Source organism: Diabrotica undecimpunctata, chromosome 11 (genome assembly GCF_040954645.1).
Source record: "Diabrotica undecimpunctata isolate CICGRU chromosome 11, icDiaUnde3, whole genome shotgun sequence".
NCBI classification, from domain to species: Eukaryota; Metazoa; Arthropoda; class Insecta; order Coleoptera; family Chrysomelidae; genus Diabrotica; species Diabrotica undecimpunctata.
In genome coordinates this window covers 8,983,660-9,055,748 of record NC_092813.1, presented here as the reverse complement: position 1 = coordinate 9,055,748, position 72,089 = coordinate 8,983,660, and positions in this window count along the sequence as shown.

Below are 72,089 nucleotides of genomic sequence, written 5' to 3'. Positions count from 1 at the left end.
TTCCTGACACTGAGCTGTTGGGTGATGGTTGGGAATGTGGTTTTATCAAACGCTCCCTCAGTGTCTATGAATATACCTAGGTGAATTCTTTATTGTCCAGTGATCTTTCAATTCTTCCACTACTTGATGCAGTGCAAAATCAGTAGATCTTCCCGAAGTAAATGCATGCTAATTTGGGTGAAGTAGATTATGGACCAGAACTTCATCCCTTATGTACCTCTCGCATAGACTTTCCATCGTTTTCAACAGAAAGGATGTTAGACTAATTGGTCGGAAAGCCTTTGGTAAAGTGTAGTCCATCCTACCTGGTTTTGGTATGAAGACCACACATTCCTTTTTCACTTCCTAGGAATATATCTCAGAGATAGATCACTATAGATAGAATTAGAACATTAAATATTGACTCAAATACCAAGATAAGGTAATAAAATTTCATTAGGAACAGCTTTACGCCTACTAATGGACTAACTGGTAGTACGATAATGTGATTGCCGCTCAACAAAAATACTATATATACGCTGAGATTTGTAGACAATGAACTACTTACATAGAGAGAATTCGAAAACTTGAAATTAAAAGAAAGTTGATTGAACAATCGATAAATGATCTAGTCTTGTCATAAATATTGATACAATGTATTAAACTAAAAAAAAGTTAATATAAAAAATATTAAATAGAAAATAGCAAATTGGTAAGTATTTAGTGGATATAATTATTATTAAATAAATTAATTAGTTTATTTATTACGATTATATTTAGACGGATTATAAGTTTAAAAGAAACATGTTATGGATGTATAAAAAATGAAATAAAATTTGAAATCATAAAAACACATTGGGTATTGGTTAAATATTGAATATAACTTACCACAGAGAAGATTTAATATAATAAATGAATTTTCAATCCAAGCATAACTTTTTATAGATAAACGATATTTAAAAAAATATGCCACCACAGAATTGTGGCAATGCCAGAAAAGTGTGACATGACGGAGCAGAGTTACCAACTGATAGATTTACTGACTATTAAATAAAGGCATAAAAATTTATATGTTTCATGTATGTGACATACAAATTACTGCCTGTATGGCAAACTGCCGAAGCCATATAAAGAAAAAGACATACAAATAAAATCTTCACGACCATCACACTTAAAAGATTAACAAACAAGATTGCATTTCGAGCTGGTCAAGTAGGCTTTAGACCAGAATCCTCCTGCATAGACCACATTAGTACTGTAAGGGTTATAATGCAACAATCGGTTAAATAGAACACACCCCTATACATGGTTTTTGTTGACTCCGAGCGTGCCTTTGACAGCTTATCTCGTGCTGCTTTATGGAAAATTTTAGAGCTACAAAAGATCTCGCATAAAATAATTTCCATTTCCATTATATAAAGTCACTGAACACTGAGGTCAAATGGAGAATGACACACAATGGAGTCAACAGCGACCAATTTGACATACTTACTGAAGTCAGACAGGGATGCGTGTTTTCTCCATTTTTTTAACATAGCAGTAGACTATGTTCTCTCCAAACTAGACTCCGACACAAGAGGGATACAGAGGACGTTAATCACACGCCTAAGCGATTTGAAATACGCCAACGATATCTGCCTGTTAGACAAAGGTTTGAAACTTTGCCTAAGTGAAGCCAAAAAAGTAGGTTTGAAAATAAATATTAGTAAAACCAAATCCTTAAGAGTAAATGCAAGGAACAACACGCTATTTACTATCAACAACAAGCAGATTGAAAATGTGAAAAACTTTACGTATCTTGGAAGTGTCATAACAGAAAGTGGAGGTACAGAGGACGATATTCGTATGAGGATACGAAAAGCTCAACAAGCATTCAGCATGCTTAACCCTGTTTGGAGATCTGACGAGTATACTACAAGGACAAAGTTCCGCATATTCCAGACGAATGTCATGTCTGTTCTACTCTACGGATGTGAAATCTGAAAAGTGACAAAAACCCTTACAGATAAACTGCAGGTCTTTATTAATAAATGTCTACGACGACTTGTTCGTATTTTCTGGCCTAACATCATCAGAAACGAAGATCTACTACACGTGACCGAACAAAAAAGGGTAGAACATCAAATAAAGTCCAGAAAGTGGAGTTGGATTGGTCACACTCAAAAATAATTAAAGTATTGCAAAGATTGCCCTAGGGTGGAATCCCCAAGGAAGAAGAAAAAGAGATCACCCAGTACAAACTTGGAGAAGATTCATCATGGACAAGATAAGAGGTCAAGGAAAGTCTTGGAATGAGGTGAAGGCCTTAGCGCAAAATAGAACCCGGTGGCGCGTTTTCACTAAAGCTCTATGCTCCACTTGGGAGTTCAAGAACCTTAGAAAAAATAAGGATTAAATAGAATATTTAGTTGATTGAAGAATTGAGGCCAACTATTTTTAAAATAAAAATAGTAAAATGAAAGACAATGTCAATAAATGAATACAATCAAAAGAAATTAAAATAAAATAATTATTAAAAGAAAAATAACGTAATAAATATGAGACAAAGGTTTGATACATAACGTTACAAAATTGATATTTTATTTTACGCATATTTTAATTAAATTTAGAGTTTGATATTATTGTTAAAGTTAAATAACAAAAAAATGTTTGCTATTTATTTATGGCAAACGTACTTATAAATGTTTAATTTTCTAAAATATAGGTAAAACATGGATATTCATGTTATTTTTCAATTTTTGTGCAAATAATATTAAAATAAATAGTTTCTTAATATATTTGTGGTGGTTTTTCGGTTGCAATTAATTTAGGTCTGCTGGTGTCATATGGAAGACGGTCTAACAATATTAACTGTATTGGGATATGGTTAAACTTCATTTTAGCACAAGGTATGATAAAACTGAATGGTAAATTAGGTATTGTTGTAGTAATTTATGCAATTCTTTTATTAATTTACAGTTAGATTTGCTTTCAAAACAAATACTTTTTTATTTTTAAACGTTACGGTTTTTACATGTAGTGTTTTACTTCAAAATAAAATCTTTTACTAGTAAAGTGAAAAATGTCAAATAAAGTTTTTTAAATACAGCCGACTCGCGTTAATTCAAACCTGCGATAATTCGAATCTCTCTATAATTCAAAGATATTACGAGTTCCCTACAAAATCTCGTTATATTTCGAACTAAATTAACACATTTTTGTGAACTTGGTAATTCGAACGAAAAAATCATTGCTATATAACAAAACGACGCGTTACTTCGAACTCATCGGCATTTTAAAGTTGCAGAGAGAAAGAGAGGGAAAGTACAGTTCAAACTTGTATCAACGCACTTTTGTTGTTGTTATGATTAATTTGACTACACACTTCTCACGAATTGGTTTGTTTAGTTATTAGTTACTGTTACTCTTTGCCCCCTTTCAGACGAGGATACTGTATCCGAGATACTGTATGCGAGATACAGAATTTTCTATGGCGGCTGTATCGGATTCACGGGCATGCTCGTCAGTGTGAAAATAGTAGCAGTGCAGTGCGGTTATATTTTTGGATTATGGATGTAGAAGAGTATGTTATGCTGTGCTGAACATATTAAATAAAAAGAAACTGAAAAGACGACGTAATTTGTGGGTTCATCCTATTGTAGAATTAAGAGAAACCCAGGGGACCTATAGTTTGCTGTATCAAGATTTATTGCAAGATCCATCGAAGTTTTTTAATTATTTTCGAATGTCTATGAAATCGTTTGAAGAACTTCATAAAATTTTGGAAATTGAGTAAAAAAGACACAACTATGCGTAGAATTATTTCATCAAAAAACGGCTTTCTATGACTTTTTAAAGTTAAAGTCTATGACTTAAATTTAAAATAAATATGTGTACTTATCTCCAATTTGTAAATTGTTTACCTCGCCCTAAATAAAAAATGACCGTATTCCTTTCACAATAATGTAGTTTGATATTCGTTAAATAATCAAAATTCCAATTAGCAAACTTTTAAAACTAAACTGTATACGTATGAAACAAAATATTAAAATATTCTACTATGTATTTATAATAAAAACACGTTTATTTCTTACCATATTCATTTTGCTGTACTGCAGTCATGGCCTCAAAATTGTCGCTTAGAATTTTCGACCCAGCACTGCTGCTTTTTATTTCTATTGCAGTAATCTGGCGATGCTGTATCCCATAGACAGGGATTTGATTGTACTAAACAAATTAATTTGTCACTATTAAATACAGTACTCTCCATTATTTAACTATATTCAGAAAACACCGTCTTTCTTTCGTTGCTCATTCACAATTATTCGACAGAAAATCGCGCGTCTATGGAATGTGGTGCAAAAGTATTCGTGTCTGAAAGCGTTCATTTAACGTAATGTTTCTTCTGTATCTGGGATACGCATTCAGTCGTCGGCGACAGGAAAGTCCGAAATACTGAATTCGGTATCTCGCATACTGTATCTCTAGCGCGTCTCGTGTGAAAAGCTCCATTTGAGTCTATGTAATATCTGCGTCTCGGATACGCGTATCTCGGATACAGTATCCTCGTCTGAAAGGGGGCTTAGGTATACAGATTAAAATCTTGTTAGTCATGAGCCCTAGAAAGTATGAATGTTTGACGATTGCTGAAAAGAAGTTAATCCAAAAAGTAGAGGAAGGTGAGAAGAAAAGTGATGTTGCAAAAGAATTTAAGATTTCTCTGAGTACTCTCTCAACCGTAATAAAGCACAAGGAGAAAATTAATGCTGCTCAATTTGCTTGAGTACGGAAAGAACTACAAAACGTGAATTTCCTCGTCTGAAAGAAAGTCTGGTTATTTGGCTAAGACAATGTAGAGGACAAAAAGTGTCTATTAGCGGAAACTTGTTGAAGCAAAAAGCAAAAGAGTTCGCGTCTACTCTAAGCATCAAGTGAAGAGTGGCTTACAAATTTCAAAAAGAGAAATATAGTTGTGTTTAAAAAAGTTTGTGGGGAAAGTGGAAGTGTTGATGATGCAGTTTAGTTAGATTGGCACGATAAATTGTAGACCTTGATTAAAAACTATGATGTCAGCGATATTTTTAATACTGATGAAACTGGTCTATATATCAAATGTTTACCGGACGCAAGTTTACCGGACGTAACTTTAAAAGTAAGACGCTTACTTTTAAAGATGAAAAATGTCATGAGGGAAAACATTGTAAAGAGAGGTTAACAGTTTTACTTGCAGTAAATATGGACGGATCAGAAAAACTTACACCTTTAGTGAAATTGCGATGTTTCAAAGGTGTGAAATCGAGAAAACTTTTGGGTGAGAAGCTTCTTAATACTATCCCGGTCAATACTAACAATTACTCCAATCATAGGTTCCAGTCTGGCACTCTTCCAGTGGAGGCAGTGACGACGAGACCCGAGTTTCAAAGACCCCAGCTGTTCATTACCGTCTACACCTAAGTATTCCGGTACCCATACCAAATTGTTGAACTTGTTTGTACAAAGTTATAGCTAGGGTCCCTTTGCATTCCAGAACTAGCTTGAAACTAACTCTGCTGTCAGAATGGCCTAAATTCAAGGCTGATAGAAATAGTCCTGCCAAGACAAGTCCTATTAACTATCTCGTAAAAATCTCAGCATGAAAGGTTAATGCATACCAAACGAGAGCCTGGGCCTAGTTTTCGGTTCATTTACTTAACACGATCATAAAAATAAATCGATGAGCGAAATGACGGACTATGCTGTCCTGTATTATGAAAAGTATGGGATATTACTCCACGGCCTGCTTCCAAAAGTTACAATGATCAATAAAATATACATTCATTACTGTAACATTTAAAAATTATGTTAAATAAATTTATTTTAAGTTGTTAATTTTTTATTAAAATGGTTTAAAAGGTTTATATATTCGGTAATTTTTGTTGCAAGGAATATTGTTTATTATTATTTTATAAAATATTTTAATACACTAATCAAAAAATATTTTCCTGGTTTTTACTGCATCATTCAATTCCATTTAGTTATCTTTTAACTTAAAACATTGTCCGTCGATAGCAGTATATAAAAATATCACAAATACTTTGAGGATGTAAACCACAATCGATGAGTGAAAAGTATCTAGAAAATAAATGATAAGTTTAAAATAAATCCAAAAAGTTGCATCCAAAAATACAATGCATTGACCTTTATTTTTGGACTCTTTTTTAAGAACTTCATAAATTAGTCCACTTTCGATATAGGTATAATCCTCTCAATTCAAAATATGTCTTATTTATTTCGGAAGCTTTTTCTTATACACCATGATGTTGCGCTTTCTGCGATCATTCACCAATGATGTATTGCCGCCTTTGACTTCCTGTTCATGATATCTATTTATGATACCTATTGCAGAATTCTGGACCAGATAGTAGAGATCCACTGGATCGGTACCATAAATTTTTGGAGTCACTTGGTAATCTTCAACATGTGTTTGTCATCTGCTATCTAGTGCTTATGTTAGTATGCAAGGTATGGTTGACTGCTTCGGGTTAACTGTCGATTTTTAGTTTTAGATAAGTGATGGATTCAATCGTTACTTGACGGAAGTTAATTGTAAAACATTTTTTTCTACACTTTCACAAAATTTGTTACAACTGATTTTTACTACAGCTGTTTCGGCAGAGTGCCTTACTCAAGGGATGTATTTTTACTATTTGTACACTTTATAGTTGATAATTGACTAATTTGAACAGGGGAGAGTTGTTTATTTTAAGTTGATCATTCAGATTTATATATTTATATTTTTTAATTTATTTATTTCTACAGAATATAATAAAGATAGCCTAAAGCCTTTATTTTAAATGGGGAGAAATTAAAATTGGTCGTTATAAGAATGATTATTATCTATATTGTGAAGTGCGTACGTAGAATCTGTTTTTCTGTTTTTCGATTAATAAAAGCCCTTTTGTGTTGTGTTATACGTTTGTTAAAGGTTCTATCAGTTTGACCGATGTAAGTTTTTGGGCGGTCACCACATGTAAGTTTGTATACCTCACTGTTTAAGTGCAATTTCTTTTGGCTCTTGTTGTTCTTAATAATTTTGTTTTGAAAGCTGGTATTATTGTTTTTTTATGTGTTTGGCTATTTTTGTTGATATCTTGCCTGTATATGTAATCAAAGAAAAGGTACTGGGCTTTTTATCTAATGGTCTTTAGTCTTTCCATTCTTTTGAATCAGTCTTTTACCGACCAATTTCAAATTCTCAACATTCAAAATAAAGGCCTTTAGCTACCTTTATTAAAATTTATGGAAATTAATAAACTAAAAAATATAGATATATGTACTTCTGAATGACCAACTTGGGACAAACACTCCTCTCCTCAACTTATTTAGTTAAAGGCTATAAAGTCTAGACACATAGTAAAAGTACATTACATGAGAAAGAAATCAAGTTCTCATTGTTTTATCATTAAATTTAGTTTTGGCATCAAGGTCCCTTGACTGGCACATTTCCAGTAAGAAAGCCTGGTATGCTCCTGAGTTGGTCCTTGCTTGTTTTCTTCAGAAATTCACCCCTATTTACATGTGTATAGCCAATATATATTTTGCTATATACTTGACCAAGTATACTTATCAAATGGGAGTTATGTTATGTTCGGATCCAATATATCTGATTGCGGATAGTGCTTTTGGTTCTCCTAAGGTCGGCCATGGACCGAAATATTTTATCTAATCCTGTTTTAGCACGTTCATCAGCTCTTGTATTGCCATATATTCTGTCTTAGTACCCATATTAGTGTGACACTGCTCTCGGACTTCCCACACTAGCCTAAAGACTATCTTAGACCTTCGCAGCCCTGAGGTCTGCTAAACTATTTGTGCTCTTATCGATTTCTGTTGCACACTGCAAGATTAAATCAATATCTGCCTAAAATATAGAGTTACGTCCTCCAAGATGAAGTCTTAGATATCCTGGTGTGGTTACTTTCACCCAGATCCGGTATTCCCTCCTGAATTTGATTTCGCATTACTGCATTCGTTTTTACTTTGCTGAGTTTGCTTCTGTACATCCGCTTCAGCTCTTATGTAGTATTGAATATTATGCAACTGAATTGGGGTCGTTTTTCCAAGCGATGTACAAATTACGTTTATTATCTATGTTTCTGAATAGCCTTATCATTTTCATTTAATTATTCCTGTTTTCTTTTAATATTTTCAACAGTTTCTTTAGCAGATGAGAGTATTTCTGACTTAAACTTTGACCAATGCTCCTCAATGTCGTCAAAATATATATCGATGAGCTTGGCAGTCAGTATTTCCTTCAATTTTGTCAACCTTTCGTTGTGCGTAAATCCAGCAGTGTTAGTTTATTTCTTACTTATTTTCTTACCAATTAAAAAAAAGAATACGTCTTATCATGAAGATGTGAAGAGCCATAATATACCGCACTAGTCGGTAGTCAGTCCAACACTGATCCGTACTGGTTAAAGCACTTGTTAGTAGACATGAGCATTGAAATCTCCCAATATAATGAGTTTGTCTGCTTGGGAAGAAGTCTGTCCAGTTGAGATTAAAGGCACTCTTTCTTCTCGTCGTACGTCTAAATATAAAGTGCATGCGTATGTACTAACTACGGTTGCTCATTGTCTATTTACCAGCTTAAGGCGGAGTGTCATAAGCCTTTAATTTATTCCAGAAGGAATTTAAAGATAGTCGATGAGCTCGTTTTTTATAACAAAGCTTAAGCCGTGTATTTGGGTTTTATTTTTTGCTTTTTCCTTCCAAAAGAAAGCATAGTCACCGCCATGTTCTTTAAGGTGACCTTCTTCTACTTTTATGGTTTCACTTAGCGCAGCAATATCGATATTAATTTTTTTCAGTTCACGAGCTATTATTATTATTTCTCGTTGTTGCCTATAAATTCTGTCTCATAGCAAAAGTTCATAAAACTCATTAAATTTTCACCTCAAAGTAGTTTTGCATCTGGACACTGTTATCCAGCCGGACTGTGACTAGCGAAAGTACTTTTTTCAAACATTTACTTTACTACTTTATAAAAACTTATTGAAACTGATGTATCAGTTTATTTGAATACAAGTTCTCTTTTTATAAATATAAAAATATACGGGACATTCCATTTAAAAAAAATTATTTTTGACGTCAGTATTTAAAGGTGATCGATGCTGTATATGTCTTGTATCATAAGAAAAATTCAAATCCGACCTATGCGAAGAATTTCTTCACAAATGATATTGGGAATATTTCCGACTTTTTTCCTTTTTTTGTATGTACTTTATGCTTATCTTTTACTTGCAACATGCATTTAGATTCATTGTATATTTGGAATTTATTGCTATTGATTTGGTATGTAAACATAATTTATTCACGTAGTTTAAAAGCTTAAACTCTTTTTAATCTAAAATACACATTTTATTATCGATCTAAATTTAAAAATGACACCTTCAGACCTACATTAAATTACTGGGCTCCAGCCTCTGGACGCATTTGGGCCGATTGACAGTTATTCGATGGTACTTGCAGCTGGACTACAAGGACCTCAAGCTCCTCATGAACAACGAACCAGCCGATAGACGCCGAGAACCGAAGAAGAAGCAAAAGACTTCCTAGTGGTCACTAACCAGTGTCAAAGACAAATGGAAAGTGCACTTCGAAAAAATTCATGAAAAGTCTGATTAGCATTTACATTATTAGTCATCTGTAGCTAGTGATTTTGTAAATTGGTAGACGATGTTAAACAACTGAAGTTTCCGAATTCAATTAAATGGAAAAAATATTAGCTAATATTATTATATATTAATCTATTTATCTGATGTTGAATTAAAGCTATTTTAAAGTTATTACTCTATATTACGATTTATTAAACGTATAAAATTTATTATAAACAAATTTTATCCACATAAAAAGATTTCAGTTATTTTCGTTTACTATATGTACCTAATGTTTGATATATCTCCCCAATTTACAAAGAGAATAAATAAATAAATCTTAGGCACGTTAAACTATACTTCTTAAATTACAAATTGCCATTTAGTTTTCTATCTTCGCCAATTTATTCCAACATAAATGCAACTGCTAACTTTAAAAATGTAACCAATAAATTATCAACTGCGATATTTGTTGTATAAGGAATTTATTCAACATTTTGTATATGGAATATATTAAAAATAGTTATTAAAATTAGTACAAAGTAAAGGCGAAAAATATATTTAAATACACATTTTGGTTAAAATCTATTAGAATATCTGGAGAAAATATCACAAAATTATCCTATAAGGTTGTTCTTCTTGTTCATGTTTCATTCCTATCTCGAGATTGGATATTATAGATAAGACTAAAGGTAATGGTTGGGGCAGTCGACATAAATTCTGTTGTGATTCAGAATTCAGCACATTTTCTGCATACGTAATCGTAGGTCTGTTATTGTTATGGTTATGGTAGATAGGGGCAGGGCCCATTTGTGAGCCCTTCAGATACTTAGGCCTCCTAAAATGGATTCATTTAATTACCTCTATCATACGGGCTAGACCCATAAAGATCTAGTCTTTGGCGTTTCTGATGCCCAGACTAGTCTGGGCGAGAGGGGCCAGATTAAAGGGTCCAGTAAAAAAATGGCACTTTATCAGAGTGACGTTATAAAAAAGGTAGAAAAAAATAAAATTTTAACGAGGTAAAATTTTATTACAGCAATATTTAATAATAATAATAATAATAATAATAATAATAATAATAATAATAAATGTCTTTATTAACAACAGATTAAATTTTCTTTACAATGAAATATAATATCAGTAGGACCAGATTCTGTGGCACACAACTGCTCTTCCACCTAACCCCCCGAAAATAGGATAGATAGACTATATCTAAAGAATGAAATTGTATTTACAATAAAACATAAAAATATTAAGTACATATTAAATTTATTAATTATAAAGCATTTATTTTTTTTTAATTCTTAAATTTTTAAATTACTGTTCAGCGAACAACTGCTCATAAATTAATCTCTTGAACTTAAGTCTAGACAGATTTTTAATATTTTAGGACAAACTGTTAATATTGCAAGCAATTGAATATGAAAATGAACGTTTAAAAAAGGATGTTGTATATTTAGGTAAAGTGAGGGTATTCTTGTGTCTAAGATTAAGATTATGAACGTCCGTCCTATAAGTTATTCGATTGTACAGGTATGGTGGAACTCTCTCTTGAATTATTTCATGGTAAAAACATAAAGCATGGAGTTTCCGACGATTTTTCATATTTAGCCATTTGACTACAGTGAAAACATGACTTATCCTTTAAAATTTCCTGATGCCAAAAATCAAACGCAAACAAGAATTTTGCAATTTCTGTATTCTCCATTAATCAAATTCAGTGAGACACGCATTGTAAAGCACGTCACAATAATTTAATTTTTATAATACCAGAGCATTACATAATAATGACTTTGTGGCCCTACTTAATAAATTGCGGCTTTGTTACAGTAATTTTAAAACGGCGTAAGCTCGTTGTAAACAAATACTTACATGATATGTAAACCTTAAATCTTCGTCGAACCAAACCCCAAGGCTTTTAATCTTTTTGCTAAAAATTAAATTGTCATTTCCTAAGATAATTCGATTGGCATAATTCTATAAAAATATTTTCCTATGGAGATTCCTCCCAAAAATGATACCCTGAGTTTTTAATGTATTCAATTTTAAACAATGATTTTGAGAAAAAATCTGCAGCTGAAGAAGGTCATGATTTATTGCATTTACCGCTTGATTACACTCATTTGGATAAAATGACATATAGAGTTGGGTATCGTCTGCATAATAATGTTGTGAACAGGACAAAAACACAGAAGGAAAATTAGATGTGTGTATAGAGAATAAAATTGGACCTAATATAGATCCTTGAGGCACATCAGTATTAAGATCTAGAAATGGAGAAATATTTTGATGATTAAGTTTTACTGCTTGACATCTATTAGAAAGATAGGATTTCATTAGATTAACTGCTCTCGCTTCTAGACCAATATATTTTAAAATAGAGAATAACAAATTATGGTTAATTGTATCAAAAGCTTTTGAGTAGTCTAGAAGAATTCGAATTGATATTTTGTTTTGGTCATAGGCTCTAAAAATATCATCTGTAATATTTAATAAAGCAGAAAGACAGCTATATCTGGACCTAAAACCGGACTGCATCGTAGAGATTATGTTGTTATTTTTTAAATGCGTTTGTAACTAAATATCGATTACCTTTTCCAAAATTTTAGATAATGTAGGCAGTACAGTTACTGGCTTAACTCTTTAATGCTTTCTGTAATTTTAGTCTTCGGTAAAGGAATAATATGTGCCCGTTTCCATTTACTGGGAAAAATTGAGTTTGTTAAGCAACAGTTAATGATATGTGTGATCTACGGTAGAAGAAAGGGAATAAACAGTTGCAGCGTTAATATTTTAATACCATCATCACCAATAGTTTTACGTTTAATATTAATAATAATATGCAAAATATTAATTTCAGATACTGGTTTAAAGTTAAGAGAAGAACTGAGAGAATACTTAAAGTTGTTTTTATAGAATATTTGTGTATCAATGTAAGCTTTTATGTTTGGTATGACTTTAATAAAGTGTTTATTTATCTCGTTTGCATTCCACACGTTTTTTATTTTAAAGTTATTTTTGGTTTTGCAATTATTTACCAACTATTTTAAATTATTCCACATATCTTTAGAAGATTGATCATGTATGTTTTTAAAATATGATTTTTTCTCCCTCGTAGTCATGGCTATTACTAAGTTACGCAATACTTTGTAGTCATTCAATTGATTTATATTTTTAGTAACCTCGTAAGTAGTAAGTGCTTTACCCTATCTAATATTAATTGCTTGATGGCATTAGTTAACCATGGAGCATATTTCTTTGAGATTCTAAAAGTCTGATATGAAACATGTATGTGAAGTAAAGTAGTGATATTATTAGAGAGAAAATCGACTTTACTGTCTATATCTGGCAATTCATAAATTATTATCTGCGGTGTAGAATCCAGATATGATTTAAATTAACTGTAATTTAAATTTTTGAAATTCCGAGTAGTAATAAATTTATTTGTATTAGATTTGACATCACAACCAAATTTTAAAACAACCAATTCATGATCGCTTATTTCTGGGATATGTTTTACTTCAATAGACAAGATTTTATCCTCAGTAGATGTGATTACATAATCAAGCAGAGTCGATGTGAACTGGGTGATTCTAGTTGCTTGATTTACCATCTGCCTTAGTCCAAGACCATCTAATATATCTGTAATGAACTGTGTGGAATAATTATTGGTATTTAACAGATCGCCCAACATTAAAATCGCCCAAACAGAGTAAATGATCTACACTTGGCAGTACTGATGATAAAGTTGTTTCCAAAACTCCAAAGAAAATTTTATAAAATGCTCCATAAGGATTATATAAAACACCAATAGCTAGTGTTTCATAACGAAGAGAGAGTTTTAACCATATCTTTTCAATTTCATTTGATGACTTAATCAGCACATAATTTATATTACATTTTATGTAAATACCTACACCTTCACCTGTGTCATTTTTATTCCTGTCGACTCGCTCAAAGTTATAGCCAGGTATATTAATGTTTTTACTGGATATTGATTCCTTTAACCATGTTTCACTTATACCCAAAATATCTAAATCATTTTTCAAAATAAGTTCTTTTACATCAATAAAATGCGCAACTAGCGATCTAGAGTTTATATGAGCAAACTTTAAACTACTCATGTTAAGCTTAGATTAGATCCTTACTAAATTGGTACAAACGATTATGTAAATAATTTAAGCAAAATTTGTAGATGATTATTATTTGCATAAACAGTAATTCACATGGTGATGTATTAACAGTGTAAAAAAAATATATAGATATTACTCTTTAATTCAAAACACAGTATAAACTAAGGATTTTTTACTAAATAACTCAAGATGTACAGTTAAATTTGAATTGAAGCTTAAAGAAAATAACCTAACAGTAAATAAATTTAATTCGCCTAAGTTCAGATAATTAAAGCAATAATTAAAAAAGAAACAAAAATAAAATGTTCAAAGAAAAAGAAAATAAAGTAAGTACCTATATGCCAAAATCTATCCCCAAGATATACCATTATAACTAATAATAATATTAACTCTAATTGCAAACCAACATATATGAAAATAAATTTAAATTATAATAAAGCAAGGTCGTTTTCAGATAATATAAGCTTCTTTGACCCATTTTGTGATACATATATTTTACCTTGATATGTCCAGCAGTTTTTGGTACCCACAGATGTCCTCACTTTTTTTTAATAATACCTGACAATCAGGAGAAAGCATTTCACTAATCACGACACTGCAACCTTTAAGATTTTTCTTCTGATTAAACACTTTTGTTTTCAACCATCTGTTTACAAACACAACGGCTACCGGTCTTGGCCTCTTATCCAAATTTCGTTTTTTACCTAGTCGATAGCAATCAACTAAATTGGTTGACAAGATAGGTTTATTGTTGATTATATTTGTAATAACATCAGGTAGGTCGTCTTTTTCTTTCTCATCGACACCATTGATAATAAGGGATTTAAGCCGTTTGTCTTGTTTTAGATATTCAATGCTATTTTGGTTTTGAATTACAAGTTTTTGCACTTTATTTAATTCTTCTTTGACGGAATTACTTAATTCTAACATATTTTGCTCAAATTTATTTATAAAATCTATTTGTGTACCTGAGATATTACTGGTTACTTGAGATCTTAGATCCTTCATACCTTGTTGTAAAGCTTCTTCAAGTTTCTCAACACGTGCTACAACATTTTTATTGATTGTTTTAGGAGTATTTCTTGTTGATGGCATTTTCTTTAAACTATATAACTTATACGTATCACTACACTAATTAGTACTGAAAAACTATTAAAATGAATGCAATTTACCGTAAATAACTTAGGTTTTCTCGGAGCTAGACTTAAACACACACTCTTACTCGTTCAGCGCCATCTATCCTATCTATTATATCCTATCCTGTTTATTATTAAAGCTGCATTTAGGGTACAAAAAAAATAAGAAATAAAACATATAATGTATATGAAACTTACATTTTTTATAAAAGAGTTCTCTAATGCTAAAAAGAGTCAGTTATTTTCTTCTGCACAACATTTCCGAAAAATAAAGCTATTATAAAGATATTATTAAGGATATTTTCTGTAATATCCTTAATAATCTGAGCTGCTTCTTTGGTAATTTTGGATGCCTCCCTGAACTGATAAAATCTGGATATGGTCTCAGCAGCTCTCATTGCTTCTTGGATTGTAGGATAATCAACGCCGTCTTCTTCTTCTTCATTATCTTCATCAACATTCATTTCCACATTTTACACTTGTTCCATAATTTCTATATCACTTAAAACTTCTCTCTAGTTTGCATTAAATTTTTGTATCCACTCTGACAAAGGCATTTCGTCCTCCTCGTTAACATCTTGAATGTCAGGAGAAACTACAGTCAATTTAGCTTGACGAAAACACTTACCAATTGTCACTGACGTAACCGCACTCCACATATTGTCTAAAAACTGAACTGCGTTAAGAATGGTAATGTTCACTGGTTCCCCATTGTCCATACAAAAAATCATTCTTTTCAAAAGCTGTTTCTGATAACGGCCTTTTAAACTTCTTAGGATTCCTTGGTCCATAATCCGCAAGATATTTGTGCAGTTGGCTGGTAAGAAAACTAGGTTGATATTGGTTCCTTGTCTCACTTTCTCAATTCTTCTTTAAAAATAGCAAAAGTCCTCCATACTTGTTTGTTGGCTGTGTAGTTTACTGTTTTTGAAACATCTAGGATGTAAACTTTTCACATTTCGACACATTTTCGTGAAGGAAACTGAGTGCCGAACTTTAAACCGATCTAGCCAGCCGATAGAGCATGTGAAATCTTCACCAAACAGTTTTCCGAACTTTGTAGCCTTCTCCTTTAAAAGTGGCCTAGACACAGGAATATCAGAACTGCGACACTGCTTGAACCATTTGACTAGAGTTGAATCTACATCACCACGAATGCACTTCCTAATCTTTTTAACATTTTCTCCCTTCTCATTAAAGGCTTTTAAAAATTTTGTCCTTGTTTTTTAGGATTGAGCCGACAGTCGAATTAACAAGTCCAAATTGCCGACATACATCAGCAATTTTTCGACCATTTTCAAATGCTCTTATAACATGCACTTTATCTTTAATATACAAAATCTTCCTTTCAGTACTACAACTTGCCATATTTAAAAATAAAAAGTTAATTACTAAATTAAAATTAAAACCTAAAAACAAAACGAGGCGAACACAATTTCACGATAGCGACAATTTCTTAAACTGACTGTTCTGAAACCGAAAATTTGACTGTTAGGATGACACTGATAAATAAGAAATTATGGAACTGTAAAGGTTTATGATTTACAATGTTAGTTCGTTCGTTTTGCAAAGGTCGGACAATACAACCGAGATGACGTAACTACCGATGCCGTAATGTCCAAGTTCGTCTGTATGTAGTAGGTACATCTGTTCGGGTTCCATACCTCACGATTTCTTACATATTATTCGACATATCCAAAGGATACTTCAGAACTTCGTTTTATTGGATATTGATTGATTTCATTCGCCTTTTTGTCCGTTTCTCCATATACAACCAGCATCTAGATGTTATATAGGTTCAAGCTCCTTCCGAAACCTACTAAAACTGTTTTGTAATGAAAGAGCTAAGAAGACTTGTGGTAAAAGCTGATACTTCACAAGGGCTTTATTAAAGAATTATTAATACAAAACTAATAAAATAGACAGATTTATCTGTAATCTGCAAAAAGAATTTATATCTTTAATGAAATAATGCAAAGAAAGTTACAATACTACGAGTAATTATACTTTCAAAAAAATAATATTATTTAAATAAAATAGAGTTTTCAAAAAATTGTGTTTATTAAATACTCAAAATGACGTAAATAATGAACGTACAGCTAAACAGGTTGCCGTCTTTAAACGAATTGAAATAAAACTTAGTACGCAAATTAATTAATTTAAAAGTTTAAATTTCTCGACACAAAAAAAGATTTCATTCATACTACAATTAGGTTACAAAAAAAAATAAGAATATTTATAATTTTTATCGTTAAACGTTACACCTAGTAATATTCTTGTAAAAAATAAAAAAATTATGTGCCCCTCACTAAATCACCGAACGCCAGTGGCGGATCCAAGGGGAGGGTCACGGAGGTCATGACCCCTCCCAAACAAAATTAAATATCAATCAGATAATCATCAAAAAATAATTTAAAACCCATCAACCCTATAAGCAGGAAGTCAAGAGTTGAAATGATTCAAACTCATTTTTATTCTAGGTGTAAGTGTAGAATTATACAAAAGAATTTTTACATTGCTCTTTAAAAAAATCAACAATTCTGAATACAGTAATTCCTCGACTACCGCTACCCAGACTTCTGCGAATTCAGAGATACGCGATTTTCAAATTTTGTCAATTCGTCATTTGGGTGCCAGAGAATCGTTCGATTATTATCGATGAGATAGAATTACCGCGCACACATTATTGCTTACTCTTATCGCTACATTTTTATTTTGTATTAGGTATTTCTTATCTTCAGTTTTGTCTACAAATTGGTTGTTTGTAATTTGAACATTTGTACATGTTATATTTATCTATAATAAAGTCAATATTGTTGTTGCATTAGCTCTGTCTGATACGTTAGTGATCACTTAGTCGTCTTCTTCAGTCACCAAAATTAGATTTGAATCTATGGATAGAGGCCATAGAGGACACTAAATGCATTCTTCAAAATAAAAGATCAAATCCTGAGTCTGTTTTTAGCAAACTTTACTATGAAGTAAAGGAAATAGCTGAACAACTAGACATTGAATCGAAGATGCCTCATATAGTTGCTCATCAAACCTATTGTCAAAACCAACCTGCTAACTTTTGCGAAGAATATTTCCGAAGATCTATTTATTTACTCCTTTTAGACAATATCTTAACTGATTTAGAAGAATGACTTTCACCGAAAGTTATGAAGCTATTTAATCTTCGAGTTCTTTTACCTAAAACTGATAACACACCAGAAGATAAAGTTGCATTAAAAAAAATTGTTGATTTCTTTCAGGATATTATTGGATTATTATCTACTGCATATTCCACAGTAGAACAAGAGTTTTCACTGTGTATTCAATAGTGGAAAAGGATGTGCAAAATAATGGAAAACTTCCTGATTCTATTTTAGAAGCATTAGAAAACTGCGATATTCATATATATCCAAATATCAGAATATTTCTGCAAATATTAATTACACTGCTTGTCACTGCAGCAAGAGCAGAGCGTAGTGTTTCTACGCTTAAGCGTCTAAAGACTTGGCCACAGTATATTGCTTAAAAAGAATTAGTAGGTTCACTCTCGCATTTTCACGGTTCCAATTTTGAATCCACTCCTAGGTCCGTGCCGGTCCGTGCGCAATAGATTTGGCGAAAAATGCTGCTGTTGCAAGATTTAAAATATTTCATTAGTTTCAAAGAATATTCCAAAATTATAATAAAATAATTATTATTATAGAAGTTCTTCACACTTACACACTTCTAAAGTTTGAAAAATCATATTGCCTAATTGACTTAATCTATTTAAATAATTAATCATAAGTATCTATCGTGTTTGTCAAAGTGAAATAGATTTGTACTAAGTAGTACTTGTAAAGAATTTCTACGTCCTTGGAGATCAGTATATCATTGTTAAAGAAGTATCAACACATAATTGTAAAATTTTGAAAAATGACTTTATTATGTTGGAGGGGTTAAAACTGCATTTTCTATATATTTTTAAATCATCATAACTGTATTTACGGAATCACCGGTCATGGCAAAATTCGTAAGTAAAATTACGACGATTTACAAATGAAAATGCAGTTTTGATCCCTCCGACACAATAAAGTCATTTTTCAAAAATTTTACAGTTATGTCATTATACTTCCGGAACAGCGATATATGCTATCACTTTTCCATCGTTGTCTGGAAGTGGAATCTGATTTTATCTTTCAAAATTATGATTTGACTGTTACTGTTCCTGTCTGTGAGTATCTTAGCTGGGTGTAACATATATTCTATTATTTTATATTCTGCAAGAATTTGAGTATTACCTTCAGAAACTATTTAACAGGCCTCCCAAAACCCAGCTTTGGTTTGATTTGTCATGCTTTAGTCTCAAAAAAAACTTAAGCTATGTAAAAAACATAATTTTCTTGAACCTTTTAAAAAAGAATATTAAATAGCTGAGGAGATATATCGCATGTCAGGATTCGATCAATTAATTTTGTACTCAGCCTGAAGCCTTTTTCTGAAGTCAATAAATCAAAATTTGTCTTAAGGAAAATCTATTTTTATCCATAGTGCCCTATCATATCTTGTATGTCGCTATACGTTCATTAATATTGAAAACATTGTTTATCTTCCCTATCTACCCTTTCAGTGGTCGCCTTGTTTATTTTTTCTATCTGAATATATTCGTTATATCCTCCCCTTTAATTTGCTATGTCGCATGTTAGGATTCAATCAGTTGTTTATTTTGTACTCAACCTGAGGCATTTTTTAAGTAAAAAAATCAAAATTTGTGTTATGGTAAATCCATTTTTATCCATAGTGCCCTATCCTATCTCGTATGTCGCTATACGTTAATTAATATTGAAAATACTGTGTAGTGCCCTTTTATTTAACGCATTTTTCTGTCTCAACAGCATTTTTACAGCTTTTACTTAATTATATTTAATTTTGGTAGATGTTGGTAGTTCAGATTTCTTTCCTAGGTGGCGTAGTTACCTTAATGGACAAACAGTGTGACATCCTAGTTTTTTATATCGATAGATTCTTTCAATTGTAAATGTATGTAAAAATTTGAGTTTAACTAACTACGTTTTGAACGTAGTGATCCTACAGTGGGATATTTAGGCTATATGACATTTTTTCATTTCATTATTTTGTTATTAATAAGTTGTGATTGTGGAAATATATATATATATATATATATATATATATATATATATATATATATATATATATATATATATATATATTCTATTTTAACTTGTATTCATAGTTCGCTACTTGTGTTTTTTATAATCTTGTTTTTATTATAACTGCTATCGTAAAATTGAAATCCTCAAAATATAATTTATAATTCGAATGTATTATTATTTTTTCATCTATAGAAATTAGTTTCCTCATTAGCTCTTCGTTTTATGAGATTTCTCACCAGTAACAGTGAATACAGCGTGATTGTCTATGGAATACAAAAAATTAAATATTCGATTAATCCAAACTGATGGATTCAACATAATACATTTTGAAGGACAATCAGTAATCATTATTTGGGAAACTATCGATAATTGTCGAAAACGTTAAATAAAGGAAAGTATTCATTATTCCGAAAATCTCATTAAATTTTAGGTCGCCACAAGTCACACTTTTCCTATTTATTTTCGAGCAGTGTATTAAAATTTATATTGAACAGTGTAACAAAAACTGGAATTTATCTGCGCGTGGAACTCATGCGCGTGAAAAAAATGGAACATGAAGAACAAAGGACTGGCGGCAGAGTGAACCTACTGATTCTTTTTAAGCAATATACTGTGACTTGGCTTAGAAATAGAACTTCGGAGGAAAGGTTAACTGATTTAGTACTCATCAATGTGCATTCTGAAATTTCTCTAAATGTTGATGCAATCGTAGAACGATTTGCTAAATTGGATAGGCGCAAAGAATACACTTTATAAAATTATATATTATTTACTTATCTTATTCTTATAATATTTTTAATCACTGAACTCTTATTTACCACTCGTTGCCGGCTGTTGCTGACAATTCGTGAGAAAAATTTCAATACCGGGTAAAAAAATATTTCACTCACTTGTAGCATAATATGCCTTATTATAGAAATAACTATTCTTATTAATATTAACATAATATTATATTATGTTTTTTATTGAATAAATAAATTTAACTAAAATTCTGTTCTTCTAATTCTTCTTAAGGTTCCTTCTTCATTATGGAAGGGTGGCTATAACTATAGCAAATTGCTCTTTATCTTGAGCTGTTCTTAGTATCAAATGTGTGTACCTGCCTGTCCAGTCCCCTACATTCTTCAGTCAGGAGCATTTTCTTCGTCCTGGACCTCTTTTTCCTTCTACTTTCCTTTCCATTATGAGTGGTAGAAACTTATATTTTTCCACTCTGTAAATATGTTCTAGATAACTCGTTTTTCTGTTGTTTAAAATGCTTAGGAGTTCTCCCTCAGTCCTTATTCTTTTCATCGCCTCATTGTTGGTCACATGCTCTGTCCACGAAATCTTCAGCATCCTTCGAAGAACACACATTTCAAAGCCTTCTATAAGCCTCATACTTGTAATTCTAAGATAAGATAAATACTTTTTTTTTATTGAATAAATTAACAATTAAATTATTAATCTTACCGCATAAAATGCAGGTTTCACCACAAAACTGTATAATAAATCTGTATATGAAGCCATTTCGATGAAAGACTTGTTTTATAAGTTCGGGCAAAACTATTTACATTTCGAGAGGGGTAGTATAGTTATGTTGATAATATTAGTTGTTTTCAATGAGCTTAATTTTTATATTAATTAAGCCAAAACTGATTAAATTTTGAAAGATATTATGTAAAATCACTCTCAAGTATAGTGTTTAAGAAGAAAATGTGCCAATGTTTATGGGAAAATATGAATACTCTAACCCAGACAAAAGGTAAAATTTTTCCCTGTCGCATCACCCATAATCTAAATTCAATAGGATTAACAGGGCAGGAATTTTGTAGTTCGCAAATAGTTGATAGTAAGCGGCACACAAATTTACTTCTCAATTTTCATTTTTGACGGATTACATCTGATATAAGTCCGAACTGGATAAAGTAGACTCGCCTTGTTGCGAAATTTATTATTTGAGGTATACGTGAATGTCAAGAGAGGGACAGGCTGACAGTGTTATCTTTTTCGAAAGTAATATTATTATTGCAATTTATTAAGCTAACCATAAAGCAATCCATTTATTGACCTTCCAATAAGTTTTTTTACAATTATCTTGGTACTCTTCCATATAGGAAATTTAAGCAATGAAATAGCTGATCTCGCAGCAAAATTAACCTTATAATTAACGAATGATAGTGACAGTACTCAAACTGCCAATTATCTTAACCACATTTAAACGTTTCACACTCAACTTTTGGCAAACTAACTGAACTATACTGCAATTATTTAAATTTGAAAAATACAACCACATTGAATATTAGTGGATGTGCAGAAATAAAAAACAATAGTACCTAGAAGACTGACTAGAACACACTAGGTTAACACATAGATACCTAAATGCATTCCAGTAATGTGCCAATACTGCCACTGCCAGCTATATTTCGAACATCTATATTTGTTCAAAATACCAAAGAGTGCCAATGATTAAAGGCTAATCGGAATGAGGCTCTAAATTAATCAACCAATATAAGCATATATTTAGTTTTTACCCATCTAGAAACATGTTCATGTTCAAAATGCATCCCTAGTTTATCATCTTGACTAAGAAAAACATATCCAAATACTCTACTGATCACTCTAGCATTCTTATGTTTCTGTTTCTCCATATTTTCCTAATACCTTTTTATATTCCTGATTATTTGCACCCATTCTGCTATTGAAGTCACTTACTAGGTAAATATATATTCCGTTTTGCTTGTTATGTGACCAATGCAAATTCTTCCCAGAATTTCCTTATTATAATCCGATTCGTCATCGTTTGGGCCATATACAAATATTATTGTTTCTAAATTCTTGCTTTTTTCTTTCATATCAACTCAGTATTCTCTCTGATCAGGCTCCTCTAATTAGCTAATTGGCTAACGGATCTGGAGTGCACTATGCATCCTACCCTTGCCGCTGCTCTCTAATTTTCTTTTATTCTACTATATATAAATATATGATCATTTTCTGTTGTTATCATTCCTTGTCCTTTTTTCTTAGTTTCGGTTGTTTTTCTATTATTAGTATATCTAGCCCTGTTTCTTCAAACTTTATCTTCAGTTCTTTTTCTCTGCCTTGTATACTTCTGATATTCTAGGTTCCCAGCTTCCATATTTTTTTTCTATTCTCCTTGTTTTTTTTTTGCATTTCACTTTCCTGTCCATTATTATTTATTGTACTTGTTTCCTTATCCATTGCTATTTTTGTTCATCATTTACTCTTTCCTTAACTGGTACTAACGGGTCTTTTTGGACCCAACCGGATAAATTTATCTTCGTATTTTGTTCGCACAAGCGTCAGATAACGGCATCTTTTAGGAGTTCTCCAAAATCATACACACGCATCAAGGTGTGAAATACCAGTCGATAAATGGACCCTAGACCCCTAGGTAGGTCTAGGGTCCATTCTCTGACCCGACGATACCAGATACTCATATATTTTTACGACCATAAATTTAATTGTTATTGATGGAAAACGCATTACAAGTGAACAGGCACAAGCAATTTTTTTAAACGATGATTATGGTGATATTAGTGACTTCTCAACTATAGACAGTGATCATGACAGTGACCCAAAATATGATATTGTGTGTGAAGGCAATATTCCAGGGAATACGAAGATTGATGATTCAGGACCTTCAACAGTGATTATTCGAGAAATCAGCGATCAGAGTCCTGTACTTTCAGTAAGTAGTGATGATGAAGATAGTGAAAGTTTTCAATAATTATTCAGGTACGTTTATGGCAAAAATAGCTACAAATGGTCAAAAAATCCACCAACTACTGGCAAAACATGAAGTCATAACATTGTAATACATATTCCTGGTTTAAAGTCTGCTGCAAAAGACTGTGCCGAAAAAACGCTGTATAATTTGTAAAAATTTGTGTTTTAATCAATGATGCTATTATAAACCTAATTGTGGTATGCACAAAGAAAAAATTAGCGATTTGTCATGTTCAGATAATAGTATGGATCACTGGGTCTTCTTTTGAGCATACAAACTTTTTAGTAATAAATGCACTCTTTGGACTTTTATATGTTACATCCGTCTTTAATTTGAATCATAAGGATGCTGAAGGACTATTTGCAAGTGAAGGCATGTGACGCGACGTATTTTGTGTTACGATGTCACTGTAAGGATTTTTATTTCTGTTAGCTGCCTTACGGTTTGACAGCGCAACTACGAGGAATGAGAGACTTAATGACTAAATGTTTCATAAGTTTATATCGGTACCTCGGAGGTAAAGGACACTATGTCCATTTTCTTACTTTTTTAGGAGAGCAGTTTTAAAATTTTTTAAATTTGTAATCAGTAAATACTCAAATGTTTCTTATATTTAACCAAGATTAATATATTATTATTATGGTGTGTATAATCGTTTTTCATTCCATGAAGTGTTATATACCTGAGGTTTACCGTTCATTATTTAATTTTTTTTTAAAAATGTGTAGTTGGACATAGTGTTGTTTACCTCTAACAACTTTTTTAAATAATGTGGCATTGCATGTTAAGGTCTTTACGAAATAAACAATACAAACACATTAAAAAGCCTACACTATTATTCTAGTAGAGGTAAATATTATAATGTTATAATAATTAAGTAAAATTATAGACAAGTTTCAAAATTGTTAAAGATGCTCCATATCATCTTCATATTCTTGTGGGTAATCGTTTGTGGCTACATAGCTATGTGTTAAATTTTGATAAAACGCATAACAACCTGACGTAACAAAAGGCAATAGTGCAATTAAGTCATTGTACTTTTTTTTTATTTCGAAAAAATATGTGTCTCGACAGCTAATGGTCATTGACACAGCTACAATTTACATTCATGTTTACATGGTTAATACTTTACATTGGGTACGAATTAGTTACAATACATTTTTTGTAATACATTTTGTTTTATATTAAATTGTATAACTTTGTGTTTTTAAAAAGTTTAATACATTTTCATAGTTGCTGCTGTTTGAGATAGGTATGTCTTTTAGGTTGTTACCAAGATTGTATTTTCTTCTGGCCGCTAGGTAGTGTTGACAGTCAAGAAGTACATGTGTTACGGAAGTCGTGCTGTTGCAGTACTGGCACAAAATCTGATTACTGGAATTCATTAGGTGTCAATGTGTAAGGCGGGTGTGCCCTTCTATCTTCAATCTTCGAATGATAGATTTATCCTTTCTTTTCATTGGTGGGAGCTAGTGGTAGAAAATGTTTGGTTGTAGAACGCTTAACTTGGTATTGCTTCTTTTCCAATGATCATTCCAAAGGTCCATTATTTTATGTTTGATTATTCTTTTTAAATCTGATGATGTTTGAATGTCTGTTGTAACGTTAAGAGAACATGCTTGTTTTGCTGCTTGATCGGCTTTTTCGTTACCTGGAATATCAACGTGTGATGGAACCCACAATATTGTTACTGTAATTCCATTAGTTTGAAGGCGATTACATATACTCTGGATTTCTTGAACTATTGGGTGCATAGAATGTACGTTTCTTATGGACTGCACGAAGGACAGAGAGTCCGTACGGATTGCTATAGTTCATTGTACTTTTGTTTTGTGATTTACTGAGACTTGATTTAATTGGGCTGGAAACGTTACTTGCTGTCTTCGATACCTCATGAAGTCCACTTCATACATATTTTGATTATTGAAATCGGTCTTATAAAAGAACTTTCCAATGTGTTCTTGTTGGACTTGTAAAAAAACTCATGTTGACAGTAGAACAGGGTTTTTATTAACATTTTTTTTTTCTACTTACAAAAGGAGAATTATTTATAGGAGGAAGTTATATTTTTCCACTCTGTAAATATGTTCTAGATAACTCGTTTTTCTGTTGTTTAAAATATTTAGGAGTTCTCTCTCAGTCCTTATTCTTTTTATCGCCTCATTGTTGGTCACATGCTCTGTCCACGAAATCATCAGCATCCTTTGAAGAACACACATTTCAAAGCCTTCTATAAGCCTCATACTTGTAATTCTAAGATAAGATAAATACTTTTTTTTTATTGAATAAATTAACATTCAAATTAGTAATCTTACCGCATAAAATGCAGGTTTCACCACAAAACTGTATAATAAATCTGTATATGAAGCTATTTCGATGAAAGACTTATTTTATAAGTTCGGGCAAAACTATTTACATTTCGAGAGGGGTAGTATAGTTATGTTGATAATATTAGTTGTTTTCAATGAGCTTAATTTTTATATTAATTAAGCCAAAACTGATTAAATTTTGAAAGATATTATGTAAAATCACTCTCAAGTATAGTGTTTAAGAAGAGAATGTGCCAATGTTTATGGGAAAATATGAATACTCTAACCCAGAAAAAAAGGTAAAATTTTTCCCTGTCGCATCACCCATAATCTAAATTCAATAGGATTATCAGGGCAGGAATTTTGTAGTTCGCAAATAGTTGATAGTAAGCGGCACACAAATTTACTTCTCAATTTTCATTTTTGACGGATTACATCTGATATTAAAAATTTAGGGATAAATCATCCTGAAGAAGAAGATTTTTTTTTATTGCCCCACTAATCGTAGGAGTAATAATAGCTTTTTCTTTAACCTTTGTTTTCGCTGGTTTACTTATACGTCTCATATCATTGTCGTCCGATTCTGAGCTTTCACCACTTAGAGGCTCATAGATTTTATCAATATCCGAATTTTTATCTCCAAACAAATTATCATTTTCTTCCACTTCTTTCTTATAACGAATATATTATTATCAAACCATCTAAAAGAAGGACTTGAATCGTGTTTTACTATAATTTATGAAAATATTTTAATTCAAAAATAATGTTAAAAAATGAAAGATTTAGACATGACTTTAAATTATTATGTTTAATTTCAAATCGAGAGCTGTCATTCGTTTCTCGTAAAGGGTAGCACAAAACTGTATTGAGTTGTGGCATACTAGAATAAATAAAACACACTGGAAAAATTAAAAATTTAATTTGAAATTAATACAAAATGAATAACTTTTACAGTGAAGAAGTGTGGAATTTAAATATATGTATTATAATTCGAAATTGCTGAAATAATAGTATTTTGTTATATCTCCATTATTAAAAATTTCTTCAAACATTTTGGACATTAACTCAACCGTCTCTCTGGTTATTAAATTTATTAGATACCGTTTTTTGTTGTTAATAATAAAAATAATATTTATCTAAACACATTTTTGAACGATATTTTTTTTATTTAGATTTAGTGCAATTTCGTTATCTGTGATGGCAACAATTAATTGTTTCAGTCTGAACCAGAGATATGTAACAGAGGCTCTCTTATATATCTCTGGTCAGAACACTGGTTTACATTGGGAAAAAAAAGTGTACCATTTTTATATGACGGGAAGTATACAAGGGTACATAACACTATCTCCGGATGGTAAATGACGGTGCACACATATAGTAGAGGTAAACAACACCAAGCCCACATGGTGTTGTTTACCTCTGACTGGAAGTAGACTTGGTGTTTATTAAAAAGTCGGTAACTTGCCGTAAAATTGTCTTTGAACATAGTATGGTTTACCTATGTATAGAGCCAGAAAATCTATATTCAAAAGTGCAATAATCTAAATTTCGATAAAAATGGACAGTGTCCTTTACCTCCGGGGTACACATATAAAACTGTAAAAGGTGGTATATACCAGGAGACTGTTTAACTATGAGATTCCTGTTGGTTTCAGAGGTCATTGTTTCTTACGCGTTTATATAAAAAGTAAACCTAACAAATATAGTCTAAAAGTGATGTGTCTCTGTGATGCCAAGAGTCTTTATTTGTTAAATGCCTTTATTTATACAGGTAAAAGAAAAATACCCAATTCCCAGAAGCTTTCTCTCCCGAAATTATCAGTATTATCTCTTATTGTTCTGCTAAATCAAACTGAAAGAAGCATAACTGGAGATAACTGGTTTACCTCAATTGAACTGATAGATTAATTGCTTGCACAAAAACTAACCTATGTTGGACCGGTACGTAAAAACAAAAGAAATGTTTTATCGTATATAATAATGAAAAAAAAAAAGATGCATTTTATTCGTCTAAATTTGTTTTTACTTCATCAAAAACAACGGTTTCTTCTGTAACAAATCAAAATAAGTATGTACTTCTTCTGTCCTCAATGCATCATAATGACAATATATAGAAGACATTATAAAAATACCTGATATCATGCTTTTTTACAATTCCACTAAATCAGTCTTAGATAGTCTGGATCAGAAATGCTCTACATATAATACTGGTAGAAAAACAAGAAGAACAAGGTCCATGTGCGATGTGGCGAAGCTATTATGAATATTGCCTCTGTAAATTCGTTTTTTTTTTTTTTAAACTAATACTGACAGTGACATGACACGAAGACAATTTGTAATTTCTTTGGAAATATCAATGATTAATGCACATATGGAACGCCACCTAACTCTAACGAGGCTTTCCAGAAAGATTCCGATGATAATTCGTAAAGTTCTTAAACTTGATGAATTAGCTACACCGACAGAAGAGTCAAAATTGACCACAAAGCAGTAACACAAACCTTCTAGAAAACGGCGCAAATGTTACATTTGTCCATCAAGCAAAGATAATAAACACCAAACTGTTTGTAACACATGTGGAGATTATGTTTCTAAAAATCACAGTATACAATTACTGCAATGTTCAAATTGTTTAAAAAATAGTATGTCTCAAAATGCCCTTGCAGATTTTGCAAAAGAACAATTTTTTAAATAATAATTTTTTTAGTTTTAGGGTATTCTTCTGAACCTGTACATTTTTAGGTACAAAATATACTGCTTTTTTATTTTTGCGTACTACATGTTTTTGTTAAACTTTTGGAGCCAACTCTTTATATACAAAATAGTCTTTCATAATGATATAATAATAAATACATAAAAACTTTAATTTAATTTAGTTATTTTTTTTATACTTGAATAAAATGTCGGATCAGAATTAACCTGACAATACCAGTTACGAGTACAAAAATGACGATACCAGTTAAGGGATAGTTTTTTGTTATTTCTATTTTTTCTTCGTTCCTGTTCTCCATTTTCCTAAAGTCACTTTGTTGAATCCAATTCTCACTAAAGTTCCTTTGATTTTTCCTTCCTTTGCCCTTTGTCTTATTTCTTTCTGCAACATAGTAACAATGGTAACATTATACATATCTGAATACTCCATTTAGCAGCACGTTTCCTCTCGCTTTTACTCTGTTTTGAGGTATACGCAGGTTGCATGCCTCTTTATGTATCTAGATGCACGAATGAATTTTTTTGATATCGATTTATAGACCAATCAAGTTAGTCATAACTGTATAAACTGGTTTGACAGTTGAAATGCGTGGTATGAGATAATACAAAAAGACTCTGATTTAGGGATTCATCAATTTTTTAGTGGAAATATATTTAAATATACAATCAAAACGTAAAACTCATTATATTGCTCATAACTTAAAAACCTGTCTATTTAGAGGTTTAAAGTTGATAGACAACTTTGGTAGAAAAAAAGATAGACCTCTTACAATATTTACTAAGCCGGATATCCATATTTTACCATCTACTCATGTTACAGAAAGCACTAATTTTCAATAAATGTCCCACGATCCTCCCTCAAACAAACGAAATCGCTCTGGAATTATAACCCCTCCAACAAATGATACTCCAGTAAATAACCCCTTCCCAGACCCTAAATTCAAAAAGCTAAAGTCTTTAGTCACATACATGGGAACCACTAAAGTATCTGACAATATAAAAAATTCAGCTAGACGAATATATGAAGATATTTCAGTAAACCATTCAATATCTTATGAAACATTAGTAGACATACTGGAAAATGCTCATGGCACCCTTGATCCAGTAAGCTTAATAAAAACTTATACACATGTCTAGAAAACCTATTGAAACTTTTAAATCAACTACATGAAAATTTATCAAATAGGAAATCGAAAAATAAATGCACTAGACTTCGAATCAAAATACTTAAATCCATACAATCAGAAACTAACACCGAATCCAATAAAATGAAATTGTAAAAGATATATCATAATAGCTTTCTCAATTATCCAGTGGAACCTACGAGGGTATTACACTCGCCTTGAGATATTACAACAAATGAAGAAAAAACTTACTCCATCCAATTAGCCCCAAAAAAGTTTCTCAGTTTAGATACAATTTCATTTCTAAGTAACATTTCGTAACTATCTGACGTTAAATTTCTTTCGATAAAAAATGAGCCCAATTAACTGAGTACCTACTATACCTGACCATAAATTTAATTTTTGTGGTCTTTGAGTATGGTTTTCACGCATCCAGTGTGGATTTACGTCACTCCAGTACCTTAAATTGTGTCGATTTAAACTTCCACACAGTGTAAAGGTTGCTTCATTATATTTTTTTTTGGTTGGAAGTCATTTTATAGAAGCAATTTGTCTTGCAGAACTTTTCAAAACACAACTACTGTCACTTTTAGTTAATAATGTAAATAGTGAACAATGTCAAAATCACAGCATTCTACATTTAAATATTTAAATTTAATAAAATCTACATATTTTGCACTGTTTTATATATTTAAGACATTACGGTATGAAACGGTCAATCTGGCAATATTGCAAATATGAAATATGGATTCTCCGTATCTCAAAATAGGTGTACCTCAAATTTAGTAAAATTATGACTTGTAATTTACGAGATAATTGGTCGTTTCCCCAGACTTTTGGGCCACTTTATATATCGAGTAGCGTTTACTGGTATATACAATTTATTGCGAATTTATATTGTAACCTGAGTCCATAAAAGTATGTTGTACTGATAAAGGTGGTTATTGTCAGGTTTGTATCTTCTAACAAAGGCTTTACTAATTATGCACAGATCTGTATGTATTTTTTAGGAACTTGATGGAAAAAATTGATGAGTTTGATTACTGGATTTTTTGGATTGGCGCTTTCTCTGGTGAAATAAAAAGATAGTACAAGTTAACGTCATATAAGAAGGGGAAGTTCAAAAGATTCAATGCACATAATTACAACTGAGCTAGATCTAAATGCATCTAGACATATAGTAAGGATGTCGTTTGTATTGAATTTAAAGATTTGAGAGAAGTATTATAGGCTGCCATGAAGAGCATGCTTCCATAATCTAATCTGGAGTGACTAAGAGCTCTATAGATTCTCAAGAGAATTTTTTCTTCAGTTCTCCATTGGTCGTGAGCTAGATTTTGTAAAATTTTTATTCTATTTAAACAGTTGCTTTAAGTGTTTTCAATGCGATATGTCTATGTAAATTGTATGTGAAAAGTAGCTCCTAAAAATTTGTGTTGATCAACAACTTTGAGAGGGACTCTATTTGGAAAATTACAGGAGAATGGTAACTATATTTTCCACTAAATTGGATAACTCTGAATATAGATGGCGAAAATTTGAAACCAATTTCTGCCGACCACTTATAAATCCTATCTAATACGTTCTGAAGTAAAGAACATGTAGTTTTTGTGACTTTTTCTTGACAAAATATGATAAGGTCCTCCGCATATATCACATATTTTACTGAAAGAGGCACGAAGGAACCCATGTAATTTATATTGAGAAGAAAAAAGTAGTGTTCAAAACTGAGAGTTGCGATACACCGTTTTGAAGAGTGAGTGATGCAGATGTTTTTCGATTTGTAGAAACTTTAAAAAATCTATTAGTCAAAAAAGTACATATAAATGATAAAATATTTACGGAAAGATTAAATTCTTCAAGTTTTTCGACGATGAAAAATCTTAGATACAGTCTCAACGGCGCTCTGTATATCCATGGCCACAGCAACATCGCTCTTATTTGTTATGACTTTAGAAATTTCTGATTCAAGAAGAACCAATCTGGCTATTAGCGCTAAAACCTGATTAAGCAGCAACTAAAAAATTATGATGCTCCAGGTGGTAAAGCAGAAGTTTGTTTTTATCATCTTCTCTAATAATTTAAAAAACATTTATATTGATACAGAAGAGCTTAATAAGCCATTAGTTTTGTTAATAGGTATAATGATTGATTGTGGCCAGAGGGCGGAGAAATCTTGATTACACCATATCATATTATGAAGTACGATCAGTTTGAATAGCGTTTCTTGGTGAAGATTTTTAAGAAAAATTGAAGGAGTATTATCAAAACCTGCCGCTAAATTTTTTGTAGAAGAGATGGCGAGATTTAGTTCTTGTTCGGGAAAATGGTGATTAATTGAATTCGACTGATTTAAAGCAAGGGGTGTATTGTAGCATTTTTAAATTCCTTGGTATATATTAAAATCCCCTCGTATTTGCTAAAGCACCGAAGTATTATTTCAATCCTCTTTGCGTTGCCGAGTTAATATAAAAACATTTTAAGTTTGTTGATGTATCACGGACTCGTATTTCTTTGATATTTTCTTTTGATCGAATCCACTTAATATACTGCGTTTCAAAAAAACATCCATTTAGATCGCTGAGAAGGTTATGCGAGGAAGCAAATGATCTTTAAAAGTTACATTCACTCTCGGTAAGGCCGGCCGCTGTTAAAGGCGTGTTTAGTTTTGTTGGAGTCCGAATTTAGCTTCAAATCCGTAGTTTTTTCGTTTCTGGTCCTTTTTTTATGGAAAATAAGTAGATTTGTGGTAGTCAATTGTGCAGTATGTGTAGTTATGGAGGTTTGCATGGTTGGTCATTGAGAACAGACGTCGGTATGTAGTTTGAAGAAACCGTCAAAATTTGTTAGAAAACGTCATTTATACTCAAAGCAATGTGTCAGTTCCGATAAGAGTAATCACTGTTTTTTATTTGTAAGCCGTCTCTCATCTGAGATACTTGTAAAACGGCGTTTCCAACCAATTTTAAAAAATACCACCAACATGGATCTAGTTTTTTAAGAAGCCGAGTCCATCTCCGTTTGGAGATGAATTTGTTCGTGTAGCGGTGAATCTAACTCCAGTTCTAACCCCAGAAACTCAAAGTCCAGTGAAGTCCAGAAATTTAAAGTAAAGAAATTTTAGTGAAACCCAGGTAACTTTTTTGTGTTGATTTTTGAAGATAAACATATTCTAATAATAATTGCTTTCATAATTGTAATAATTAAAATTATAAATGTAGGGTGTGGCTATAGCTGTCATATTATTTGTTCTGTTTTAAGATTTAGTATTGACATATGACAGCTAGCACTATTTTTTACATTTGGTAAATATCTAATCATATTTGAGATTTTGTTTTGTTTTTAGAAAAAGGTTGACCTCTACGCATAGTTTCATTTAAAAACATATTTTTTCGTTTATAATCAATTTATTTCTGCTACAAATTATCGCCGAATAACAATTGTAAGTATTGTAGTATCTCCAACTTCAAGAGATTGTAAACTGATATGACATAGTAAGTGTTTTTTCTTTGTTATTTTTGGAATTTATCTTTGTAATTAATTATATAGTATTTTTTTGTATTACCATCTATATTTGTGACTGTTTGTGCTGAGACAACAATAAATGTTTAACTTTTTTCCCTAAACCATTTTGTCTATTTATTTAAAAAAAGATTCTAACCTTTTTTCTTGTGTTTTTTAGGAGGGAAGAGCCTTTTTCTTTCATCCAGTAGGAAGTTTTCCCAAAGCGGCGTCGCATTTTAAATAGCTAGAGGACCTTCTTATGTTTTGTTTGTTCCAAGAGACTCATGTAAGCACCCCTTTATTTCATTTTTGTAGTTACCCCAATCCAATCCCATTGTTTCATTCACTTATCCACCAGTTCTCCAAATAAACCCTGAGAGCCGTTCGCAACAGTTTCGTTTTTTTGCTTGCACTATCTCCACCCCAGTAACTTCTATCTCCAATTTTCAACCCCCTATAGTAATACCCCATGTGGTAGGCAAAATATACGTTACAGTATTATTATTCGCGTACGGAATAAAAAAGTTGGCTGTGGTTGTAACATTTTTTTAATTAATATATTAAAAAATTAATTTTAATTCCTTTTACCCATGTGGATGATACGCTGATGGTCGTGTTTACGATCAGAAATTTTTATTGGGAAACTACCGAAATATGACTGAAAGATCTACCTACGTATTTATTTAAAGACGCCGGTTTGGCTAATCCTTAGTTAATCCTTTTCCGGGTTATTTTTCATAAATTCGGTAATTGTCGTCGAACGCCCGTTGTAATGTTTTTCGGGAAAGACCGAATCTCGGGATTTCATATTTTATCACGTGCCAAATTACCTCGAACTTTCCGATAGCCGTTATAACCTTATCTCCTTAGAAATAGATACAGGCTGGCCTATCATTTTTGGGGGGGGGGGGGGAGATACCCTCACCTTTTCTTGGGTAGTTTGGTAAAATTTTAGAGGAACCAGGTTACTTCACGGTGGGCACTCGTAGAGAAAACAAGTTACTCTTGGTGAGACAGTCCTTGCGTAAGGACTAGATCTTACTGTATCTCTATTATCGTACCGTTCTCTGTGCATTTTCTTTATAAGTGTGTATACACTTGTTTAATTGAGTTTTTTTGATCTTATACTATATTAGAATAAATATAGTCATAAAGCACCTTTAATGTTAATTAAATTTAGTGTTTAATACAAGTATAGTATTAACTTCAGTGAATTAATGCAGCAGTCGTCAGGAATTACCGTAAGTTAGCATAATCTTTGTTTTCCACTTATCTTGGCGAGTAATATGGTATGGCATCATATCATCTTCCATTATCTGGACGTATCTAAAATTCATACATGTCTTCAAATGTAGTTAAGAGTAACTACTGAATTTTGCATTAAATTTAAAGAACAGTATTTTGTTACGAACCAAATTCCATCAGCTCAGTTTATCATTAAATAATAGTGCGATATCGCTAATCGACTTAACCAAGTACGGTTTGGTTAAATTTTTATGTTTTCATTTCTGTAACCTTTCTGTACATTTGTAAATTTAGATTTTATTAATTTTTGTTATCTTTTGTGTTTGTTATAATTTGTATTCAATTTTTTTTGCTGTAATATCTCGAGATACGCCAAAACTTTATTTGTGCATGATTGTGTTATATATCTTTGTAAAGGTATTTTCTAATTATATTTCTGCTTATTTTTATATGTATACCACCATTTCATAGTTGTTGGTGTATATTTATTACTTGTGTTGCATTCAGCAGCGTAATAATTTTGTTGTTGAATATATTGTTATTGTTTTATGTATGTATTTTATTTGTCGACTCCTAACAAACTTTCCTGATACAACCGTAACTCTGAATATTTACTTATTATATTAAATTATTATTATACCTTTGACCAGTAGAAAGATCAGGCTGATTAAGTTTCGTAGGTAAGTAGGTATAATACCTAATATACTTATTATTTGTTTATGTAGAGTGTTAACCATATTTATTTAATAATTAATTGTTGATATCTTTTCTTGGGTTTGATCTCTGAACCTAAATATCTTTCCGTATCTCTTTTCTTTTCTAAGGTTTCATAATTTTCTCCTTACACCCCTAAAAATTAAGTGGTGCCCTGTTCCCTATCTTATCTTATCTTTGGTAATTTTACCCATCTATCTTTTTGTTTATTTCTGTATCTTTTCCAATATCTCTTATCCTATCTTTATTTATTTCGTCTGTTGGACCCATTCCCGGTTTCCAAAGCTAGTTTCGAACCCACGACTCGCTCTCCACCAACCATCTGGCTGCCGTCCGCTGTGTCTCCATTGGTGACCTTTCTAGCACCATCCAAAAAAGGTTTCCGAGGTTACATGGTTTTGTCATGGAAGTGTTGTGCAAGTATGTAAGTTGTTTATGTTGATTGTCTGTAACAACATTGTCTTCATAAATTAGTACAGGTTTTGAAGAAGTTACAGCCTTCATCTGCGTAATTTTTGTCCGGAAATCTGTAGAAATAGAACTCACAAAGTTTGCCCACGATACTTTTCTCTTCACTTTTAGAATTCGTTGTGATTTTGCACTCATTTTTTAAAAAATGATGAACTCTTCAATTCAGTTGTCCTTGAGGAATTTATCACATATTTATCTATGAATTGGTCAGCAGCAGAAATAAGGCAATCCGTAGTGTATGTTAAATGTTCATCAACGCTATTTCTAAAGATAATTATATTCGTTAAATCCCTAAGAATTTTACTGAAGAAATCACAGTTTGCTTGAGAAATTTTCCATTTCTCATGAACATTTCCCATTCTCATGAATTGTATTCTTATAATGACTACTATTATATAGAGTTTAAAAAATATTCCAGTGGTGGAGAGAAGCAATTTTTTGATCACAAAAACTCAAGTCTATGGAGAAAAACGTTCCGGATTGTATGTGAAAATATTTAGAGTTTCCAAGGTTTAAAAGGTTAATATTGGTATTGTTTATTATCTGGAAAATTTTTCCTCGACCAAATGTTCATTCAGATCTTCATAGTGTATTATGATCATTGAAATCGCCAACTTATACAAACAGAACGAAGAGTTTTTGAATAAGATGGAATAGATCGGAGCTCTCTAAGTTAACGTAAAAAGGAATGTATATACTAAAAACGACTACTGTATTGATACACCAGGGAGTTATTGCTATTGCCTCCAAATTAGTATTTAAAGAAAACTCTTGGTGATGTATAGCTTTGAGTATAAAAATGAAAGTTCCGCCACTTGCATGTAAATGACTGATTCTAATATAGTTGTAAGCAACAAAATTTTTTAATCAAGGATTCTGAACTGTGGTAAAATTGGTTTTCCGTAAGCAAAGAAAATCGCGAGAGTGATTAGATATAAGGGATTGCAGATTTTATAGGAGAGGATAAAAACCATCGCAGTTACACTGTATTAGCGTGAAGTTTGAGTGATGGATGATGTTAGTATCAATAAGATGATTTTTCGGATAGTTGGGATAAATCAGAATGGTAATCATCGCTGGGTTCTTGGGAGATATTAGAGCTTGGCAAGTTTTCGGTTTCATTATGTCAATGTTCAATTTATTATTTTTTTTTTATTAGTTAAGTTTTTTTTATTATGTCAGTTATTCTGATTTTCACAGATCTGTCTATAAAAATTTGATGTAACAGATGTAAATTAGAATTCTGACCTGTAACTGAAAGTATTTTCTATAAATGCGATCATGTTGTCAGATGGCATGCAATATTTCGGGGTATTGAAGGTACATATTTTTAATAGACTGTTTTGCAGTTTCCGTGAGTGCATTTTGTGAAGAAAATCCTTCGTTTCTGTTTTGGTTTTTTGGTATTTATTTTAGGGAGAGGCATCACATTGGAACTAGTTCTGGGTCAGTAGAACTGATTTGAACTTCAGAATATCCTCGTTTGTTTGTAGAGGTGGGAGGTGCAATTGGCTGATCTAGTTCCCTTGTATTTTGAGTAGGTTTCACATTGAAGTCTTTGGTATTTTGTTCTTCTTCTTGTTCTTTTTCTTCTTCTCCTTATTTTTATGTAGACAGGACTCTTTTTGTTTTTCAATGTTCCTCCAGTAAGTTGTCGTTCTATCGTTTTCCTGGTATTCTTACTGATCGTATACTATTTTCGATAGCATTCTGTACAAGATCGTGTGGAATAAAAGGGAAAATACTTGAGATTATTGTTCTTTTAGTAGGAGAAATATAAGAATTTTTAATATATCGACGGCGTAAAAACAGGAACTCGTAAGTGACAAGATGATGATTTTAGAGGAGACCAATAAAACCGTATCATATTTCATTTAGGGCGCATCTTATTATGTTTTTTGTGAAATAGGATTACCTTTGGTGAGAAAAATAAAACAAGCGAATATTTTTTAGAGTAATTTTGAATTTAAGTAAAATGACACTATTTACAAGGTAATGTTTTATCTAAAAGTTCACTTACCAAGTAGTGCTCAAATTTAAAATAAGAAAAACAGCTTTATGTCTTTGAATGATTTATTAAAAAAATAATAATAAAATATTAACGTTGTCTTAATTAAAAGTATCAAATAAATTCTGGAAAAAGAACTAAAAACTTTTTTCATAAAACTAGGTTAAAGAGTTAACTATTTTTCTTTGTTATTATAAGGTGGTGAATTATAAAAATACCAACAGTCACGTGGAAGACATTTTTTATCGCCTGAAAGTGTTCAAATTTAGTTTAAATTATTGGATTTCTGGAATTGTAGAGAGGAGGAAATATCACAGATTTAAATTCAACTTTATCAGGCCGTATTGGTATTTTCTGAAACTCTTCACAAAAGTCCACTTTGTATGAAATTTTACCACCTTTGTACTGAATCGCATGGATATCCGTAACTAGGTAATTCAAATTACTTGTTCTTGAAGGTCTCATAGACTTATACTTCATTAAGCTCTTCTCTCCAAAATTTCCTAAAAAGTCAAAATTTCTATTTCTTGCTACATATGGCTAAATTCGCCCAGCCTATTGTGAATTTTTAGGTACATAATCACTTGGTAAGTATATATCTTTATTTTTCAAACGTGGTTCTATTACCGTATGAACCGAGTCACACTCCATCCGAGTGTGAACCTTTTCAAGAAATTTTTGAACAATTAATACCTTTTATTTGTCAGCTAGGTAGAGCTAGGTTAGAGTATAGGCAAGTATTAAATTTCTATTTTGGGTAGTACAGCCCTCCGAATATATAATTTATATTTTTTCAAAAATTCTTCCTCTAGGTATTCTACCAAAACAGAGGCATAGGTTGAAGCTTGGCCTTGAGCTTCTATCTCATTAAACCAATAGCAAACAACTTTTTTTGTTACCAAGTTACAATGTAAAGTTGTGACAACACACTTTATTCTTATAATCTCTTAAGTGCGCTTGCAGGTATTTGTGGCGACAACTGCACGGTATTCTTCTTTTAATGCTTTTTCCTTGTCTTGTTCTTTTTAAGATCTTCCCAAATTTTTTTTTCGTAAGTTTTTTGTTCGAAATTGCCATTTTTATACATAAAACAAATATCGCATTGATCTTTGCGAGGCTGAAACAAAGAAATTTTTATCTGGTTTATCACGTTCTTGAATAGTTTTAGATAAAGTACTTTATGATTTTCCTCTTTGCACCGTTTTTCGTAAATCTTGTGAAATATTGCCAATATATAGCGACAACAAATAAGCTTAGAAAAGCAATGATTAGAATGCGCAGAATCGAGGTGTGAAACATTTAGCATGGCTAAATTGACAATGACGAGGTACTGCATCAGCACAATGGCTGCAAAAAGTTACGAGGTACCGTTTTCTGTAATTTAAAGCCTTCTGGAGCTGTATTTATTCCCAGCTATAACCACTGGTTAGTAGATGCCGCTACTTATTCTAAACCGAAAACCGAAATATCTCATTTTATGCAAATTTGTTAGTTATGAGGTCCTGCCTTTCTGCCGTCGATATACAGATTCGATTATTGGATATTCTAGGTGCAAGAGAGATATATTTAGGCAGTAGGTGACCAATATCGTCACCTACTGCCTTTACACAGTGGAATACATTAAGACTTTCAGCAGCAAAAACCAATGACGGAGTTGGTCTTGAAACATTACTATTTCTGTTTTGAGACACCATGTAGAATTTAGAGCAATTGGAGATCTGTTCGATGTTTTGTCGCCCTTGTAGTCAAAAGCAAACAAAATTTTATCACTAACATTATTTGGTTTTAACTACGATGAAATTAGTCTTTTACCTCAAATCCAATATAGATCTGCCCACGCCACTGGTGAGCAGGATTAGTTTTTTGTTGATTTCTTCGTTGTACTAATTATTATTTGCACCAAAAAATGTAAATAAAAGTTTAAATACATAGGTACGTAAGATGTCCAAGTTTATAATAACAGTAACTATAATTATGATTTATCGATAGCACTGCGGTTTATAAAGATAAGAGAAAAGCAGAAAAAGATGGCACGATTACCCCTTTATACACGCTCGAACTCCAGTTTTGGATTTAAAACAGAATAATAAAGGAAATTACGTTAAGAAACACTAATATTGCAATCTTCAGTTATGCTTTATTAAGTCAAAGTGAGATAACAGTTTCCATGTACCTAATATAATGTAAAAATAATATCAAAAAAATTAATAACATTCGGGGTTCATAAAACAGTACTTTCCTGAAAGTTTTCGAGAGGGTTTTAAACTGTCTGATTCTTTTATACACTCGCCACAAAAAGTATCGCATAAGTTTCAAAACAAAAAAAAAAAGTTTAAAAGTAGATATAAATTTTAAGCAAAAGATATACGTGTAACACCTTCTTTAGGTATTTAAGAGCAGATAAAATTTTAAAGTTGTTGAAGTGTTTTGTTTTTGTCAAAAAAAGAAAAAAGTAATAACAGATAGGTACTTTTAATTTTTATCATTTTTTGTGTGTAGTAAGTTTGTTTGCTTTTCCATTTTAGAGTTTTCCGACTAAAATGTGACTTCTTTTATGCCTGAGTAGTTAACCATATTTTGACTTTTATTGGAGATAAGCAGTTACAGCAATTCGTTGCCGTTTTTAAATTTTTGTGCAGGTTTATAGAAAATTGAGGTTACAATAGCAAGCCATATCCAGGACTTCAAATAAATATAGTACAATAGGTTACTTTACAGCCGTTTGGACCTTTCGGCGACTGTAAATGATGACCGCTCTCTAAAATTTTAAGAAAATTTGATAAATGATAAAAAGCATACAATTTTTTAATGTGATTATAATCGTAAATCTTACATTTTGGTTAAAATGGCTAAATAACAAAAGATATAAGCAAAATGGATAAATAGTTTATAAATATAGTAAAGTAGGTTAATTTACAGTCGTCTGGACCTTTCGACGACTTTAAATGATGACTGGTCTCTGAAATTTTAAGAAAATTTGATAAATGGTAAAAAGCATTTAATTTTAAAAAATACTCAGACTGGATAAAACTATGCCTTGTTGGATGTCTATGGAAGCTTGACCTTTTTTCCTATTTTCAACCATCTTCATTGTAATTTTGCATCTATTCGCATTTTCAAGCGACTGCCCAAAAATCAAAGCAGATCTTTAGCAGCTCCTCAAATTTTTTAATGTGATTATAATCGCAAATCTTACATTTTGGTTAAAATGACTGAATAACGGAAAATATAACCAAATGGATAAACAGTTTATAAATATAGTACAATAGGTTAGTTTACAGTCGTTTGGACCTTTCGACGACATTAAATGATGACCGCTCTCTGAAATTTTAAGAAAATTTAATAAATGGTAAAAAGCATATAATTTTAAAAAATACTCGGACAGAATAGAACTATGCCTTGTTGCATATTTATGGGCTTGTCTTTTTCTTCTCTTTTCAACTATCTTCATTATAACTTCAGATCTACTTGGGTTTTTAAACGACTGCTAAAAACCAAGGCAAATCTTTGGCACCTCCTCGAATTTTATAATGTGATTATAACTGCAAATATTACATTTTGGTTTAAATGACTGAATAACGAAAAATATAAGCAAAATGGATAAACAGTTTATAAATATAGTACAATAGGTTAGTTTACAGCCGTTTAGACCTTTCGACGACTCTAAATGATGACCGCTCTCTAAAATTTTAAGAAAATTTGATGAATGGTAAAAAACATTAAATATAAAAAAAATACTCAGATTGGATAAAACGATGCCGTGTTGGATGTCTATGGGCTCGTTTTTTTTTTTCCTCTTTTTAACCATCTTCATTGTAACTTTGGATCTATTTGAGTTTTCAAGCGACCGCCAAAAAACCAAGGCACGTCCTCGAATTTTAAAATGTGATTATAACCCTAAATCTTACTTTTTGGTTAAAATGGCTGGATAACGAAAAATATATGCAAAATGGATAAACAGTTTATAAATATTGGACAATAGGTTAGTTTACAGCCGCTTGGACCTTTCGATGACTCTAAATGATGACCGCTCTCTAAAATTCTAAGAAAATTTGATAAATGGTGAAAATCATATAGTTCTCAGATTGGTTAAAACTATTGCTTTGTTGAATGTCGATTTGTTCGTCTTCTTTTCATCTTCTCAGTCGTATGTATTGAAACTTTTTATATATTCGCGTTTCCAAGCGACCGCTCTAAAATTTTCAATAAATTTGATAAATGTTAAAAAGCATAAAATTAAAAAAAAAGAATAATCCGATTGGATAAAAATATGCCGTGTTGAATGTCGATTTGTTGGTCTTTTTTTCCTCTTTTCAACCGTCTTTATTGCAACTTGCTATTTATTCGCGTTTTCAGGCGACCGATCTCTAACATTTTCAGAAAATTTGATAGATTACAAGTTTAATTCAAATATACATTTTGATTAACCAAATTGGTTTTATGAGTACTACTCGTACATTAAAAATACTTTTACAAAGTTTAAATAGGATATTTTTAAAAAGTTATGGATTCAACCGTTACTTGATGGAAATTAATTTTATATAACAATAAAACACTGAAACACTCTTGTTTTTAAAACTTCCACAACATTTACTTTTTGAGTGATCTATTTTTGGTATGTCTTTAAACTTTATAGTCTTTAAATGAATAGGCTGAGGAGGGGAGAACTGTTTGTCTTAATTTTTAATTTGTTAATTTCCATAGATTCTAATAAAGATAGGATAAGGCCTTTATTTTGGACGTGAAGAATTTGAAATTCGCCATTAAAAGAATGATTATTTTAAAAACAATATGGTTAAAAGTCCTGTGTAATATATGTAAGTATAATATGTAGAACATCTGGTTTTTAAACATGTGTTTATGGAAAAATTATAAATAATTAAAAAAACTTATTTTAATTATATTAAAAAATTATAAAAAATTATGAAAAATTACAAAAAATTATAAAAATTAAATAAAACTAAATAAAATTATATGAAATTAAATGAAATTAAATGAAATTAAATAAAATCAAATGAAATTAAATGAAATTTAAATAAAATTAAATAAAATTAAAGTCGCCAAATATCCAGATGGGTATTGATTTGTCCATAAACATAAGAAGATAATTACTACTTCCAAAATATCGTTGTGATGGAAATAATGACAACTGTATATTGCTCCCATTTTCAAATACTTATTAATCTGTAAGAAAAGTATTTTGTGATATATCTATGGATTTCAGCATAACCTCCACCTTCCTTGTCTCTACACACATATACTGCACTATATCCATTCACATTAAAATGGTGATAATACTACAATCCAACTTCAAAGAGCCCTATACCATATGTCTAAATATAGATATGCATAAAATCATTTTAACTCCAATAGAAAAAAAACTGCCGCTCGTAAAAATATACCACATAGGTTTACTGTCTCTAAAGACAAAATATGAATACCAAATCGGACAAAAAAGTCGTTTTATGGGATTTTAGGACAAACAAAATTTTTTATCAAGAATGACATTTTTCGCTAAAAATAAAAAAATGCTCCTCTTGGGCACACTTTACAATGTCGTTTCATCGTCAACCCATTTTTTGTTTGCCAATGTTTTCATTGGAATTAATCCGTATTGGCAAGCTTTTTTAATTCAAAAGTGTGATATTTCCATTTCTGAATTCCAAATCGAATGCTTAAAATTACTACTAATTTGCACCATAACGCAACAGTGCAAAAATGTGTAGATAAATTATTACATAAATAATAAACATAATAAAAATTTACTGGAAGCAATTAAGTGATAATCGAATGAAATACGTGACATTATGTATGTTTGATTATCAATGGTATTTCTTACGAACGAAATTTATGATTTAATAAGTGGTGGAGATACATGACACATGTTGTTGACTCCACAAAAGTTACGTCAGTGTTTTGCATTAGGGAATTTTTTAGCGGTTACGTTTTTTTGTGAAACGTATGCTAAAACATATTTACGACGGTCCTCGTTCTGAACTTTCTAAATCAGAGGCAATTAAGGAAATATAATTTTTATCGAAGATACCAAAATCAACCATTTATGCCAGGGGTGAGCAACATTTTTAATCAAAGGGCCAATATAAATTTTAAAATTTTTCGGCGTGCCATACATAAAGAAGCACTAATTAAAAGGTTAAGTGCCACTATATTGAAAATTTTAATGTCTTCGTTCGTGACCGATCACTTTTTTTTACACCTTCTCTGCAGTTACGAAAAATTCAATTATTATCTTGTATGATTACCAGTTGTAATTGAATTTGTAATTGTTGTAATGTTGTAATTGTAAAATTCTGCATTTAGATACACCAGTCGCAATAGACTGGTAGTTCGTAAGAAATGTGAGATCCATCTGTCAATTTTTAAACATTTATATGTAGTAATAATTGTATACATACAAGGAATAGGACAAACTTGCTGGAAACTGTATCAGTACCAGAATATTCGTTTTGTTAAAGCAAAAATTGAAATTTTTAAGAAGTGCATATAATATTTTTAAATAAAATCAAACCAAAACTTTTATTGAGAACAAAATACATATTTTTCATAAAATATAAAAATAACAAATGCTAATTATTTTTAGTAAGAATAATTTTTAAAATTTATGGATTATGTTTAAAATTAAAACATGGTATAATGCAGGTTTTCCCTCGCATATGCTGCAGTATGTAGTAACTTTAAACCTTTTTATCAGCTTCTTTACTTTTCATTGTTTCTCTCAGCTTCTTGTAACATTCCATACAATTTCGCCTTTTTTTGGTACCAGGCCCTTCGGGTTTAGTTCGTATATGTTTTCGCGGAACTGATTTTATATTCGCCATTATCTGAATTAGTTCAGAATTCAGAAGGAGCATTATTAGAATCATAGTCCGAATGGTTGCTAAAGGGTTCTTCCTCTGATTCGCTCAAAGTATTTATAATTTTTTCAAATTATAAATATCAATGTCAAATTTACTAATTTAACAATTCTACCACTCATTTTACTCAATTCTTAATCAAATATTTACAACACTATTATGGCTCGACCGAGATAACTAAACCAAACTGGTAATTACAAATGAAATTAATCACAAGATGAATTCATCTGGAAATCTTACAATGAAAAATAAGTAACTTGTATGCGTTACCACTCGAATACAACTGGTACTAAATTATCCCTTTATTAGATAGATCTTTTTCAGACAATAATATAGGTACCTATTATAATGTTAGTTTTTACCAACGCGTTTCGTTTGTACGTTTCTCGCCAGATGGAAATACATGTAATTATTTTTAGCCGTAATTTCTGCAAACGTAGTTACCAGTCTTTTTCAACTGGTGGCGCAGCGAAGGTGTTAAAAAGTATTATTTTATTACTTTTCTTAACTTTTACATCAAAATCTAACACTCTAAAATGCGAATTTTGTTTAAAATTTCATTTTTCAAAATGTGTACGTTGGAGTTTCATGGACACCAGCAAGATTTTTATCACAAAATGCCTATGAGAGTCCAACGTGGCATCACACCTTGACTTGTCTATTCCTATTGATAACGTGACATCGGAAATCTAACAAGCGAAGGCGCCATTGTCGTGGCTTGCGTTTTTGTATGTATCGGCATCCACCAGTAAAGAAAAAGAATATACGAATTTCGGAGAGCATGTTGATTTGATGCTGCTATAGAATCTGTCATTGCCCAACATTCTGAAGTCTCCGAATAGAAAATTTTAGAAGAACCGATAGTATCCAATGCAATAAATGAAGCTATTGTCTGGAGGCCGATCAACAGTAAAAATTTATAGAAATTTACTTTGAAGACTATAATTCTGCAGGTTTTCATACACAATTATTATACGAAAAATTCTATAACAAATCGCCCTTTCAATTCTTCGAGTATTTTGTAGACGATAGTCTTTTATCCTTGATCGCAAATATCTAATTTATTTTGTTCTACTGATTTAGTTTTTTTTTTTTAATTTTTAGGTGGAAGAAACAAATCGTTATGCCCTACAGTGTTAATAGTGCCCAATAAAAAAAGCGCACGCATTACCGCGTGGCACAATGTTGATGTCGCCGAAATAAAACGATTCTTGGGTATAGTTATATGGATGGGATTATGTCATTTTCTATCTTTTTATTCGTACTTGTCAAAGAATGATTTGGATGTGAATAATGTCAAAAAAGTAATATCAGGGAATCGCTTCCAGTTATTGCAAAAAACGCTGCATTTCAACGATAATTCAGTAACAACAGATGACCGTTTGCAGAAAATCGTTGTCTTGGTTAGCCAATTGAAGGATAAATTCAAGGCAGCCATTATTTCAAAGGAAAACGTGTGCATTTTAGTGAAACAACAAGGGCGACTAAAATTCAAGCAGTATATTGCCAATAAGAGGCACAAATTTTGGATCAAATTATTCAAACTTTATTTGGAAGGTGGTTATACATACGATTTTAATGTATATTAGCTAAACAAAGTAATTTGGACCTCGTTTTTTATATAAGTGGAGGGATAAGCGAGATTCACTGACGAAATGGTGACAAAGCAGAAAGCACACAATATAAAAGCTTCATTGATATATTAGATTAAATGAAAAGCTATAATTCGCCATTACGCAAAGGAATAAAATGGTACAGAAAATTATCGATGGAGCTCTTGACTAGCGCAGCACTTATAAATGCCTATATCGCGTATTAAAGCATTGCCAATGAAAGCATGACTATTACCAAATTCAAGGAAGAGTTACTTCGGGCCATGTTAGGAGATTTTATTGTCACACCAGTCATAATGGAAAATAGTAACAAATTCAGCGATGTTGGTCGTGCAGGAAGAAGACGATGTACAACCTGTTACGCAAAAATGGTATAAGAGAAAGGAAGGCAAGACAACACCTCGTTGACATATTGTGATGCCTGTAAAAAATTCTATTGCCTTGGCTGTTTTTCTAAAAATTCTATTACGTTTTGTTTTATGGCAATAAAACTTATTTTGCCTAAAATGTGTTCTTACTATAAATATATAACAAAAAAATTAATAATTACGCAATTGTTACTTATAAATGATATGGGCCACGCGGCCCGTATGCGTACCTAACCTGTTAATAATTTTAAAAACTTTTTAGGAAAAGATATAGTCTCAATGGCTATAAGAACCGACAAAGAATCAGATGCAATTATTGCGGAGTTGTCATTGGAATTTTTAAAATACTTTAATGCTTCATAAATTGCTATAGCTTCAGCAGTAAAAATTGAAAAATTATGATCCAGAGTAAACATGTTTTCTATACTTTTTGAAGGAATATAAAAAGCGCATCCAGTGCCAAGAAAAGACTTTGATGCGTCTGTATAAATAACTGTTGACGCTGGCCAGTTTTCCAATAAATTCCTTAAAATATTGTAGCTAATTGCAGTATTTACATGGTACCTTGGTTTAATTACCGTAATAGTTTGCAAAAAAGAGTAATTTCTTCAAAGTTTGAATTATCATATGTGAATGAGTTGGTGTTATTGCAATTTGAGAGATTTCTAAAAGCTTCACAAAGTGGAGGGGAATTTTTGTGGATCCAATATTTATTTGTTAAATCTGCATTATTAAGTTTGCTAATACTGCAGTAAAGAGAGAGGTTTCTATGACGAATATTAATAAGAAATGTTTGACTAAGATATTCTCTTCTATATTTGAGTGGAAATTCTAGTGCTTTTACATATAACGAATTGGTTGGAGTTGATTTCATAGTACCTAGGCAAATCCGTAATATTGTATTTTGAAACACGTCTATATTCCCTAGGATATAGGGAACTAACTTAGCTGCTAAACGATACAAAACACATCCATAATCTATGATTGATCTTATGTACGATCTATAAAAAAGTAACGCAGTTTCTACATCGGATCCCCACCAAGTTTTAGAAATTGCTTTAAGGAAATTTAATCCCATATTACATCTATTTAACATGAAGTCAATGGGTAACTTTCAAGTTACCGTTAATTTACGGTCAAGAATCATCCCTAAGTATTTAATTGAAGAACAGAAATTATATTCCCGACTGTTCACTGTTAACTTGTCTATTTTTGGAAGATTATGCCTCATGAAAATACATAATACTAGATTTACTTGGTGCTATTTCGAACCCATTTTCTTTAAACCAGCTATTGGAGTAGTCGTTCATTTTTCCCAAAATTTGTATGCACTTTTCGTATGTTTTGGAAGATTAACATATAAGAAAATCATCAGCATATTGTATTATATTAAGACTTATTTACTAGGGAGACATTGTGCAAATCAGATGTATACAGATTAAATAATAAAGGGCTCAAATCTGACCCTTGTGGAAGTCCTAGGTTGTTATATCGAGGACCTATAAGTTTACTGTTATTTGACCTCAAATAAATTTTTCTGCAAGTGTAAAAGTTGAGAATGGTTTTCACTAATATAGCTGGTATATAAAAATTTTTAATAATTTTTTCTATAAGAATGTCCAGACAAACGTTATTATAAGCACCTTCTATGTCCAAACATATTGTGGGTAGGTATGTATTATTGGAAAATGTATCCTGAATGTCCGTTACTAATGTGGCAAGAGCATCTATAGTACCACATCTTTTTTTGTATCCAAATTGAAGGTCTAGAAGTAATTTCTTCTTATCCAACCACCATTCCAGTCTATGTTTGATCATTCGTTCTAATGTTTTTAGTAACCAAGACATCAGGGAAATGGGTCTGTATAACTCGAATACATTGGGATTTTTTCCTGGTTTGAGAATAGGAATAATTATTACATTTTTAAATTGATGAATAACTAAATTATTGATAATTATGTCAATGAATATATCCAATAAAAATAGTTTAGCAATTTTTGGAAGAAACTGAATCATAGGATTTTTAATATTATCCAATCCTGCACTAATTATTTTATATATTTAGAATTATTTCTGTTTTTGAGTGCATACTCTAATTCAGTAATATTAAATGGTTCTAGTAAAAATTCCTTTTCGTTATTTGTAGAATATATTGTAATTTCCCGTGGTATAACAAATGGTGTCAAATAACTGTCAAAGTGTTTGGACGCGTTTAAGAGTTCCTCGGGAAAATTTGTATATTTAAGTAGTTCTAGAGTTTTATTTTACTCGATTTAGATCTGTTGTGAAGTGCAGAATGTGTTTCAAGATATAATACAGAGTGTTTAGCAGATTTTGTTTGTTTTCCTTTATATTTTAAGTTCTGTTATTCTGTCAACTGTACTGTAAGTGAAAATTTTTTATATACTTTTTGTTAAATGCCGTGATCCGTCATGTCCGCGGGCAAAAATGGCATTTCTGGGAAAGATCCACCAGATCCTGGTGTAGAGGACATTGAATTTACAGATGGGAATGACGTAATTATAACTACATTGTAATTCTCAGGGTGACTATTCAAATAATATTAAAATCGGTATTGAGAAAAGATTGCCATCGACTTCAGCTAAAACAAATATTCAAAAAAGTCAGGAATTTAATTCATCTAATCGATTTAGTTCTAATGATAATGGTCCTTTTTTTATATTTGTTCAACATATCAATTTAAATATAGGTCATTTGCATCCAATGAAACTTGAAGAGAAACTACTTTCGTTATTTAATTATGATAAAAATATTATTGTAATTGTTAGTGTAGGTAAAAACCGTATTAAAATCCAGTAGATTCAGGTTCTGTTGCTAATAAGTTAGTTACTGAAGATTTTTTTTTTAAATTAATCTAACAGCATATATTCCAAATTATTTAACAGAAAAAAAAGGTCTCGTTCGTGGAGTGGATAATACTTTAAGTGAAAATGTACTGTCCAACACTATTAAGTCTAATATTTCTATTAAAAAAGTTTATAGAATGACTAGATTAATTTAAAATAATGGTATATCCGAAAGAGTTCCTAGACAAATGGTAATTGTTAGCTTTGAGGGTAAATTAATTCCCCAGTATATTTACATCAATAAAGTTAGATGTACGGTTGAAGTATATGTTAGTCCGGTTATACAATGTTTTAATTGTCTTCGATATGGTCATTCAACAATCCAATGTAAGTCAAAAAAAAGATGTAAAAAATGCGGTAATGTAGATAAAATTGGTTGCCCCGATAAGTGTAATACATTTTGCGTTTATTGTAAAAATAATAACCACGAGTCTGATTATCATAATAAGCTGAAAAAGCTATTCAAAATCCAAGTTATTCCAGTTTAGTTAAAAAAAAAACAAATTTGCACCCTTAACTACCTGTGACACCGACTTCCCTCCATTAAAAAGCTCTTCTTCTAAGCCTTCGAATTTTAGCACTGCTTACAAAAATAATAATACTCACAAGCATATATCCCCCCCTACAGTTAGTCCACCCAAAAAAAGAAAAAATTGTGATACAACTCCTAATTTTCCTCCTATTCGTAGAGAATACCAGACCAGCTTCTGTTCGGGATCTATATTTCAGTTTGGAAACCCTGAACCTCCTAATGAATTCAATAAGTTTATCAGTCAGCTCAGTGCTTCACTCAAAAATTTGATACAACAAAGTATCCAGGATTATTGCAATTCTTCCTCAAATATAGAATCTAATCTTAAAATTTACGAAATTAAATTAGAAAATAAAATTAAAGATATTATAGGTAACATTTTTACATAACTTTAATGGCTTCCAAAAACATTAAAATTATTCAGTGGAATATTCGTTCGCTAAATGCAAACAAATATTCTTTAAATCAATTACTTTTTGAAGAACGTTTTGATATAGCTCTTTTATCAGAAACTTGGTCCAAACCATCTGATACCGTTTGCTTCAATAATTTTAATGTAGTTAATAAAAGTAGAAGTAAGGGATATGGAGGAGTTGCCATTATTTTAGCAAATAACATTATTTATGAGCCCATTTCATTTGTTAACAATTTCAATCCTAACTCGAATTTTGTGGTGTAAATATTAAGATTGACCAAAAAATTTACTCTTCTGAGTGTGTATCGTCCAGCAAAAGTTAAAGTAACAACGCAAGATTACGTTAGTCTTTTTTCTTAAATTAACAATGATTGTATTATTACCGGAGATTTTAATGCTCACCATGGATTATGGGGATCCAATTTATGTTCCGCCGATGGTAATATATTAGTAGAAGCCTTAGATGTATTTCCTAATCTAGTTGTGGTAAATGACGGATTGGCTACTAGAGCAACTCCTCCAGGACATATCAAATCGGTTGTAGATCTTACTATTATAAGTTCTAGTTTATGTTCAGCCTTTGACTGGACCGTTCTTTCAGATACCTATGGATCCGATCACTTTCCCATTAGACTCTCTGTGCAGGATATAAAATTTGAAAATACAATATTTACATCTTCAGTTAAGTGGTCAATGTCTAATGCAAATTGGGAAAAATTTAGAGATTCTGTAGAGAGCATCTTCAGATATAATCAAACAAAAACAAAACCAATAAAATGATATTCTTCTTATTAGATTCTATTACTACTGCAGCCAAGAAATCTTTTAAAATTATCAAACCCTCAGCCAAATCTTTCAAAACGCCACCATGGTGGGATGATGAATGTCTCACTGTTTCGAATTCGAGGAAAAATTCTTTTAAAATGTATAAATCCAATCTTACCCTTTTAGACTTTCATGAATACAAGAGGAATGAAGCTGTATGTAAACGCACTTTCCGCTTAAAAGCCAAATCTAGTTCGGCTCGATTTTGTTCCTCACTTAGTAGGCACTTCACCCTCAGAGATTTGGAAAAGGGTAAACAAAATTCAAGGTAAGAAAAAGTACACCGCTAATGATGAAGACATAGTAGAAAGTCTTTTTACAAAAATATCTCCGGATTATGTCCATCTACCAGTATTTATGCCGAGCATCTCCACTAATGATCACTTTTTACTAACCCTCATTTCAGCTGACGAACTTAAAACAAATATTAAGAGTTCTGAAAATACAGCTCCTGGTATTGACGGCATTAACTATAGCATGCTATTAAACCTGCCAGTAATTGCCATACATTATTTGTGCAAATTATACAACAATATTTTAATTAAAGGAGACAACTGTGATTCTCTTAAACAATGCTTGGTTATTCCTATACCCAAAGTAAACCAGCGTACTGCCCTAAGATCTATCTCTCTTATATCTTGTTTGCTTAAAACATTTGAACGAATTATGAAAAGCAGATTAGAATGGTGGTGTGAAAACGAAAATATTTTCCCAGTGTGTCTATATGGCTTTCGTAGAAATAAAGGGACTATGGATTGTGTGTCTCAATTAATGACTGATATTCAATTATCCTACTTAAATAATAATTATCTACCTGCCATATTTCTTGATATTTCAGGGGCTTATGATAACGTCAATTTAAATATATTATTTGAAAAACTAAAGCACATACATAGGTATTCCACCTTTATGTTCATATGTGTTAGTAAACTTATTTCTTAATACACAGGTATTCATTCAATGTAATGATAGATTGATTGGCCCGAGAGTAGTGCATCAAGGTCTACCACAAGCCTCTGTCCTTAGCTCCTCGTTGTATAATCTATACACTATAGATCTTCACAGTATAGGCATTAAATGCAATATATTACAATATGCAGACGACTTCTGCTTTTACACTGTGAATAATTCATACCAACAAAGTATTAACTCAATAAAAACGATTATGTGTGACGCAAGAGAGTATTTCTTTAAACAAGGGTTTGAACTTACTACGAAGAAATCAGCTGTGGTATTTTTTACGCGACATCGTTTACCAGTTATATCCAGCAATATGTCTAACAGCCTAAGTATACCCGTTTAAAATCACTACACTTATCTTGGTATTATATTGGACACCAAGTTAACATGGGACGAACACATTAACAAGTGCTTAATGAAATGTGAGAAAAGTTTAAATATTTTTAAAGTAGTTAATCGCTATCGATGGGGTGCCGACCCTAAGATTAACTTAATGTTTTATCGTGCGTACACCAGATCCATTCTAGACTATGGAAGCTTTCTATACGGATCTGCCACAAACAGTCTTCTTAAAAAACTAGACCGCCTTCAGTATAAGGCTCTGCGATTAGTTCTAGGTGCGCTTAAATCTACACCTACAGAGAACCTTCTAGCCGAATCTATGGAACCTCCCTAACATTTAAGACGACTATTTTTAGCTGAAAAATTTATTTTTAAATGCCAGTCTTACAATCAAAATGAGCTGCTACAAAAAATATGTGATATTTCTGTTTTGGCATAACAGGAATTTTCCTATTCTGGCAGTGGCATATCCTAACGTTTCTGAGTATCTAAACACTCCGTGTGACTTAACTTTCTTTCAATCAAATTTCAATGTTTCTTATGCCAAAGTCAATGTTTGGTATCTTAATTTTGACAATGAGAATCCAGTTGATTTTCAGCATCAGATAGCCAAGCTAATAATACATGCAGAATGCGGATGGTTCTAAATTAAGATTAGGAGTCGGTTGTGCTGTATATATTCCGGATCACAAAGAATCCCTTATGTTTAAGTTAGATAAACAATGCTCTATATACTCTGCAGAAATGTTCGCAATTCATAAAGCCCTAGAATGGGCTGTCAACAAAAAAATTTCTAACCATCAAGTTGTAATTATGTCAGATTCAATGTCTACGTTATTAGCTTTAGAAAACTCACGTAAATATTTATATAAATATAGTCTTGTCGTTACAATTTAAGAAAACCAACTAAAGCTGCTGGAAGAACATACTACTGTAAATTTCGTCTGGGTTAAGGGACACTTTGGTATTTCCGGCAGAAATACCAAAGCAGATTTTTATGCTAAAGAGGCAATCTTATCAAAAATAACTTGGCTAGATAGAAGCGATCTAACACCCACTTGCAAGAAAAGTCTATAACAAAATTGGGACATTGAATGGTATGCTTTCTGTAATCGAAGCAATAATCTTTATACAAAAATTCATCCAGTTTTACCTACTGAGCCGTTTGCCGTAAGAAGTTACCCAAACAGAAATATTTATTCCATGTTTGTTAGATGTCTCTTTAACCATGCCACTGTCAAGACATACCTCTATAGACTAAATTTATCCGAATCAGAAATTTTTGATTGCAATGGTTATGTTGATGGTATTAATCATTGGCTGTTTGGATGCAAGCATAATGATGATGCAATTAAGTATTTGATGCACACTGACTCAAGAACAAATACCTTTACCACAAAATCAAACTTCTCTCTTATACTTGTCTCGAAGAAACTGTAAAACACAACAAATTATTTGGGAATTTTTAAAAAGAACTAAGAGAAAAATCTAACTTGTATGAATGAGTCGGCTTGAATGTGTGACTATTTCGAGCGAATATTTCAAATTGTTTTTATACTTTGAGACTTGCTAAATCTAAATCGGTTAGAAATCTATTTAAATGAAGTAGGTAAATGCTGCCTTTTTTTTAATTTTTATTAGTTTACTAGATATTTAATTTGGTTATAAGATTTGTTCGAAAATGATTAAATATTTATTTGAAATAGACTCGATTGCTATCGTCTTAGAACACTTATGCGGAGGTTTATTTTTTAGTCAAGACTTAAGTTTTATAACTGTTTAAAAAAAATCTTTTTAAACAATGGTTTTATGTATGTTTTAAGAAATTTAAATTTTCAATCTTTTAATCTTTAAAATGACGTTTGAAAATACAGTAAATTTATGGGTATGGTTTTTTGATGGGAATGGTTTTGAAACAAATAAACAGATCGATATGCCACAACAAGAAGCAACACATATTTTGGGACAAATTAATCTATGTGTTTGGATAAAAGGAATAATAATAACCAAAACTTTAATAAATAGTACCCTTTATTTTATTTATTTATGTATTTTATAATATACACACCATTTTTGTATTTCTGTTTACATAAATGAGAATGTTTTTTTTAATCAACTCGCCCGATCTGAACTGTTTATTAATGAAATAATTTTAAATTACAAAGTGATATATATATATATATATATATATATATATATATATATATATATATATATATATATATATATATATATATATATATATATATATATAATATATATATATATATATATATATATATATGTATATATATATATATATATATATATATATATATATATATATATATATATATATATATATATTGCCAAAATTAAATTCGCATAATTTAATAGTTATATAACACTTATCAAAATTCTAATATCTACACCATAGACAATATTAACAAAATAATAATTCAAGGTAAAAAAACAAAACAAAATTGTTAACATTAATAGTTATAGAAATTGATTGTAACATTGTTTTCATGAACTAAAATAAGCAATGTATGAGTTGGATATATGTATGAACCAGCAATACTAGTTTAAAAATATAAGATCGATGTTTTACTACAATGGTATCAAGTCCAACAAACGTTATGCTAGCAAAGTGTTCAAGAAAAACTGCAGCAGAAAACTGAGTTTGTGGCTTTGGTGCAGTTTGTACAGATTTTGTCCTAATCTTAACCAGTCTATTTTTTAGTGCTGTTATGCGAGCTTTCAGAAGATTAATCCGTAGTCGAGATGCAAGTAATCTCCTTTAAAGTGTGTGATAATTATGAAATCTTTTTTTCTTGACCAATGGTGATAACGGCATTTCTATGAGCCCATCAACAAAATCGTCAAGTTCAGAATTATCACTGTGCGAAACAGTATTGGCACTGGTTGATGGTTGTTTTGCTATCGAATACGTATGAAAAACGCGTGGTGTCGTTAACGAACCTCCCTCTTCTACATCACTATATTTTTTTGGTATAGCAGTACTGGGTAAATATTAGGCATTTAGATATTTTTGGTCAAAATGCTTACTGCATAGAATTTTTTTTTTAAATCGGGTAGCTCCAGACTTTCCAATGCAGCATTACCTACAACAATATTATTATTAACACAACTAAAAAAAAAAGCAACTTTCTGCACAATAAAATAAAAAACAATTTAAGTTCTGTATTCAAAATATAGATAACTTGGCAGTTATTCCAATATATGTTTATATCTATCTATATATATATATATATATATATATATATATATATATATATATATATATAATATATATATATATATATATATATATATATATATATATATATATATATATATATATAAATTGTTATGATGTGTTTTTTGTTTGAATGATGAGCAATGAGTATTTTTAATAATATAATATATAGGGTTTTAATCGCGGTTCTCAAAGAATTAGTTTGTAAGTACTTTTTTTAAATTATCTTTATTATAACTATTATGAAACATACATATATATCTAACCTAGCCAATGTAAAATTAAAATAAACTATCTTTAAATTGATGTTCTTATAAAACTAATTAAATTCTATAGACAATGTTAAATTTAAACAAACTATCTTCAAAATTGAAATTGTTATGACACTAACTAAATTATATTAACAAAATTTTGTACCTTTCTTTCACTGAATGCCTAAATGAACTGCTTTCCACTATATAGATTCTAATCACCACTGAATGTCTTCGTACTTCAGTTATCCTTGTTTTTTTTTTTGTTAAATTACTTTTTCCAATTATCAGCTTCTACCAATTTAAGATATAGTTTTCTTCACCAGCATTTATACACCACCAGCAAACAGCATTTATATTTATTCTTTTCAATATACCAATATCCAATTATTATAAGTTGATTTATACTAATCTCCAACCATAATATAATTTAATTTCTTCCAATATATTTTTTTTTAATCTTCAATAATTATTTGTGTATAATTATAAATGTGCATTAAATTATATGCATAATTTTTAATCTTCATTTAACTCACTATATTAAACAATTTGACTATTTGTACCTGATTCACTGACTCCAACTAACTTTATATTTCTTACTAAACTTTTCTGACTGACTTCTTGAAAATTCTGAACAATTTACTTCACTATTCACTAACTAAATGTGTCTAGGTACTAACTTTCATAATAAACTGGCCTGACTTCTGACTAAAAACTTCTAAAAACTTCCATCTTGAATCCAAATCACGGGTATTTATATCTTTTGGATATTCTAGAACCATCTCGTAAGATATCATGTATTATTTAGTTCTATTAAATACTTGTCTGAATTTTCTGGAACAAACCATTTCGCAAACATGGCCATCTCCGTTGATCCAGAGAATTCCATTCTTTTCTATTAATAATTTTGTTTACATTTAGGCTTTTCAGATCAGAATAAACATTCAAATTAGTAACTAACACTCTAATTTAATAAAATACACATTTCAAACAATATATTATTATAACCCCACTTTATATTCGTAAATATTCTTAAACGTCACTTCAGAGTATAAATATCTGTCTATCACTCACTGTATAGTTGGTTGCCTAGGCACATGGCTCACTTAAATCTATTTACAACATTAAAATTACTAAAATACAACTTTTTACAATTATTATATGCTAATTTCTTAAAATTGCCCTCACATAAATATATTTTTATAAAATTCTCTAGTATATAACTTATTTAAAATAATCAAATACTTTTTTATATCTAATATTATGTAGTATATAACTTATAAATTATTTTCTATAAACCCTAATCGTATCAATACCCCAAAATAATATTTAAAATAAATAATTTACTTATTATTTTTTTAAATATTAATTTTCTCATACCTTATTAAATTTAATAAATTAATAATTCAAATTTTTTTTTTTTTTTTTTTTTTTTTTATTTAAAATGTGTTAAATACATCCCTGTTCGCTGTCTATGTCAAAGCAGAGAACAACGGAGCATAGTTCGGCTATCCTATGGTCAAACTGTCATGTCAAATGGAGAGAATAAAATATAACCTTAATTAAAAATATAATGGATATTGTGTTCTGTTTATTTATAGACAAAATCTAGGAATTATTTCCATTCAAAATAACTTTCATCAATATAAATTGGTAAGTTTTTTCACTTTATTATATTAGAAAGACATTTTTATAGCAATTATAGTATCAATTTTGTCTCTAACCCCAAATTATGATTTTTAGGGTACAAATTAATTTCCATATATACAAAATTCAACAAGTATGATGTCAAATTGATTCAAAATAATGAAATCTACCATCTACCATTTAACAAATCAAGTCTATTGCATAAAATGGATATATCAGTAAGTTATTAGTGTTATTATATTTGTGTTAAAGGTATAGAAATCATTATTCAATCTCTTCATGATATTGAAAAATGTCGTTGATATGAAATATGCCTCTTAGTCTGTTCTCTGCATCTATTAACACATAACTATTTAGTCCATTCTGATTTTCAATTGTATATGGACCTTCAAACATTGGTTGTAATTTCTTACAACGGTTTTCTTTAACATTACTTTTTCTAAGTGAACGAATTAACACTAGGTCTCCTTTTTGAAATGTGATTGGTTTTTTTTATATTTCGATTTTGTCTTCTGATATATTTTTCAGCTTTCCTCCTAATTCGGTTATTCACTTTCTGCATTACTTGTTCTAACATATCCTGATTATATTCACTAATCCACTTTCTGTTTCCTATATGGCCAAACATTAAATATTCTGGTACTTCCTCTGTATTCAAATTATGTGTATTATTTAAAAAATACTCTACTTGTGGTATATGTTGCTGCCAAGTTTCGTGTTGATTTTGGCACAGTATCCTTAAATATTTTATAACTTCTTTAATATATCTTTCTGCAGGATTTGCCTGAGGATGTCTGATACTTGTAAAATGAATGTTGATTCCCTTTTTCTCACAAAATGTCCGAAATTTTTGGTTGTTAAAATATGTAGCATTATCTATTATGCAATTTCTAAATGGTCCTATTTCTTCGAAAAATTGATTAATATATAATTTTAATGTTTTAACATTTGTTCTAGAGCAGGGATATAGTTTAATAAATTTGGTATATAAATCAACTATCACTAGTATATGCTTTTTTCCTGTTGGACTGAGAACTAAATTTGAAATAAAATCCATGGAAACTGTATTTAGTTTTTCATATACAACATTAGATTTATATGTGTTCTGATTTTTGAAATTCTTTTCTTTGTTTAGTTGACATATTGGGCATTGGGTCGTAATTTCTTTTGCTATACTTATGTCATTCTTTGCAAAATAATTGTCCCTAAATAGCATCCATAGCTTTCTTGAACCAATATGCATATAATTGTTATGTAAATTTTTCAATATTTTCTTTGCTAAAGTTCTAGTTATTACATATACTTCTATGCCATTTATTATTTTATAATATACCCCATCTTTCTTAAGGACTTTTTGTTTTTCACTCAAATTGATCTGATCTCTTATAATTTCTTCTTTAGAATATAATCCTGTACTTTCTACTAATTGATTTAATCCAATTTTTATTGTTCGCTGCCCTTTTTGTGATGTATTTTCTAACCTTGATAAAGCATCTGCCACTATATTAGATTTTCCAGAAACGTATTTGATTTCAAAGCAGTATTCACTAAGTATTAGACTCCACCGATGTATTCTACTGTTTCCATATTTGTTATTTAATATAGACGTTAAAGCTTGGTGATCTGTTTCTATTGTAAATTCATTACCCAACAAATAAAATCTTAATTTTGTGACACAGTGTATTATACTTGCTAGTTCTAATTCTGAAACTGAGTAACCCTTTTCATGTGGCTTTGTAATTCTTGAAATGAATTGTATTGGGTATTCGACCCCATCATGTATTTGTAATAATACCCCTGATAATCTCTCTATTGATGCATCTGTTCTTAATATGAATGGCTGTGTGTAGTCAGTATAGTATATTTTCAAATTTGACAGAAAAATGTTTTTAATCTCTTGGAATGCTAGTTCTCTTCTCTGATCCCATCTCCATTTTACACCTTTTCTCAGTAGTTCAAGTAATGGAATTTCTTTTATACTTAGATCTGGTATCATCCTTTTATAATAATTAATTATTCCAATGAATCCTCTTAAAGTTCTTAAATTGTGTGGTGTTTTATATTCCTGAATGACTTGTGTCCGTTCTGGATCCATTTCGATTCCCTTAGTGTTAAGTTTATAACCTAGATATATGACTTCTTTTTGAAAAAATGTACATTTTTCTTGATTTATTTTTAGTCCAACTTTGTCTAATCTATTTATTATAGTTTTTAGGTGTTTCTCATGATCTTCAGCCGTTTTAGAAAAAATTAATATATCATCAATGTAGTGAATTACAAAATGTTCATATTGATCCAAAATATCATGAAGACATCTACATAGAGCACTGCAAGATGATTGAAGTCCAAATGGTACTACTTTGAATTGATATACTACTCCATCTATCTGAAATCCTGTATACTGTCTACTTTTTCTTTCTAGAGGTATTAACCAGAAACTATGCTGTAAATCGATTTTAGTGAAAAATGACATTCCTGTAATTCTTCCTAATATTCCATCTATACTCATTGGTGCTTCAAATTGCTTTTCAGTAATCTTGTTAATATTCCTTGCATCCAAACATAACCTGATTTCACCTGATCTTTTTCGTACTACTACTATGGGGTTAATAAAACGTGTGTCTGCCTTCTCAATGATCCCATCTTCTAACATATTATTAATTGTTTTGTTTACTTCTTCTCTGTATTTATATGGTATTGGGTATGATTTTGTTTTAAAATCTTTTTCTTCTTTAACTTTTATACTATGGATATAATTTTGTGCAATTCTATTTTCTTTATTGACAAGTCCCTTGTGTTGCTGCAATATGGAAATGACTATTGATTTATATTCTTCAGGGCAATTTAAAACTTTCATCATATCTTCTTCTTTACAAATAACATTATTCTTCATTATGTACTCATTATTCCTTGCTTCCAATTTTACGCACTCCGCCTCGTAGGCATCCATCTGCTTAAAATTTCCATTCCTTAAATATTCACTACAATAATTATTCTTTACATTCTTTTGGGACATATCCCTATCATCAAAATACATTTCTTCTTCATAAACATCACTATTTTCTTTTAATAATATCCTATCAACTCTTATTCCTTCTTCCACCTCATCTTTCTGCATAAATTTAATTATTTGCCCTTCCAAAGTTACCATTTTTTCTTCAAAATCTATCTTTACTTTCTTCTTTTCCAATTCATCATTTTCCATTAATATATCAACACATAAATCCTTGACAATAAATCCTTGCATATTAATTTCTTTATTAAGAATATTAATTTTAAAATTGGCTAGTTTATCAATTTCACCCAACTTCTTATTATTTGCACCAACAATTTTAATTTTTGGAATCTTTATTATATCTGATAGTTTTAATGTATTAAAAATAAAATTCTCCGAGACTAAAGTACTTTCTGAACCAGTATCTATCATAATCTTAATCATTTTATTTTTGGCCAAAGCATTTATATAAATTAAATTAATAGATTCAATAATTTTCTCTTCATCTAAAGAAATAAATTCAGAAGGTTTTTCATAATAGCAATGGCCTAACTTGTAATTCAGAAAGTGTACTGCACAAAATTTTGATTATTAGAATTGTCAGATTGTATATGACCACTTGGATCTGATGTCCTATGTCTTTCCCTACTATGACTTCTACTCACATTTTCCTGCCTTGTACTACTTCGTTCCCTGTCTTCGCAGCTTCTATTCCTTCGAACACAATTTACCTGTCTGTTATAGTTAGGTCGCTCTGTATTTTTTCTATTGTTAAAATCTTGTCTATTATTATTAGTACTGTTATTAAAATGTTGTCTATTATAATTAGTATTATTATTAAAATTTTGTCTATTATAACTAGTATTATTATTAAAATTTTGTAAATTATTACCATACCTAGTATTATTGTTATATGATTGTCTATATTGTTGATTATCATTTTTATTATATTGAAAGTTATTATTGTTTTTTCTGTTGTTATTATTACTTGTCATATTGCCTCTTTGTATTCTTTGAATAAAATTAATAAAACTATCTATTGTTTGAATATTTTGTACAGTTACGGTTTGCACAACATCAGCATCAAAATGTCTAGATACATTTAAGACTGTTTCATCCTCTCTAAGTGGTGGTTCTAAATATTTTGCAACTGTTATCAATTTCAATGCATAATCTACCATATTTGATTTTAAATTTTGATTATACTTTCCAAAATATAGAATTTCTCTAAACTTGGCTTGCTCTAATTCACCCCAATAATAATTTAAAAATTTATTTTCAAATGTTTGAAAATTATCTAAATCATTCTCAATACTAGCCAACCAAGTTGCTGCATTGTCATTTAATGTCACTCTTATATAATCTTTAATATCATTAATATTATTCACCAATCTTAATTTATGTTTTAAACTATTTATGTATACTCTAGGATGCAAATTTTTTATATTACCAGAGAATTTAATCCCAGTCTCATTTGTTAAATTTAAGTAAGGTCTCCCTATGTCTCTCATTTGTGAAATATCATCTATTCTCTGTTCCACATTTCTTATTTGATTACTATTTATTTGGATATTTTGTTGTATATCGTCTAATTTTTCTTCTGTGTTTCTCCTGTCTTCGTTAATTTTTACTTCTAAGTTACATTTCTGTAACTCTATTTTCTGTTCTATATCTATCTTATTATCTTGAATAATCCTCTTTACTTCTGTCCTCTCATTTTCTATCCTTTTCTTGTAGTTATTCCGTATACTTTTTATTTCATTTGCTACTTTTTTCTCTGCAGCTTCAAGTTTTTTATCCATTTGTTTTACAATTTTATTATTATTATCTTCTATTTTCTTCTCTAATTTTCTATGATTCTCTTCCAATTTCTGTTCCATTTTTTTCATGTCTTCTTTGACTTCTTTTGAATTCTCTTCCATTTTTTTCGTATTCTCTTCTATTTTCTGTTCCATTTTTTTCATGTCTTCTTTGATTTCTTTTGAATTCTCTTCCATTGTCTTGTTCATCTGCATCATTAATGACATCAAAGCTGCCATATTGACATTTTCCTCTCTTTCTGGATTCATTTCTGCAGTATCTTGTGGAACTTGAACTAAACTCTCCTCTTGTATAGGTTGTGTTTCTACTTCCACATCTTCTTCATTCTTTTTGCTTCTTGTACCTTTCTTTCCTTGAGACATTTTGAGACTTTACTTGTTCAAATATAATTAAAAATAAAATCTATAATTTTTCCTTTCTACTGATAATTAATTTAATTATATGAGAGCACTTATCTTCCCAAACTAATTCTTTTAAATAGAGAGCCACCGCGTTGGGTGCCAAATTGTTATAATGTGTTTTTTGTTTGAATGATGAGCAATGAGTATTTTTAATAATATAATATATAGGGTTTTTATCGCGGTTCTCAAAGAATTAGCTTGTAAGTACTTTTTTTAAATTATCTTTATTATAACTATTATGAAACACACATATATATCTAACCTAGCCAATGTAAAATTAAAATAAACTATCTTTAAATTGATGTTCTTATAAAACTAATTAAATTCTATAGACAATGTTAAATTTAAACAAACTATCTTCAAAATTGAAATTGTTATGACACTAACTAAATTATATTAACAAAATTTTGTACCTTTCTTTCACTGAATGCCTAAACGAACAGTTTTCCACTATATAGATTCTAATCACCACTGAATGTCTTCGTACTTCAGTTATCCTTGTTTTTTTTTTGTGAAATTACTTTTTCCAATTATCAGCTTCTACCAATTTAAGATATAGTTTTCTTCACCAGCATTTATACACCACCAGCAAACAGCATTTATATTTATTCTTTTCAATATACCAATATCCAATTATTATAAGTTGATTTATACTAATCTCCAACCATAATATAATTTAATTTCTTCCAATATATTTTTTTTTAATCTTCAATAATTATTTGTGTATAATTATAAATGTGCATTAAATTATATGCATAATTTTTAATCTTCATTTAACTCACTATATTAAACAATTTTACTATTTGTACCTGATTCACTGACTCCAACTAACTTTATATTTCTTACTAAACTTTTCTGACTGACTTCTTGAAAATTCTGAACAATTTACTTCACTATTCACTAACTAAATGTGTCTAGGTACTAACTTTCATAATAAACTGGCCTGACTTCTGACTAAAAACTTCTAAAAACTTCCATCTTGAATCCAAATCACGGGTATTTATATATTTTGGATATTCTAGAACCATCTCGTAAGATATCATGTATTATTTAGTTCTATTAAATACTTGTCTGAATTTTCTGGAACAAACCATTTCGCAAACATGGCCATCTCCGTTGATCCAGAGAATTCCATTCTTTTCTATTAATAATTTTGTTTACATTTAGGCTTTTCAGATCAGAATAAACATTCAAATTAGTAACTAACACTCTAATTTAATAAAATACACATTTCAAACAATATATTATTATAACCCCACTTTATATTCGTAAATATTCTTAAACGTCACTTCAGAGTATAAATATCTGTCTATCACTCACTGTATAGTTGGTTTCCTAGGCACATGGCTCACTTAAATCTATTTACAACATTAAAATTACTAAAATACAACTTTTTACAATTATTATATGCTAATTTCTTAAAATTGCCCTCACATAAATATATTTTTATAAAATTCTCTAGTATATAACTTATTTAAAATAATCAAATACTTTTTTATATCTAATATTATGTAGTATATAACTTATAAATTATTTTCTATAAACCCTAATCGTATCAATATATATTGTTATGAGGTGTTTTTTGTTTGAATGATGAGCAATGAGTATTTTTAATAATATAATATATAGGGTTTTTATCGCGGTTCTCAAAGAATTAGCTTGTAAGTACTTTTTTAAATTATCTTTATTATAACTATTATGAAACACACATATATATCTAACCTAGCCAATGTAAATTTAAAATAAACTATCTTTAAATTGATATTCTTATAAAACTAATTAAATTCTATAGACAATGTAAAATTTAAACAAACTATCTTCAAAATTGAAATTGTTATGACACTAACTAAATTATATTAACAAAATTTTGTACCTTTCTTTCACTGAATGCCTAAATGAACTGTTTTCCACTATATAGATTCTAATCATCACTGAATGTCTTCGTACTTCGGTTATCCTTGTTTTTGTGAAGTTACTTTTTCCAATTATCAGCTTCTACCAATTTAAGATATAGTTTTCTTCACCAGCATTTATACACCACCAAGCAAACCAGCAAATACCATTTATATTTATTCTTCTTTTCAATATACCAATATCCAATTATTATAAGTTGATTTATACTAATCTCCAATCATAATATAATTTTAATTCCTTCCAATGTCCATCCAATATTCTTCTAATATACTTTTATAATCTTCAATAATTATTTGTGTATAATTATAAATGTGCATTAAATATAGGCATAATTTTTAATCTTCATTTAACTCACTATATTAAACAATATAGTGTATATATTATCTAGTATATAACTTATAAATTAATTTTTTAAACAATATCATTTCAATATATATATATATATATATATATATATATATATATATATATATATGATGTTTTGTTTGTGAATAATGAGCAATGAGTATTTTTTAATAATATAAGATTTTTATCGCGGTTCTCAAAGAATTAGTTTGTAAGTAGTTTTTTAAATTATCTTTATTATATCTATTATGAAACACACATATATATCTAACCTAGCCAATGTAAATTTAAAATAAACTATCTTTAAATTGAAATTCTTATGAAACTAATTAAATTCTATAGACAATGTAAAAAAACAAACTATCTTCAAAATTGAAATTGTTATGACACTAACTAAATTATATTAACACAATTTTGTACCTTTCTGTCACTGAATGCCTAAATGAACTGTTTTCCACTGTATAGATTCTAATCACCACTCAATGTCTTCGTGCTTCGGTTATCCTTGTTTTTGTGAAATTACTTTTTCCAATTATCAGCTTCCACCAATTTAAAATATATTTCTTCTTAAGCATTTATAAACCACCAAGCAAACCAGCAAACAGCATTTATATTTATTCTTCTTTTCAGTATACCAATATCCAATCACCAAATATATTATATAATTTTAATTTTTAATTAATACTTCTTGCATTATCCAATCACCATTTATACATTGCATAATTTTTAATCTTCAATAATATTTTCTTTATACTGTTTCTTAATCTTCATTTAACTCACTATATTAACAATTGGACCTTCTGTCTGACTATAATTGATTTGACTTCTATTTCATGCTAACTCTAATTAACTTTCATACTAAACTGGACTCATAGTAACTGTAACTCATAACTGATTGACTAACTGAATGGACATCTTGAATCCAAATCACCGGGTATTTATATCTTTTTTCATGTTCCAGAATCATCTGGTAAGAAATCCTATTCGATTTTGTTCTATTTCTTCTATATGGATGTTCTCGAAAAAAGTATATGTTCGATCCACAGACATAACCATTATTCCAGAATGTTCCACCGTAAACAAAGGTCAAATTCAGCATTCTGAAGAATTCCTTAATTTTCTATTGATAATTTTGTTGACATTTAGGCTTTTCAGATCAGAATATACACTTAAATTAGTAACTAACACTCTAATTTAATAAAATACACATTTTAAACAACATATTATTATAACCCCACTTTATATTCCCAATTATTACCTAAAATGTCACTTGGAGAGTATGTATAGTTAGTTGCCTAGTCACATGGCTCACTTAAATATATTTACAACATTATAATTATAAAAAAATACTTTTTATATGCTAATTTCTTAAAAATGCCCTCACATAAATAATTTTTATAAAATTCTCTAGTATATAACTTATAAATTATTTTCTTTAAACACCAATCATATCAATACCCCAAAATAATATTTAAAATAAATAATTTACTTATTATTTTTTTAAATATTAATTTTCTTATCCACATATCTTAATAAATTAATAATTGATTTTTTTTTATTTAAAATGTGTTCTATTAAATACATCCCTGTTCGCTGTCTATGTCAAACTGTCATGTCAAATAGAGCAATGGAGGCTAAGGCTATATGAAAAGATAAACATATAATCTAATCATCTATTATTGTGTTATGTTTATTTATAGACAAAATCTAGGAATTATTTCCATTCAACAGGCTTTCATCCATATGAATTGGTAAGTTTTACACTTTATTATATTAGAAAGACATTTATAGAATCAATTTTGTATCTAACCCCAAATTATGATTTTTAGGGTACAAAATAATTTCCATATGTACAAGACAACAAGTATGATGTCAAATTGATTCACAATAACGAAATCTACCATCTATTTAACAAATCAAGTCTATTGAATAAAATGGATATATCAGTAAGCTGTTAGTGTTGTTATTATTAGTGTTAAACGTATAGAAAACATTATTCATTCTCTTCATAATATTTAAAGATGTCATTGATATGAAACATGACTCTTAGTCTATTCTCTGCATCTATTAACACATAACTATTTAGTCCATTCTGATTTTCAATTCTGTGTGGACCTTCAAACATTGGTTGTAATTTCTTACAACGGTTTTCTTTAACATTACTTTTTCTAAGTGAACGAATTAACACTTTATCTCCTTTTTGAAATGTGATTGGTTTTTTTATTTTTCGATTTTGTCTTCTGATATATTTTTCAGCTTTCCTCCTAATTCGTTTATTCACTTTCTGCATTACTTGTTCATATCCTGATTATATTCACTAATCCATTTGCTGTTTCCTATATGGCCAAACATTAAATATTCTGGTACTTCCTCTGTATTTAAATTATGTGTATTATTTTAAAAAATATTCTACTTGTGGTATATGTTGCTGCCACGTTTCATGTTGATTCTGGCACACTATTCTTAAATATTTTATAACTTCTTTAATATATCTTTCTGCAGGATTTGCCTGAGAATGTCTGATACTTGTAAAATGAATGTTGATTCCCTTTTTCTCACAAAATGCCCGAAATTTTTGGTTGTTAAAATATGCAGCATTATCTATTATGCAATTTCTAAATGGTCCTATTTCTTAGAAAAATTGATTAATATATAATTTCAATATTTTAACATTTGTTCTTAAGCAGGGATATAGTTTAATAAATTTTGTATATAAATCAACTATCACTAGTATATGCTTTTTTCCTGTTGGACTTGGAACTAAATTTGAGATAAAATCCATGGACACTGTATTTAGTATTTCATATACAACATTAGATCTATTATGTGTTCTGGTTTTTGAAATTCTTTTCTTTGTTTATTTGACATATTTGGCATTGGGTAGTAATTTCTTTTGATATACTTATGTCATTATTTGCAAAATAATTGTCCCTAAATAGCATCCATAGCTTTCTTGAACCAATATGCATGTAATTGTTATGTAAATTTTTCAATATTTTCTTTGCTAAAGTTCTAGTTATTACATATACTTCTATGCCATTTATTATTTTATAATAAACTCCATCTTTCTTAAGGACTTTTTGTTTTTCACTCAAATTGATCTGATCTCTTATAATTTTTTCTTTAGAATATAATCCAGTACTTTCTACTAATTGATTTAATCCAATTTTTATTATTCGCTGCCCTTTTTGTGATGTATTATCTAACCTTGATAAAGCATCTGCCACTATATTGGATTTTCCAGAAATGTATTTGATTTCAAAGGAGTATTCACTCAATATTAGACTCCACCGATGTATTCTACTGTTTCCATATTTGTTATTTAATATAGATGTTAAAACTTGTTTGGTGATCTGTTTCTATTGTAAATTCATTACTCAACAAGTAAAATCTTAATTTTGTGACACAGTGTATAATACTTGCTAGTTCTAATTCTGAAACTGAGTAACCCTTTTCATGTGGCTTTGTAATTCTTGAAATGAATTGTATTGTGTATTCGACCCCATCATGTATTTGTAATAGTACCCCTGAAAATCTCTATATTGATGCATCTGTTCTTAATATGAATGGCTTTGTGTAGTCTGGGTGATATATTTTTAAATTTGACAGAAAAATGTCTTTGATTTCTTGGAATGCTAGTTCTCTTCTCTGATCCCATCTCCATTTTACACCTTTTTTCAGTAGTTCAAGTAATAGAATTTCTTTTATACTTAGATCTGGTATCATCCTTTTATAATAATTAATTATTCCAATAAATCCTCTTAAAGTTCTTAAATTGCGTGGTGTTTTATATTCCTGAATGACCTGTGTCCGTTCTGGATCCATTTCGATTCCCTTAGTATTAAGTTTATATCCTAGATATATTACTTCTTTTTGAAAAAATGTACATTTTTCTTGATTTATTTTTAGTGCAACTTTGCCTAATCTGTTGATTATAATTTTTAGGTGTTTCTCATGATCTTAATCAGTTTTTGAAAAAATTAATATATCATCAATGTAGTGAATTACAAAATGTTAATATTGATCCAAAATATCATGAAGACTTCTACACAGAGCACTGCAAGATGATTGAAGTCCAAATGGTACTACTTTAAATTGATATACTACTCCATCTATCTGAAATCCTGTATACTGTCTACTTTTTCTTTCTAGAGGTATTAACCAAAAACTATGCTGTAAATCTTCTAAATTCTTCCTAGTATTTCATCTATACTCATTGGTGCTTCAAATTGTTTTTCAGTAATCTTGTTAATATTCCTTGCATCCAAACATAACCTGATTTCACCTGATCTTTTACGTACTACTACTATAGGGTTGATAAAACGTGTATCTGCCTTCTCAATGATTCCATCTTCTAACATATTATTAATCGTTCTGTTTACTTCTTCTCTGTATTAATATGGTATTGGGTATGATTTTGTTTTAAAATCTTTTTCTTCTTTAACTTTTATACTATGGATATAATTTTGTGCAATTCTATTTTCTTTATTGACAAGTCCCTTGTGTTGCTGCAATATGGAAACGACTATTGATTTATATGCTTCAGAACAATTTAAAACTTTTATCATATCTTCTTTTTTACAAATAAAATTATTCTTCATTATGTACTCATTATTCCTTGCTTCCAATTTTACGCACTCCACCTCGTAGGCATCCATCTGCTTAAAATTTCCATTCCTTAAATATTCACTACAATAATTATTCTTTACATTCTTTTGGGACATTTCCCTATCATCAAAATACATTTCTTCTTCATAAACATCATTATTTTCTTTTAATAATATCCTATCAACTCTTATTCCTTCTTCCACCTCATCTTTCTGCATAAATTTAATTATTTGCCATTCCAAAGTTACCATTTTTTCTTCAAAATCTATCTTTACTTTCTTCTTTTCCAATTCATCATTTCCCATTAATATATCAACACATAAATCCTTGACAATAAATCCTTGCATATTAATTTCTTTATTAAGAATATTAATTTTAAAATTGGCTAATTTATCAATTTCACAAAACTTTTTATTATTTGCACCAACAATTTTAATTTTTGGAATCTTTATTATATCTGATAGTTTTAATGTATTAAAAATAAAATTCTCCGAGACTAAAGTACTTTCTGAACCAGTATCTATCATAATCTTAATCATTTTATTTTTGGCCAAAGCATTTATATAAATTAAATTAATAGATTCAATAATTTTATCTTCATCTAAAGAAATAAATTCAAAAGGTTTTTCATAATAGCAATGGCCTAACTTGTAATTCAGAAAGTTTACTGAACAAAATTTTGATTATTAGAATTGTCAGATTGTATCTGACCACTTGGATCTGATGTCCTATGTCTTTCCCTACTATGACTTCTACTCACATTTTCTTGCCTTGTACTATTTCGTTCCCTGTCTTCGCAGCTTCTATTCCTTCGTACACAATTTACCTGTCTGTTATAGTTAGGCCGCTCTGTATTTCTTCTATTGTTAAAATCTTGTCTATTATAATTAGTATTGTTATTAAAATTTTGTCTATTATAACTAGTATTGTTATTAAAGTTTTGTCTATTTTGATTACTGTTATTATTATTAAAATTTTGTAAACTATCACCATATCAATAATTATTATATGGTTGTCTATATTGTTGATTATCATTTTTATTATATTGAAAGTTATTATTATTTTTTCTGTTGTTATTATTACTTGTCATATTGCCTCTTTGTATTCTTTGAATAAAATTAATAAAACTATCTATTGTTTGAATATTTTGTACAGTTACTGTTTGCACAACATCAGCATCAAAATGTCTAGATACATTTAAGAGTGTTTCATACTCTCTAAGTGGTGGTTCTAAATATTTTGCAACTGTTATCAGTTTCAATGCATAATCTACCATATTTGATTTTAAATTGTGATTATACTTTCCAAAATATAGAATTTCTCTAAACTTTGCTTGCTCTAATTCACCCCAATAATAATTTAAAAATTTATTTTCAAATGTTTGAAAATTATCTAAATCATTTTCAATACTAGCAAACCAAGTTGCTGCATTGCCATTTAATGTCACTCTAATATAATCTTTAATATCATTAATATTATTCACTAATCTTAATTTATGTTTTAAACTGTTTATGTATACTCTAGGATGCAAATTTTTTATTTTACCAGTGAATTTAATCCCAGTCTCATTTGTTAAATTTAAGTAAGGTCTCCCTATGTCTCTCATTTGTGAAATATCATCTATTCTCTGTTCCACATTTCTTATTTGATTACTATTTATTTGGATATTTTGTTGTATATCGTCTAATTTTTCTTATGTGTTTCTCATGTCTTCATTAATTTTTACTTCTAAGTTACATTTCTGCAACTCTATTTTCTGTTCTATATCTATTTTATTATCTTGAATAATCCTATTTACTTCTGTCCTATCATTGTCTATCCTTTTCTTGTAGTCATTCCGTATACTTTTTATTTCATTTGCTACTTTTTTCTCTGCAGTTTCAAGTTTTTTATCCATTTGTTTTTCCATTTGTTTTACAATTTTATTATTATTATCTTCTATTTTCTTTTCTAATTTTCTATAATTCTCATTCAATTTCTGTTCCATTTTTTTCATGTCTTCTTTGACTTCTTTTAAATTCTGTTCCATTTTTTGTTCTATTTTTTTCATGTCTTTTTTGACTTCTTTTGAATTCTCTTCCATTTTTTTCGTATTCTCTTCCATTTTTTGTTCCATTTTTTTCGTATTCTCTTCTATTGTCTTGTTCATCTGCATCATTAATGACATCAAAGCTGCCATATTGACATTTTCCTCTCTTTCTGGATTTATTTCTGCAGTATCTTGTGGAACTTGAACTAAA